Here is a 70,726-nt window from a genome sequence, read left to right as displayed (position 1 = left end):
CTTATTTTAAGCACTTCATAATAATGATATAATCTTACTAATAATTATTCTAATCTCTGTCACTGTAAACTCTTGGGTAATCTGATAAACATTTAATCTGCATTTACCACATAACAAACACCCCCCAAAAAACAAAGAGTGATAAATGATGAGAGTAAATAGCTGTACATAGAAAATAGCTGTATGTACGAAGAATTCATGCTCTCATCCTAACATTTTGTCAGTATTTTTATTAATGGATTTACTCAAATCCTGGATGTGTGCATTCTTCACAGTCACTTATATTTTTAACGCCAAGCCACACTTCAAATTAATTCTGTATGTCTGGATATTTAAAGACCATTCATTTTATTGAAGTTTTCTCCTTTTAAACCAAATTAATTATTTAACCCTCCAATGGAGATTGTTTATTCTGGTTTCTTCAATTACATCTAGCAAACACAGTTATGATCTAAATGATTACTCTGAAATTAATCAGGCAGGCAGTGCACTTTGAAGAGGAGTTGTATTGGAATTTGCATACAGAGAAGATACAAAGGCTAAGTGTAAACAGGGTGTAGATTAAAAAATAGTTAATAAATGTAAATCAGTGAGGCACTTTTGTCTATGTGCCACTCCCACTCACTTGTTTTCTCTGTCTGTCTCAAATGAATGACAGAGGCCCACCATTTCTCCATTTCCCAAAGTATTCCTCTGCCTTGGGAGGAACAACAGATCAATCAGTGTTGGATAATCAATGTTAGCTTGAGAGCAGCTGGGTAAGCCAGGAAAATGTCTAATGCTTTAGTTTGTTATTGTAAGGAACAGCCAAGCGTGATGTTTATATGTAAAGGCCCCAGGAGTAGGATTTAATTAACAAATGACAGCTGGGATTTCTAGAGAGCATACCTCAGAAACCCTGGGCCTCATCATTCTATCTCAGGTCAAATCAGCATGGACACCATTGCCAAAACCCATTCATGTCTGGCAATGACTTGTCCTTCAGATTTCCACTGAAGATGTCAAAGAAGTGTGTAGCCTGAAAAATACAACTGCGGGATTGTAAAGAAAAAGAAGAAGAAGAAGAAAAAATAGTGTTCATGCATTCAGTTAAGAGGATAATGAACATGTAAAACCCATGTAGTCAGCACTGACTGGATGACCATGATTTGTGTCCATTATTTTGGCGGTGTTCTGATGATCGATGGGGTGTGTGTGTGTGTGTGTGTGTGTGACAGACACACTGAGACACTTGGAAAAGTTCTTAGAAAGAATAAAGGTATCTGACATTTCCTGATATGATAAACAGCAGAAGAGACAATTGACAGCACACTACCACCATCTGGTGGCAAAACACTGATGCCACCACTTGCATTTATTTACCAATCAAATACACACAACTGTTTGCTGATTAATTAGTTTAAACTATGTGAAAAATAGTGAGTAACTGTAAGTTCAGAAATAAAATTAATACAATGTTCTAAAATCTTTTGGATGTGGATGTTTTGGACATGAGATGTTTCCTTGTGTTCTTTTCCGGCCTTAGTAGAACTATGTAGCACTTGGGGGCAAAGATGCAGCCCAGCAATCCATAACTTGAGGCCAAGATAGCAAACACCTCTGTGACTGTGGAGTACTTTCCAGGAGAGCTGATGTAGGCAGGAATAAACGCTATCCACACAGCACAAAAAATTATCATACTGAATGTGATGATTCTGGCCTCATTGAAATTGTCCGGAAGTTTCCTGGCCAGAAAAGCCAAGACAAGACAGAGAAAAGCCAGCAGGCCAATGTAGCCCAGGACCAGAGCATATGCTAGATGGGAACCTTTGTCACAGAGAAGAATGACAATAGGGCTATCACGTGGCATTAGTTTTTGTGGCATTGGGGGAGCAACAACCAGCCATACTGTACAGATGATTACCTTTATTTAAAAAAAAAGTACACGTTTAGTATTTCAACTTTTTAAAGAAATGCTCCATAATTATTCTGATCTTAATAAAAAGTCAAAATTCTTTACCTGGACAAGTGTACAACAGGTAATGATTATCCTTTGCTGCAAAGGCCCAAACCATTTTATGACATGACTGCCTGGAAGTGTAGCCTTAAAGGCAATTAGGACCACTATGGTTTTCCCCAGAATGCAGGAGATACAGAGGACAAAGGTAATTCCAAATGCTGTGTGGCGCAGCAGGCAGGACAACTTAGAGGGCTGACTGATGAAGATCAGGGAACACAGGAAACACAGAGTCAAAGACAAGAGTAGCAGGAAGCTCAGTTCAGAGTTATTAGCCCTAACAATGGGGGTGCTTCTGTGACAGTAGAATATAAAGGCCACAAAGCAGGTGCTGAAGATGCCAGTGAGGGAAATAACCATCAGAATGATTCCCATAGTGTCACTAAAGGAAAGGAACTCCATCTGTTTGGGGATGCAGGCAGTCTTCTCAGCACTGGACCAGAACTCTGGCAGGCATTGGATACACTCTATGGCATCTAAAGGAAAGACAGAAAGGCCTTAACTGCCATATTGTGACTTTTCCACAGCAAATGCACTGGGTAAGTCACATTGTAAACAGTAATGTGGCCAAATGGCATTTCCTCACCAGTCTGATTGCTAATCTCCCCAGCTGCACAAACCACACAATCATGGCAGCAGATAGGGAAGTTAGGTCTGATTGCTTTCCGGGTCCCTGGGGGACAAACATTGCTGCATACTGACAAGGGAACCTAAGGCAAAGTGGAATCACAAACTACACTGGTCACATAATGAAAACCTGAATATACAAATTACAGTTCAGAAAATTGTTGTTGTATTCTGCTGAGACCCTTACTTTGGTTTGGTTACCAGTCCATAAAATGTTCTCTTCCTGGATTTGAAGTTTATGGTGTGAAGCTGCAGTTGTCTCATCAAATTTACCGACAGTGACAAAATCCATTTTTCCACTTGGCTTCAGCTGCCAGTTAACAAGGTCATACATGGCTGTAGGGTCACCATTCCCATCAAACTTTGTTTCGTCACCAAAAGTGTTGAAATATTTGACCTGTTTTATATAATGAAGCAGCTAGAAAAAAAGTAGATATGATCATTTGAGTAAAGTGACTTCTGTAAATTTATAATGACTTATTAAACAAAGTAGTACCTGCCATGGCTTTATACTGTCCATATCTGGACATGCTTGCTGAAGAAATTGTCCTTTTCCTTTCACACAGCTTCTCATAGCCTTGATTGCATGGGCAAGGGCATATACAGCGTTATAGACATTGTAGGAAATCCTTAGCTGTGACACATCTGAATAGATATTTGCTATGCTCCCCAACTCTTCTGTTCCAGAGCATGGAGGATTACCCTCAGTATTATATTTTTGATCTTCAGCCTCTACACCCAGACTGCACTGAAACATCTCTTCCCAGAAGGGTGCCAGGAAGGGATCATTACTTGCATCTGAGCTTAAGGGATTCAAACGAAGAAGGAAATCTCGCAATCCAGGTATGTCTGCTCGCCGAATGGCAAATCCCATTGAACCCTGGAGGATGTGATGGTACTTTCTAGGGGTGGAAAGAATGGCAGCTGTGCTCCAAGCCTCACTGGCCAGCCATTGTATCCCAGCAAGCTCCATTCTGAATTCATGAAACATGTAGATTTGTGTTTTTACAGTGATAAAAAAACATTATAGACTTAAAGTCAGCAAATAAAACAGATGATACTGAGGACTTGTGGAAGAATCCAACCTGAGCACTTCATCAAACAGAGCTGCTGCGTCTTGTTCCACGGCAAACACCAGAATCACCCAAACCCCAGATGATTGGATGTTGGAAACAATAGATGATATTGTGCTCTGCGCTCTGTTCTTAGGTATAATTTCATGAAGAGCAACACAAGCACCCAACTTTGTAACCTAAGAGAGCAATAAAGAAGATAAATAACAGTAAATATCATTTTCATAGTTATTTTAGTAAGATACTCAAAGAAAAGGAAAAGAATGCAATTTTATTATGAATACCTTTATTTGTAATTGTCCGACTCACCTCATTTACAAAGATATTAGCCCCACCACGACCATAATCATCATCCCCTGCAATCACACCCACCCAAGTCCAGCCAAAATGCTTGACAAGTTGTAGTAGTGCATCTACCTGGCAGTAGAAAAAAAACAAGAAGACTAACACAGAGAACCAAAACAAAAAACAAATATAAAATAAAACAACAACAAAAAACAATGCAAAATATATTTTTGTTTGAGTGTTGCAGTGAACCTGGAAGAAGTCACTGGGCATGGTCCTTAAAAAGGCGGGGAACTTGTTTTTGTCACTGAGACATGCACAGCTTGAGAAATAGCTAACCTATAAAAACAAAACAAACAAAAAAAATCCCCATAAATTTCAATGTAAAATAAAACCTTGATGATGACGACCGGTATTGAACCTTAAAAGACTCTTAAATTAGTCTGTTGGATTTAATTCACAGGCTTGACCTACCCTAGTGGTAATTCAAAAAAAAAAATGACAATAAGCAATGCACACTGCTATGTCGATTACAGAGTATTTTACAAGCTGTGATAAACCTACCTGTGGCACATGAAAGACTCCCAAGAAATGAGCTACTACAAGAGACTGAGTAGAGCCCCCATCTCCAATCACTGCTGGTATGGACTCATGACAGACTGCTTGCTGGTGTGTATTTCCTGCTGAATTGTTCTCTGTACCCCTTAACTCTAATACAGCCTTTAGAGCCTGATGGGGTGTACTGCATGAATCATATATCTTATAGCCCAGTGTGATGTTGGGAAGGATTTTGCCCTTTCTGTTAATTTCCTCAATGGCAAAGATCATAGTTTGCATCCAACGGAATGTCCGAAAATTAAACCTGGAAGAAAACAGCAAGAAATTTACATTTGAGATGCACGGGTTGACTGGCCAGGGACTAGAACTGGATGATTTCCATTGTTCTGAGTCAGGACTGGTAACTGGCATACCAGTCTCATGTAGTCTCACGTCATGCATGTACAACACATGCACAGTGATGCAAGCAAATAGTTACTTGTTACATGGTACCATGTTGCTAGGATACAAGCTCCTTTCTGTGAGAGTAGACACAAAGTTCACCTAAGCTAACAGGTGAGGGCACTACAATGAAAACAATCCTGTCAACTAACATTTGTGACACTTAAATTATCTTAACCCAGATGAAAGATTTCTAACAAAGGCAATGTGGCACAAGCTAAAGCTAACATGAAGTCAAATCTAGTCACAACCCAGCAGCCTCAGTATGCACAAAGGATCACTAATTATAAGGAAAATAATGGAAACAAGTTAAAACAGAGGAAATGATCAGTGTCCTGTTATTTGGTCAATTTATAAACATTCTGGAAAATTATGTCAGCAACTGACATTTGTTTTGTTACATAAACGTGTTGCACCTGTGTTTGTTTGGTAGATAAAATATTTCAGGTAAAGCTGGGGGTACAGTGTGTGCATTAATTACAGTTAATTGTTCTTAAAATAACTTTATTTTCAGTTGGTTCAGTGAGAGAAGATTCTCCAACGTATTGCAGTTTGGGGGAAATTGTAAAGCTTAAGTTATTTTGTATCCGTAATAAACAAAATATTTTGCATTAAAAGTTTATTTTTATTTGTACATGCTTTTAATTATAGCTCTTCGGAATCAGCAAAAATGATATTCCCAAGTAACAGTATATTTCAACATCCTTAATGTGAAGTTCCAAACAGCAATGTTAAGGATATTTAAAGAACTCTTACCTCGTGCACTGGGTAGACGAAGGTGTAGAAGTGAAAGACAGACTGGGCTCCACCACCATGTCATGAAGGGAGAAGAGTCCTCCTAATATGATGTCCCCTTTTTTTTCCAGTGCAGGCAGGCTCATCGTGCCAGGAATTATCTCACATTGATCTTGGTACGAGTCATAGGCAAAAATCCCTGTCCACAAAAGACTAAAGAGGACAAGCCTAGCTCTTCTCCATGAAAGACTAAACTTTGTTAATGTCAGTGTCATCCATAAAGGGTTCATCCTTTCTGGAAAATAAATAACTATATACATCTGATAGTAAATTTTGCAAAACTTATAGAAATTTGACCATGACCAAAAAAACTAATAAATTAAAAAACAGTTAACTTGTTAAGAAAAAGCATGAAGAATGCATCATTACATCATTAACTTATGCTGACACAAACACAACATTTAAAGAAATTTAACATACAGTATTTGGCCAACAGAAGTTGATTATTATAAGCTCAATCTAGTAGTTAAAATACTTTCTATCAATCTGCTGTATCTTCCACCCCTACCAGTGGTGCACAAATAACTGTATAGTCTTTGGCATCAAGTAAGAGATGCTGCCCTGTATGACATATATGCTCTCTGTCTCATGCTGCAACTGTCAGATTGGCACTATCTCCCTGGAACTTATGATCAAAGGAAACAGAACATGAGGTTCACAACAAGTAACAACAACAACAAGGAACTGGGATGGGCACCTGACCATAATGAAGAAAGACATGAGCTGTCTCATGTCTTAGTGTTATGCCTGACTAGGTATTCATCCTTCAGGGATAAGGAAAGGCACATAGTAGTGCAGTGTTAGACAGGGCTTCTACACTACATCACACGTGAATACATTACTTTTAGAACATACACACAGCTGTACTTTTATCAATATAAAATATATTAAATTGACTTACACTGATTTACTCTAACCCTGAACCCTTTCTCCTACAATTCCCTAAACTTTTAAAGTACATTTAAAATAACCATAATTCAGCCATAATTAGATTTTTATGCTTTTAGGATTTATGTTCTGACTTACTTTTGGTGCCTAAAAGAAAGGTCAGACTCTGGAGTAATTTAGTGATTATTAATGAGTCATTGGTGTGTTTTGCATATTGTTATCAAGACAAACTCTGCAGGCTACAAAACACAGCAAAGCAGAATGAATATCACATGTTGTATGTTGTGCTGCCTCAGGCCATGAGATTGTGTTATGCACCTAATATGTCCCTGAGTGATGCTCAGAAGTGGAAGAATGGTGTCCTAGGAGACAGTGTTTAGTATTAGGATACGATAATCTCTGTATTGTTTAGTTTAGCTTTTTAACAAGACCTTGGGCTCAAAGGATCAAATGCTCTCATGGGAAATGATTAACATTATTTTATTCTAAAAACAACTTGATGAAAAGAAAAAAATAGACTGTAGTTAAAAGCTATCCTCGCTGGGAGATGGGTATCATGGTAAGTGAAGTTCCTTTCTTATAACAATACAAAGACAATATAAATGAATCAACTTTCTAAAAAAGGAAGAACAGAAAGAAAATACTGAGTCACAGTTAAGATCTTTGTCTTGTCTTCCTCCCCTCACCCCAACTGGCAGCCCCTCCCTGAGCCTGGTTCTGCTGGAGGTTTCTTCCTGTTATAAAAGGGAGTTTTTCTTTTCCAATGTTGCCAAGGCACTTACTATGATGTGTAGGGGCGGTTTTTCTGTTTTCTTTGATTATTTTAGGAGTTCTCACTTGCAACATCGTCACCATTTTCTCTGCAACAGCTGGAGTTAAGCGTGTGAGAAATCGGGCAGGGCAAACTGTATGGAGATCACACCAGGCTATTGGTTCTGAATGATTATGATTTACTAACATGGTGGCGAGAACAAAATAGACTGGTATGCAACACCGTTACCACACATTTCTGTCATTTGACTTTAACATTCCATCCTTGTACCTTACATCTCCCATCATAAATCAGACAGACACACATACATATATGCACATATATCATTACACACACACACACACACACACACACACACACACACACACACACACACACACACACACACACACACACACACACACAGTTGCTAGCTCATATATAACAAATTAACTTACTGTTCCTCAGACAGATGATGTTGTTGGCCCTTACTGGACACTGACTTTTAACAATACATGAATGGATGGTTGTTAGTGGCATATGAAGGAATCCAGATGAGGGTTGATACCTTCATGTTTGAGGCCAGTGAAGTGTCATGTGTTGACTGTGAAGCAGACAGGTAAGACCCATATGCTGGACAAATGCGCAGTTCATTTCCCCAAATTTGAAGTGTAGACCGGTGTAGACTTTGTGGCCCCATATATCCCACAATTCATAGCGCGGCGGTGGGTGTGGATATTTTGTTTCGAAAAAAACGGCGGATGCCTGAAGCATGGCCGCCAAAGAGTAAACTTCCAAAAGTAAGTACTGAATATTATGTCACTTATTTATGTGCGATGTATGTTTAATAATGAAGAACATTAAAACATTACTGTTGGCCACATGTTGGCAAATATATGTGTCATTAGTGATGTTTGTACTTTCAGCGTCAACTTGGTTTTAAAGCTTTTACTTTAAAATATACGCTGTTCAATAGTTGACTTAATCTTACAGAGAATGTGATGATTTTATAGATAATTAAAGTCAGTCATATATACACAAACACAACAAGCTGAAAGTCAGTGATGCTGCTCGGTTTGCAGTCCTGAATATCACGGCACAAGCAGGATTCACTGCACTGTTAATGTTTGCTATGTTATATTGCTGCCTCTGTTCAGTGGTGTCGAGCCAAACAGACTTTAACATGTGTTTGAACGAGCTGACGGTTCACTCGTTAAGCTGAAAGAAAGATGCTTTAATCACAAGAGTCACACATGTGTCCACTGTACCATCTGGGAACCAGGGGCGATTCTAGGATCAGAGCTTTGGGGATGCTGAGCACCCAGACAGCTGCGCAGCCAGGCAAGATAAACTTTACTCGTCACGATGAGACTTCTTCCCTGTCTCTGTCAGTCCCTGCATTCCTAAATGTCTCCAGTTTTCCCGAGTTCTTTCTGATTGTCTCCTTGGTGCATTTAAACCCCTGTTCCTCCCTGTCCTCATCATCTGTTGTCTTTGTCTCCGTTATCAGTAATCATAATTTTACCATCTCTGTTCAAGTCTGCAAATTTCTTTATTAAATCATAAGATTCTTAAATTCATCAAGTCTCTCTGTGCCTGGGTCCTCGTCACAAAACATGACATCACTGTTTTGTACATCTTAATACAATTTAATCTCCACACTTGTGAAAGAAAAGCAAAACACTTTTTTGAAAAGTCTGTAACAAAACCATCAAATCTAATCATGGTTATTTAAATGCTGCAAAAGAAGAATTGATTGGAATAAAAACAAATACATATCCTAACCTTAATTACTGGGGGAGAATAATGAATGATGCTCATAGTGAGTGATTTACTTAATCACTTTACTTTTTACATACACATTTTTAATGTGTATGTAAAATATAATACAGATACATAAAAATACACTTCAAAAATAGAAGTTTTTGAAGTGTACAAATGTACAAAATATTAATTTAAAAAAATTATAAAAATGGAGGCAACTTTGCCAATGGTACAATGTATACTATGTATGAAAAGATCTTTATTGCAGATACTACTATGGCTCTGCAGATGTTTTTATTTCATTTTAACCTATTTCGCCTCACCTTGAGGTTAGCACATCTGTCTATCACTTTGGTGGTCAACTCTCTCAAGCAGTTTAAAAGTGTCCGTTTTACCTGTCACTATTCCCTGTCTGTTTTCTTACCTGGTTCTTCCTGACCTTGTAATTTCTCCTCACGTTCCCCTCTTTCCTCTCTTCCTCTTTGGACTGACAATCATACACAAATAGATTGTATTCAATTAAATGAAAAAATTACATTAATATGAAAAAAAAATACTATTATGATCACTAATGAAAAAGTCCTCTCTCAGTGTACTTTCAACCAAAAGGCAAATAACCAAACTACATGTACAGCTGATAGAAGATATAAATATTGAAACACTGATCCAGCAAACTGCGCGTACTACGAAGCGTGCGGTCGCTGGATTGGGACACAGCCAGAGAGATGCAGTCAATACATACACATACACAGGAGGAGATGGGGAAGTGGAGACAGCTGGGAACACAGCGGGGGCAAATCAGGAGTAACGACACAGGTGAAGCAAAGCTGAACATAATGCACAAGAGACACCGGCCACCACAATAAAACAGAAAGCATAACCACTGAGACAGAGACAAAGACACGAACTTGACATGGACAAGAAAGGTAAACAAACAGAGACACAACTGACTTCATGAGGAGGGACATGGGAGGAATGGAATCTAAAGACTAGATAATACAACAAAAAAAATAAATAAATATAAAACAGAGGGATTACAACTACAATAAGAACCAAAACCTGGAACAGAATCTTAACGGCAGAATATTAAATAAAACAAAATCAAAGGTCCAAACACATAAATGCTAGGTCGCAGACCCACAACTATGAAAACAGATTGTTTTATCTTTTCTGTTTTGGAGAAAGTCACTGCTACAAGTGGTCTGAAGTAGTTTTGGGTATTGGTCGCAATTGAGAAGGATGAAGATTAAATTCCACAGACAGATTAGTTCTGTCTCAGCATTAATGTGGGAATTGTAACCACACTTTTTCACTGATGCTTCCCTTTGTTGGATTTACCTTACAAGCTCATTTCACTGGACCCCGCCTGGTAGAGTGACAAATCAGTGACATGCAACACTAAATCTTGGAGAAACTCTAGGAGAAATTATATAAAAATGCTGAAATTATATCTTTCTTGGGACACCTTTCTAGGCTGCATCACGTTTCACGTGTGTTCCTCCTCCATATCATCCCTCTGATGACAGGCTGATTGCTGAAAGGAGCATAAATTGAAAGTTTCGGAGGTCCTACTTAATTTACAGTCATCTTTGTCCCATCAGTCTGAGTCTGCAGATATTATCAGCTCGATAGAGAACAACTTGTTCATTTTCTTTCTTCCTTATTAGATGTCATTTTTGCGCCGTTATATTGATGTAAAGGGCTACAAACAACTAGTTTGATAATCAGCTAATCCAAATCCAATCTATCTACCTGACTTCTTTTTCTCATCTTTATGTTAGGTAGTGAGGTTAGGTGTAGTGTAGTTTCTTTCTTTTGGTTAGGATATCTTGATCTAATTGGAGATAAAGTATCTGAATTTCAGGAGCAGGACCATGCCTCCAAACATGCTCATTCCAGTTCTCATCTATATATGCCCCCCAAGTTTACATGCCCCACCCTCCCTGCCCTTTACAATTTGTTAACGTCTTCACTTCTATTTAGTACATGGGGATCTGCCAGGCCCGGGAACTTCCGCCAGTCCCCTTCGAGGCCTTTCCCAAACCGTAGCTCAATTTATGTCCAAGCCATTCACCTTTATCTACTAAAACGATGTAAAACCTCATATGAGGACGGGGGCCCAGCGAGTGAATCTATCTATCTATCATGGAATGCATGTCACACATATCTAATTCCTTAGATAGATTTGTTTGTCTTATATTTTCAGTTAGATGGATCTCTTTCTCAGCCTCACCCTAGAAGGGACATAACATGACAGTAAAGGAAACACTCTGGATTTAGCAGGCAATTTGAATTTAAAGTATTACCTGTGGCTTCAGCTTTTAAGTATAGGCTGGATTTGCAGAATGCCTGGAAGGTGAAGAGCTCAGAAATCAGGAATAACATTGAGTATAATAAGTGCAAAAATTACATGGCTGTATCGAGCACACAGAAGAGATTAAGAACATAGAATTACAAATTCTAGCTGGCCTGGAAACACATTTTCTCTGCTGTTCTAAGGAAAATGAAAATGATCCAGGCAATATGTATGCCGTGCACTCTGTTGGATATATATGGAAAAATAAAGAACCGCTGGTTGTGATATGATGGTATAGGGCTTGATTCACTATGCAGATCAAGCAATTCCTTGTTATTTCTCACACAGTGAATATTGAGCAAAATTTCACTGCCTCTCACTGTCATGCAAAAATCATTTCCTTTTGTGCTGGAAGAAGTAAGAGACCTGCGGCCTATTAGAGTCTTCAGAATATTCAGTCTCCAGGCTAATAGTCTGTTCAGAGAATGAAGGTTACTTCAAACTTTGCTGTTTGATTTTCAGCATTTTTAGCATGAATATTTTTTCCCACAAAATCAACTTAAAGCCAGTGGTGTGGGGCAACTTTTTTATTATTATAATAAAATAATAATAAAGAATCAGCTGAATTAAGAGGCTTGAGCAGACAAAGTTAACTGTAAATATCTACACAGTGGGGATTGAAAATATGAATGAAAAATGAATCTGATGTGTTGACAAAGCAGCTGGTTAAACATATTCAGATAATTTCATAGATGCTACTTCGAAAGTGTACCTACTCTCCCATTAGATTACCGTCAAAGACCAGTGGTTTATCCATAATGTGCACGTGCAAATTACAAGAAAAACACAGCTGGCCTTTCAGCTGGTTCAGTTAAAGTAATTTTTAATGGAGAATGGACACGTCCCCAAAACAGAGAGAACTGGGTTTTTTTCTGAGATTGACACAAGTGAAGCTGACTGCAGCCACAAGATGGCAGCAATATAAAGGATGGATGCACATGTTAATTGACAGGCGCGAAGATCTCTGACAGTGACAGCATTGTCTGAGATCAAAAGAAAGAGGTTGGTTTCCTATGGTACACATTAATATATATGTATTTTTAGACAGCATTGCTTGCCTTGCTTGTCCTGTCAGAATGCCACAGGAGTTATGGAAAATTTAGAAAATTCTTGTTATTAATTAAAATGGTAACTATTAAGCAAACTTCAGTTAAACACCACAACTTTTGATTTTCCTAAAATAAATCTCATATCTCAAATCCTATACATACTACAGGCTATAGTAAGAAGGAACAACTGGGTGGCATACACACAGTTGTACAAGCTATTTGGATAGATCACCACTTTGCTAACGTTTGGAAGAAGACCCAAAATGTCACAATAAGAAGAAAGGGAAATTGGTTAGGATGTTCAGCAACAACCCAGGAACCACCAAGCCTGCCAGGAACTAGAAACTGCTGAAAAAGTAGTGTCACTGTCCACAAGAAGCCAGTTTTACATAACCATGGACTGAATGGTTCAAAATCGCCACTTTCAAATCAATATTCAGCTGCCCACATTGACAAGCCAAATGATTTCTGGGAGAAATGCTTTATGGTCAAACAAGAAAAAGATCAAACTATTTAGCCAAATTGACAAGAGGTATTTTTGGAGTACGAGTACCAGTTATTAAGCATGGTGGTGGTATCATGCTCTCGGGTTATTTTGCTAGTACATTGCACAAAGTCAATGAAATAATTAACATCACCTCAAATCAACAGCTTCAACTTAAAAACAACTGGTTGTTCCAAGACAACAAACATCAAAAGTGATTTTGAAACTGATAAAGTTACAAAGTAAAGAGTTGTCAGATATCCAACCAGAATTATGTTAGAAGGTTGTTGCTGTCTACCAGGAGCATTTGGTGTGGTGCAGCATTTGGTGTGGTGCAGCTCGATAAAAGTCATTTAAGCGGTAGTGGTCACATCACAATTTAGACTCAGTGCCATCTTATAAATGTATAGATATATTATAAGATTTAAAATATATATGCATACGCTTATGTATAACATGAAATATGTCACACATATTCACAGACACAAAAGTTTTTAAATATCCTTCACTTGTGGCAAGTTTTTTTGATGTTTGCATGTCACTTGTTTGTGAACTTGTAGATGGTGAAAACAACATGTGTTGTCTTAATCTGAATGAATAACAACATGCATTGAAGCATAAGTGTGTGCACTTGGGAAGCACTTAAACTTGTTTGTGAGCATATTATGAAAGAGAAACTATGTTATGACATCAACCTAAACCTGCCAATTTACCTTTTTCCCAGAGGGGTGAGAGGTAGACAAGGGGCAAACTGGGCAAGAAAAGACAAGCAAGTGTTTTCGACAAGACTGATGACATCTGGCCCTTAGGATAGAAAACAAGAGCTCACCAGGTGTTGCGTTGAAAACTAATTAATTTAGAATTTTTTTAATTGAAGGTTACCTTGTTTCTCTCAAAAGAATTAGCATTGATGCCATTAATTAGTGAGATGGCAGTGAGACATTAGTTACTGTCACCTGCAATTATTAGTTTAATATTGAAGAGAAGAAAAAAAAACTCAAGGTTTCTATTCAAGGGTGTCATTGTTTTCACAATTTGAAATTAAACATTACATTTCAAAGTAGTTTATCTAATTTATGTTAAAGCTAATGCTGTACATATATATTTATATTCATTAGGTTTACAAGGATTAAAAATATCAGTATGAGTTCAAATAACATTGGCTGTATTCAGGCCACTCAAATCTCCATCATGACTTTCAGACTTCATTGTAACTCTAATTCTGCTGAATATCTTCTATTTGATTGTCATCTACCCACAATTTAATTGTAATTCAGTTATCTAGCTGTAAAACCTTTTAGGAAGAACTGGGAAATATAGTCTTTTTCTTCTATGAGCACAGTCATTTTTAGAATTTCCCTCGTTGCAGCCTTTTAAAAAGTATCCACACGTCATCATCAATTCTTTGGTAAATGTCATATTTTGATATGGACACTTGGGCCTGTGACTATCTCCTAGTATGCAGCAGAAATCAGGGCAGTGGGAAAAGACTTGCCGCCAAAGATGACCTTAACCAAGTACCCCTATTGGTTCCATTGAATTTTGGCAAACAAAGCAATTGTTTGATTTCAGTCCTTTTGTGAGTTTGCACTTCACATCAGAAGATGTTTCTCATTATTACTGAATGTCACCGTTATACCTGAAGCCCAGTGATATTTTGCAAACATTTGGATTTACTCTTAAGATTGTCCCTGTAAGAGAAACTACTGTGACCTTATAGAGTCATGAGAAAAGAAAGTACATCTTCTTTCAGTTCTAAGGTTTTATGTATCTGGACATACCAAAAAATAAATAAATCATCTGGTCCTTACCAGGTTCAAAAATTATTTCAACACATCTTGAGGTACACAGCAATAAATAATCTAACATATATATTACATACAGTATATCATTTTGTTTTTAACAAAAACTATACCAGAATGAAGAAACAATGAGTCAGAAACTATCAAGATGACTCGAGAACCACCTTTAGCAACACAAACTTGAAGTAATGTTCTGCATATCTTTACCAATCCCTCACATCACTGAAGAGGAATTTCAACCCAATGATATTAACACTATTGCTTCAGATTATTGATTTTTGTGGGCATTTTTTTTTTCCAGTGATAGCATTCTGGCCAGGGTGAGGTCTGTCACCTTGATTCTTTACTTTCTCAGGCATTATGTTCTAGATTTGCTGCTGTGCTTTGGATCACTGCTCTGTTCCATGATGTAGTTTAGGCCAAGCTTTAGCTCTCGGATAGATGATCTCACATTAGACTCTTCAATACTTTGGTATCAATGTGCTCAGATTCTGTGGTAAAATAGGCCCAAAACATCACCCCTCTACCACTGTGCTTGATATGTGGTATGAGGCGTCTGTGCTGATGTGCTGGATTTGGTTTCTAACAAACATGCATTATGGTTAGACATTTCCATTTTCTTCTCTGCTTTTGAAAGGATATTATTCCAGAGGTATTGTGGTTTATTAGGGTGTTGCCATACTTGTTAAGGCTTTTTTCTAATTGTACTGTCATGAACTTCAATATTTAACATGCCAACTTGGGCCTATAGAGTCTGAGATGTGACTCTTAGGTGTTTTTGCAATTTCTTTAAGCATTGCACAGTCTGACTGAACAAGGCCCTTAATTGGTTTTAATTAAAGACACAACATTGAATTTTAGGGCTTATCTTCATTGAGGTTAAGAAATTAAGTTTCAATCTATAATAAGAAGACACAGCCAGTGTCAATATTTGTGTGTCTGTGGCCATGCCACTTAAAAAAAAATAAATAAATAAAAAAAAAATAAATATATATATATATATATATATATATATATATATATATATATATATATATATATATATATATATATATATAACTTGTCACTGTGCTTATGTTGAATTTCTTTATATTTGCCTCATGTGTTGGTCTACTTTTTGTTCTATAATTATTGTATATATTTGTATTTATATGCATTTTTGTCCCCTTACAGTGTGTGTATGGACTAGTAATATTGGCTGTATACAGTTTTTTAGTTACTACTACTACTACTACTAATAATAATAATAATAATAATAATATGCTGCTGCTGCAGCAGCAAAATATACACCATAACTGGAATTAGTATGGTTTTCAGTAATTCCACAATACTACCAGCAGATGACAGTATTGTCCATGGTATGGTGATCCAATGGAGGTACAAAGAAATCACTGATTTGTGATTGTGTGTATGTGTAATTTGTTAGGAAAATGTTTTGTTAACAAGACTAAGTATTTTACTTTTTTTCTTTTATTTTCATTGATTTAAATCTTGCACTACATACTGTATTGCTGTCCCAGATGTGTTCTGTATAAGAACAAAATTAGGTTTCAGCTTTTATAATTTCTTATTTATTTCTCTCTTTCCATGTTCTACCCCATAATTTAGCTGACTTGTATTCTAAGTTCCCTGTTATGGTAATACTGACCTTCCAAGACTAACTCTAACACTTTAGTGTAGGCCCTTCACTCTTGCAACACTAAAATGCTCTCCTGAATACAAAGATCATTTAGCAATAATAAAGAACATCACTGGACTGCACAGAGATCTGACCTGATCCCCATTAAACAAGAACACAGGTAATAATCATCTGCTGCACTGTTACAAACTTATAAATACTACATAAGTGTACCAAAGGAAGCAGATCATTTTTGGATTGTTATCGAAATGTAGCTTAAATATTTATTATTTGTCAATGTTTTGCCAACCTACCCTGCAACAACCCTCATAATACCAAAGAGAATAAGCCTAGGTGTATAAAAAGTTCCGATCCAGTTGATTGATAATATGTCTTTTGACACTAAAAAAACATATACGAAGTTAACTTCTGACTTTCATTCATTTCATCAAGTTCAAAAAGTAAGATCAATCATAGACTTTGGCCTTGAGGGCACCAGCTCTTCAGTGGACATCATAAGGGTATCATGATGCAACACTCCTGGAAACAAGTATCTGCTAAGAGGATAGGTGTGTGAGCTGACTGTATTCTGGAGGGAATTTCTCAGTTTGTTATTGTGCTTGTTATTGGGATGAGCCGCAGGTGTAGGTCATGGTCAGGCCTTAGGCACCTGCACTTCAGCACCTGTGTTCGAACTTAATCAATACCCAAAGGTAAACAACCGTGACTGAAACACCAATTTAACTTTGCATAAACAATATTAATAATATCTTTTGGTAATTCAAGAGGGCCCAAGAGGCACACCAGCTGCTACTGAACATCCCTTTGGCTGACAGGCAACAATAACAAAATTAATTATTGCAAGGCTTAATACACTGCTAAATCAGTTATGCTAAATTGTTTATTTTGCTTCCTTGTCAAAAGTGTAACTTTAATCCCCTAATCCAAATGCAATACCTTCTTAAAGTGCCACACAGGGAAATAACTGAAAATACAAGGTAAACATGCCAAAAGCATTTAGCACAAATTCAAATCAAGAATGATTATGTGTAAATCCACATGCAATATATAATGTTGTTTTTTGTTTGTTTCTTTTGTTTTTATTTCACATTCAAACTTTCTGTTCAAAGCAGACAGAACAAAGAAAGAAAGAAATTGACCGATTAAAAAAAACAACAACATATTAGCCCAAATTTCTAGATTACTAGATATAGGATTCCACATCACTATGTTCATCCAGCTGAGGTTTTGTTAGTAAAAAAGACTTTCAAATCATCTTCCCCAACTGTTCATAACAGTTTACAAAAAAACAATAGTTACTATCGAAAACTACTGCACTAGTTGTTTTCTGAAAAAAATGACTTACTTGGTATGCCATGTTACAATATTAAGTGTAATGAAAAAGGCAGATATTTGGGTCACATTACCAGGAATAATGTACACGGTTTTGACAGTGTTCAGCAGTAATACTACCATTTGTATGCTGGAACACAAATTTCCTATGTGATCTAAAATAATCAATATTAAAACTTTTGAAGCCCTGCAAAAATGAAGTGCCTTTTTTGTATTTAGAAGCTTGTATAAGTTCCCAAGATGAACAGCTGCAAACCATATACTATATTTAATTATGGTCCCCACTTTTCATACCTTTACATTTTGAGGAACTGTATGTACACTGATGTATAAATTAACTAACTCTAAAAATGTAATCTTATTGAGCTACAGTTACACAAGATATGGTATTACTTATGTTTTCACAAGTCTGTGTTTAATTCACTTGTAAATTTCTGTTTTTCATTTGCAATGATATGGATCTATATATTATTGTTTTAGCACTGCGGTTATTGGAACACTATTAATTGAAGATATTCACAAATACATGTATGGATAAAATACTCTTGTAATTGTTTCTTGAAGACATATATTCTCATTATTTTCATTACAGCAAACAGAGTGTGTACAATCATATGTATAAAATAAAATAAACTGAATGAAAGGAAGGGAATCTGAACACTTTCAAGTTAAACATACAGTAGCATTCATCATCACTACATTTTGAAATCAAGGCCTGCTGGCCATAACTCTGTGTGAAAATAGCCAAATAGTACATTTTACTCATAAATCAAATCCCACTAAACATCATATCTATATTGGGTCCATCAATTCTGGTCATGGATTAATGTCCAAAGCAGGTCCACATCTTGGACGTCCAAACTTGGACGTCAATATGATGTTCAACATTTGAGCTTTGGACTGGGTAATATTTCTGGACATTATGTGTCTATGACAGGTGCAGGAAATGTACATTATTTATAAATTTTTTAAATCATTTTTTAATTACAAATGTGTTTTATTACAAAGAGCTTATGATTGTAAGAGGAAGTGAACATGGTTGTGATTGGTAGAGAAGTTGCAATGACAAGTAGGAGAAGTTTGTGAAAGTGTATATGTATGAACTGGACTATCTGCTCGACAGTCTTTGTCAACGCACACATTTTCCAAACTGTGAGAAGCTGGGGACATGTCCACCGAGCAGCTGCTCACTTTTGTTTTAGCTTCAAGAGCCTGCGGCATCTTGGAGATGTGCACTGATCACTCTGCATTCCTTTGTACATAAATGTTATGATCTAGACCCATTTCAGAAGGTGGCATACTGTTCCAGATCATTTTCCAATAACTTCATTTGATTGTCTCAGCCACAAATGATAGCTATAGACGGATACAAAAGTGTAAACAAAGCAACAAAAAGATTAACTGGTAGTCTATAGAAAACATGTCCTTTACCCTCTGAAAATATGTGACTACTGACACTATCTGGTCTTTAAGTGATGACGTGACGAATCCTGCTTCCGGGCCTAAAGTAGTCTGCGTTTAATATGGCTTTTGTGTTGTTAACATGTTTAATGTTTTGTATTTTCTTCTATTTAATCTCAAAAAGCTCCTAAAAACAGTCAGTAATCACTGTTGACCTCCCTCGGCTTTTATTACCGCTAATCATTCATTTAAGCTCAGTTTTTAAAACCTTAGGATGTAACTACAGCCCAGCCCATGCAGCAGTATATGAATGACTAACCTCGTATTGTGGATGGATTATCTCAGTTGTTCTCCTGGCTGAAGTCTGGTCTGTTTACAGCATCCTGCCATGCGATTACATTTGTTCCTGACCACCGAGAACACTCACGTTAACTTTTATCGAGTGGAAAAAAGTTAGCTTGTTTATATTATGTGTGTGTGAATGCGAGAGTGAATGAATAGTGGCATTGTAAAGCGCTTTGGGTGCCTTGAAAAGCGCTATATAAATCCAATCCATTATTATTATTATTATTATTATTATTATGTTCACATAGCTGTGTCGCTAGCGGTCACGTAGCAAATCATTATATACCAGCTAGCCAAACTTAAGTAACCCTACAAACGTCACTGCTGTTCTGTCTTCATTTATGTTGGAAGTGATAGAAGAGCCGTACGTTTGAATTTGTTTCCAAAATCTGTCAGTCAGTATTTAGATGGAAGCTAGCGAGCTAACTTTCTGCTAACTTCTAACTCCGTTAAATGTCATAAATTCCGTTTTCATGGATGCCCGGATGTTAAACTCAATTGTTACACCTGGTAGAGCAGAACGCTGATCATTTTATTACAGATGAAAAACTTTAGACAGTTTTTCAGCTCTCAGTGATGCCACAGTGATCATTTGATTTATGGACCCTGAGTTTGAGCCCAGACATGGCTAGTGACGTCAGACTTAAAGACCAGATAGCAACAGTATAAAAACAACATTTAAACAGGCTTTAGGCTTTAGGCTAAGTTTTGTTAAGTTTGGCATTGAAAAGATGTCCACAACAACCACAGTTTGACTATAAATAGCCTGTACATGGAGGTCCTACAGACATCTACACTAGATGTTCTGTAGACATTGAGAAAAAAATGTCACCTGGCATTACAAAACAACCCCTCCAGTGGACCAAAACTGGACGTCCAAAAGTGACATATTAAAAAGGTTACTCTGACATCACTTTGCATAGTGGGATTAAATTAAAATTTTAAGTATTTATGGATTTTTTTTCAAAATGCACAAGTTTTATCTAATATTTTATGTTAAATCCTTAAATTGTGTATAATTATGCATTGATATGCACTGGACTTTATGTTTGTTGGTCTGAAGTTATAATTTGTTTCATTTGTTTAATATAAATTTGGAAATCTAAAAAACCTAAAATTGTAACAAATCATTATCAACACATAATATCATGGCGAGGCCCAATGAAAGTTTTCCTGTCTCTGATTGGTTGGTAAAAACTAACGTACCCTGTCATGGTCTAAGATAAAATTCTGCTCTAACCCAGACAAGAGTAGCTTTTTCCCACCATAATGCATAAATAGAAGATGTTGTCATTGATAACAGGGCTAGTGTTCATTGGATTTTTTGCATTTCAAACTGTAGAGGAGAAAGCTTCTCTGTGTCAGATACTGGGGAGTCCAGAGTTTCCTATGCTGTCAAAAGAAGGAGATGTTATGATCGGTGGAGCCTTTTCCATCCACAGCAAAATAACATCGCCTTCACTTGTCTTTACAGAGAAACCCAAACGCCTCAGGTGTTCCAGGTAATTTTATGCTATTAACAAAAATACTGAGTTTTGTGACAGTAAACACAAGTTTATATTTGCTTGTCATTTCTCAGTGTCAACCTTAGGGAGTTTCGATTTGCACAGACGATGATATTTGCTATTGAGGAAATAAACAAAAACAGTTCTCTTCTTCGCAATGTTTCTATTGGATATCGTATTTATGACAACTGTGGCTCAACACTGTCCTCAATGCGTGCAGTTATGGCCCTGATTAATGGTGATGAATGGATGCTGGGAAAGAGCTGCTCTGGCCAATCAGCTGTGCATGCTATTATTGGGGAGTCTGAATCCTCTTCAACCATTGTTCTGTCACAAACTACTGGACCATTTAAAATACCAGTGGTAAGAGGGATGTTGATGGATATTCCATGTATGCATATGAAATGTAAACTTTCCTTATTCTGTCTCTCTTTCTTACATCTTTCTATTGTGTGTACTCAGATAAGTCATTCAGCTACTTGTGAGTGTTTGAGTAGCAGGACAGAATATCCTTCTTTTTTTCGAACCATTGCCAGTGACTTTTATCAAAGTCGAGCCCTCGCTCAACTGGTCAAGCACTTTGGCTGGACCTGGGTTGGAGCAGTCAATAGTGATAGTGACTATGGTAACAATGGCATGGCTATCTTCCTAGCTGCGGCCCAAGAAGAAGGAGTATGTGTGGAATACAGAGAGAAGTTTCACAGGGCAGAACCAGAAAAACTTCTAAAAGTGGTTGATGTGATCCGTAAGAGCACTGCCCGGGTTATTGTTGGTTTCCTGGCCCATGTAGAGATGAACAACCTTCTGGAGCAATTGAATCTGCACAACATCACTGGCAGACAATTCATTGGAGTGGAGGCCTGGATTACTGCTGACAGCCTTGTGACTCCTACCAGCTTTGCTGTATTGGGAGGCTCACTGGGCTTTGCAGTGCAAAAGGCTAATATCAGTGGCATGGAAGATTTTTTAGTCAAAGGCTTTTGGGAGACAGAATTTCAGTGTAAGGAGGCAAACCAGGACAGTATGATAAATACTACATTTTGCAAAGAAAATCAGGATCTAATGGAGCTGATAGATTATGATGATGATGTGGCAGAGCTGAGATACTCCAGTAACATTTACAAAGCAGTCTATGCTGTAGCCTATTCTCTGCATAATATCCTAAAGTGCTCAAACATTCAAGGGTGTGACAAGAAAGTTCATGTTACTCATAGGCAGGTAAACTAAACTAATGACTAAACTTTTCTTTGTTTTGTACATCAAAATAGTGATATTAATATAATGGCAATATATGACACAGTTTAGTTTTCTGGTCTTCAGGTAGTGGAGTCCCTAAAGCAAGTGAACTTTACTATTAAGAATGGGGATCGAGTGTGGTTTGACAGCACTGGAGCAACTGCTGCCAGGTACGAGGTGGTAAACTGGCAGCATGGACCAGATGGATCTGTTCAGTTTATACCAGTTGGCTATTATGATGCTTCTCTACCTCCTGGTCAGAGGTTTGTTCTTAAAACGGAAGCCATTGTGTGGCCTGGAGGAAGCAAAGAGGTAAATATTTTAACTGATAAAACAACAGTTAAAAATGCGTCTCTTCAAAAACTTTCACATATTCCTCTTTATTGGATCTGAAGTTGCCTGTCTCAGTGTGCAGTGTCAGCTGCCATCCAGGAACACATAAAGTTCTTCAAAAAGGAAAGCCAGTCTGCTGCTATGACTGTATGCCATGTGCAGAAGGAGAAATCAGCAACACCACAGGTATCACAGTCCTGAATTACAGCAACGTGCATACACTGTTTGCTTTCTACAGTTTATGTGTCATGTTTAAGTCTTCTGTGGTACAGTTACTGATTTACAGTTACACTGATTTAATACCAATAACGGCAACACTATTTTCATTACAGATTCTAATGACTGCAAAAAGTGTCCTGGAGAATATTGGTCCAATCAAAACAGAGATGCATGTATATTAAAAAATGTTGAGTTTCTTTCCTTCACAGAATTTATGGGGAAAATTATTGTGTTTTTTACTTTCTTTGGTGTTCTCCTTAATTTGATAGTGGCTGCTCTATTCTTAATCAAGAAGGACACTCCACTGATAAAGGCCAACAATTCTGAGCTGAGCTTCCTGCTGCTCATCTCCTTGACTCTGTGTTTCTTGTGTTCTCTAACTTTCATTGGTCAGCCCTCAGAGTGGTCCTGCATGCTTCGACACACAGCATTTGGCATAACTTTTGTGCTCTGTATCTCTTGTATTCTGGGGAAAACAATAGTAGTACTGATGGCCTTTAAAGCTACACTTCCAGGGACTAATGTCATGAAATGGTTTGGACCTGTACAGCAGAGACTGAGTGTTCTAGCATTCACTCTCATACAGGTATTGATTTGCATTCTTTGGCTAACAATAAACCCACCATTCCCCTACAAAAATATGAACCATTACAAAGAGAAAATTATACTTGAATGTGCCCTGGGATCACCTGTAGGTTTCTGGGCTGTGTTAGGATACATAGGGCTTCTGGCTATGTTATGTTTTGTACTTGCTTTTTTAGCTCGAAAGCTGCCTGATAATTTCAATGAAGCTAAATTTATCACTTTCAGCATGTTGATATTCTGTGCAGTGTGGTTAACCTTTATACCAGCTTATGTCAGCTCCCCTGGAAAATTCACAGTTGCTGTGGAAATATTTGCTATTCTGGCCTCAAGCTATGGGCTACTCTTTTGTATTTTTGCACCAAAATGCTATATTATTGTAATTAAACCTGAACTGAACACAAAGAAACATTTGATGGGAAAAATACAATCAAAATAAATCAAGGCACCAGTCTTATTTCAAATGCATTTAGTCGTATACTTTTTGATTTCACTACTTACCCTTACGTTTTGGTGTGACATTCATTTTCACATGTATTGTATTTGTATTTTCTAGTTTTTCAAAAATCTTCAAAAAATTGTACAAAGTGAATGTACGACGTTTTCTGTAGAATGTAGAGTTTTCTTTTTTGTATTGATTTTGATAATTTTATAGTGTACTAATTCTAACACTGTCAGTAACATTAACAATAACAATCAACAATAAAAATGTGTAATAAATATTTGATACACTTTTTTTAGTTCATTATTAAATTGGGAATTAAGTGAATATAACGTTCTTTAGTTTAATATGAATAAATTAAACTAAAAAAAACTACTTGTCGCACTTTATTATTAGCATAGGTATAGTCTACAGTATAGACAATGCCTTCTGATTTGCAAACCTTTATCATGTACACATGAGTCAAAAAGCTTTGTCATTACAAAATAAAAATGCTTGAAAAAACACATAAACCTGAACCTGATCCTGCAAATTGTTGGATTATTGCAGGGTCTTTTTACCTTATAATATAAAGCACCTTGAAGCAACTGTTATTGTGAATTGCTGTTATATAAATAAAATTAAATTGAATCAGTTCTGAACTGAGTTCTGTGTTTAATATGTTAAAAGTAATTTTTTCAAATATTGCAGTATGCACTTTTGAACCAGGCCTCTTTCTCAGGCATGACCTGTTCACACTCAACCTTTTAAAAACAATCACTCCTCAGCACTGATCAAGTTTGTTGGACATTGTACAGCCTCACTGACAGAAAAGTGCAAGGTATATCAGACAACAGTTTACGGACCATATTCAGTGTTAGTATTTATCATACAAGCCCAATTCTGAAAATATTGGGATGTTGTACAAAATCTGTTTAAAATTTGTTTACGCTATTGTGGATAAAGTATGGGTTTATACTAGGGGTGCAACGATACACAAAATTCACGGTTCGGTTCGGTTCGATACTTTGGTGTCACGGTTCGATATTTTTTCGATACAAAAAAATGTTCATGCATTTTTAATTTGTCATTTATTAAAATTATAAATATATATTTTAACTCAAAAGTACAGTTTTTAAATTTAACCCTAACCCTTGTGCGTGTTTTTTATTTTGACAGCGAATGCGCACCTGCGGACCACTTATGTGCAGCCCTGGTTATTTAGCTCATCATATTGCAGCCACAGAAATTCTTTTGTCCATGAAACCATAAAGCTGCACTTTCTTTTTGCCTTATAGTCTGATTTGTCATAACTTCTCCGTTTTGTGGTAAGCTTTTCTTTGGCTGTCACTTCTTCACCCTGACCTGTCTTATTTGGCTCAGCAGAACTGAAATGCTTTTACACGCTCACTCACATAAGCTCAGCGATTCTCTGCGCGATCAACCTCTCACATGTTTAAGCTGCGGGAGATTTCACTTGTCATGTTTGCATAGTAAGCTAACGATTAATAAGACGATGTCAGAGGAATTGGTGCACAAATTATCATCACTCACAGATCAGTGCTGTCGCTCTCTATACACAGTTCGCACGATTGCAAAGTGAAAGCAAAAAAAACAAGCGCAAATTCAAACGCGACTTCAATATGTCACATATTGACAGTGGCTCACCGATGCCAATGACATAATTACCCAGCTACATTTCTGAAAGAATGCAAAAGCATTGACATATATTTTTCCTACAATAGCCCGACGGGCAGGGAAGAGAGATTTTGGTAGCCCGACTGAAAAAATCGCTAGCTCCGGGATGTCGGGCTAGCGATATTGCGAGCCCTGTATCTGATTGAGGAATCACTCATCTTTGGAAAAGAGAGTTTATTACAGAGAAATGTCTCTTTCCAAAATAAAAGCTATACTATCCGCTTCTTCTGGGCTATATTCTCAGCAGCATAAGGAGAATCATGTGCTAACAGCTGTCTAAATGACTCGGCTAAAGTTAGTAGCATGCTTGCTTTTTTTTGTCTGCTTCCACTTGTCTTTGCACTAGGATGATGTCGGCGTAAATGTGCAGTCATATTCGTTGTGTTCCCACTAGTGCTTTCAGGTTAATCTCGTTGAAATGACCTTAACGCCACAACACGGCAAATCTCCGTTAACGAGCTACTGCCGATGTTTGGGGCTAGACTGCAAACACGTTAACGAGCTAACTGCGCTAACACACTAGTTCACACCAATGTAATTGAGCATTGCATGGCACATCCAACATACTGTTTTACTTTAGTCCATGACTCGCTTACCTTCAGGGTCATACGTCACATGAAAACCAAAATAATTCCAAACGCCAGATCTGAATGTTGCAAGTAGAGCTTAACTTCTGTCTCGCTAGCTTGCCCTGCTCTCTTCCTTCTGACCATGCTGTCTGTGTTGAGCGCTCAGTGGATCTGCGCTCGACAGTGCAGCCTAGGCGGAGTAGTCGAACACAGATTCACTGAGCGCTCAACACAGACAGCATCGTCAGAAGGAAAATTGATAAAATAAATTACAAATGTTGTATTGTTCGATACATATGCGTACCGAACCGAAAGCACTGTATCGAACGGTTCAATATCGATACGAATATCGTTGCACCCCTAGTTTATACGATACCATCACACACACGTCCACACAGAGAGAAAAGAGAGAGAAAAAATGTCAGCCATAGACATCGCCACTATGATACCATGATGTCACCCATTAGTTTTGGACTGCATTTTAAAACCTCAAGATTAATGTGACTTCTGTGTTAATGCTATAATAATGCTAACATTTCACTCACCACTGCTGTCAGGACACCTGTCAGTCACAGTGGCTATGCAACTAACTACAGTATCTATGTGAACGAGTTACAATAAAGTCCAAAGATGTCAACAATACATTTTGTACTCACTTATAAACATGATTTCAGTTGTAAAGCTCCTTGTGATTGCTTTTTTCTCTAGCTGATTGCAACAGTCACCCACATTTTGAATCAAACACACCAACCTGTTAGTAGTCATTTACCATGTACTCTCAGACATATAGCGAAACCTGAAAAAGTGTGATGCAGGCCAGAAATGTAGAATATTTGCCCTCAAAGTAAAAGTTGTGCTTCATAACTATAATCAACATGTTTCAAGAGGTAAAACTTTGAAGGTAAATGTTCTCTGTTTCTGGTTTATGGGGCGCCGTTTGTAAACTGAAGCATGCTGAAATTAACTACCAGCATGTCCAGCGATTTAGCTGGACATATGCTGCGGTGATTGTGAAGTGGACACTGCAGTTGCTTAGTGTGACTACTGCTGAACCTTTGGATGGCCAACAAAATGGCTCTTTCGATGTTTTCAGCTAAATCGCTGGACATGTTGGTAAGCAAGAAGTGAAGCAGCTCATGGTGGTTAGATGTGACTGTCAGGCAAGAGCAGACAAACAACCCGACCACTACCGGCACACTTTAGCGCCGGAGGTTTTCGTAAAGCTTTTATTTTGGTTTTCTGTTGACCTGTACAATAAATTTGCATGTTAGCTAAATATTTAGTTTCCCGTAACATTTAGATTTAACATTTAAATTTAAATACAATATTTAGATTTAGTATTTAACATGTAGATTTAACATTTAAAATTGTGTTTTAAATATAAAAAATTACAAATGTTTTAGTAACTGTTGTGAAAAGTGACTCGAAAAAAACATGTTTTTGTAAGGTTTTAAGCTATATGTGGAAAAATTTTGCCGTTAATTTCAGCATGTTTCAGTTTACAAACGACGCCCCATACTGGTTTGCTTCACCCTTTTCCCAGTGTAACTAGAGCTTGGCAAGTCACTTGCTAATCTTTATCGTTCATACTAACTTTCAAATGTGGGAACTAGCCAGCCGTAGCTATGTAGTAGTATGCTGCAGTGCCATAACGGTTTGTGACCAGTTTCATGACTGCTAGCAATCTCCAGTAACTACTCATGAATTTCAGATTTCACTAGCAACTTTTGGTTGCCAGTGGGTTACTAATCAGTCTATATAAGTGTGTGAGTGTGTGAGTGTGTTTACAAAACAAATATTTACATATATGTCTTGTTTAGAGTCTTTATTTAGTTACCACAAAGGTTATGGAATGTTGCCACCTACAATATCTTAAATAGAAGTTTGACAGCTGTTTAAGTATTAAGTATTTATTTTAAATTGTGTTGATTTTATCACACTGCCAAATGGTTCCTGTTTTGAACCATTGCATAATAAAGCAAACTGTGCAGCTGAATTAGAATATCTAGCTCTGTGTGTGTTGAGTTGTATGGTCCCACGTGGAGTCTTGTGTCATTCAAAAATTTAATGTTTTTAAATTATTAAATTGTTTCAAGTACCACTATTATAACAATTTACATAATTTACAAAACAATTTACACTATTATTATATCAAATGTTTCCAAAGAAGACAGCTTAAAATATATGCATTTTCTGGTAAGGGTGACTCAAAAATAAAAAATAGTTGTCTGCCATAAAAATCGCAAACCAGTGTGACAATGTATGTCATACTGTGATATGATAGGAGGACCTCAGGCTTCATCAATTATAGCTCTATAAAGCTCTGCCCATTAAAGAATACACATGCTTGGTCAGTAATATCAGAACAGAGTACAGGGCTGTACATGCATGAGTGTGGTTGTCTGTAAAAGATGTATGACTGCACATTCAGAGTGTTATTTTGGGGTTTATTTATGGGAGTCTGCAGAGCAGAGGAAAATACTGTTCTCTGTGAAATGCTAGGAAGTCCAGAGGTTCCTCTTTTGACTAAGAAAGGGGATATTACTATTGGAGGAGCTTTTTCTATCCATAGCCAAATCTCAAAGCCTTCGTTCTCCCTGACTCATACTCCAGAAACTCTCACATGCTCCAGGTTTGTCTTTTTTCCCTTTGCAGGGTTCATGACTTGAAGAACATGACTTTACATTACACTTTTTAAAACACTTTTTTTTACTCTTTTCAGGATAAATTTGAGAGAATTTCGTTTTGCCCAAACAATGATTTTTGCAGTAGAAGAGATCAACAATAGCAACACTTTACTGCCTAATATTTCAGTTGGTTATAAGATATTTGACAGCTGTGGTTCAACACTGCCTTCAACACGTGCAGTGATGGGTTTACTAAATGGACAGGAAAGGACAGCAGAGAAAACCTGCAGCAGTCATTCATCTGTTCATGTCATCATTGGAGCTTCTGAGTCTTCCTCAACCATTGTGATGCTACAAATTTGTGGGACCTTCCAAATACCAGTAGTAAGTATTTGTAATATTTGTGTCAATTTTTTATAATGTAACTCTCTCCAAAAATTGAAGTTCAGTAACTTTTTTGGTCACTTACAGGTTTATGTGAATCTTAGATTTAAGGCTTCCAAGCTTTACATTAGATTTAGTTACAAGCCAGAAACAACATTTTGTTTTGTCTCTGAAGACCCAACTGTAAATCTCTTCCCACTTACTTGTCAATTTGTTTTTGTTTTTCTCTTTTACTTCATTTCAGATCAGCCATTTTGCCACATGTGCTTGTCTGAGTAACAGAAAGGATTACCCTTCATTCTTCAGAACCATCCCCAGTGATTACTATCAGAGCAGGGCCCTGGCAAAACTGGTAAAATATTTTGGATGGACATGGGTTGGGGCAGTCAGAAGTGACAATGATTATGGCAACAATGGGATGGCAACTTTTATCACAGCAGCAAGTCAGGAAGGGGTTTGTGTTGAATATTCAGAGGCCATTTCAAGGACTGACTCTAGTGAGGAGGTTGCAAGGGTGATTGAAGTGATTCGTAGTGGCAGTGCAAGAGTTTTGATTGCCTTTCTTGCCCAGGGTGAGATGGACATTTTGCTGGAGGAAGCTCTGAAGCAGAACTTGACTGGGTTGCAGTGGGTGGGCAGTGAATCGTGGATAACAGCAAGTCATTTGACTACTAAGAGGTACTCTGGCATACTGACAGGGTCTCTGGGCTTCACCATCAGAAAGGCAAAGATTGCAGGCCTGCGAGAATTTCTTTTACAGGTTAACCCAAGTCAGGATCCTCAGAATAGTGTGCTAAGAGAGTTCTGGGAAACGGTTTTTGGCTGCAGTTTTCAATCCAGGCTGCCTGGTCAGATTCAGTGCTCTGGCTCTGAGAAGTTAGAGGACATAAACAATCCTTTTACAGATGTATCACAACTAAGGATATCTAACAATGTGTACAAGGCTGTGTATGCCATAGCTCATGCTATGCATAACTTGTTAAATTGTGGTCAAAGTGCTAAAGCCATGAATCAGTCATGTATATGGAAGGATCATTTAGAGCCAAAAAAGGTAAGACATTACCTTACAAAATCGTAGAAAAAGTATTTATTTGATCTAGAATTCTATATATGCTAAGTTACCAACCCTCGTTTTGGATTGGTAGATTGTGAAACACCTCCAAGATGTCAATTTCACTCTTCAGTCGGGAGAAAGAGTATATTTTGATGAAAATGGAGACCCTTCAGCAATGTATGAACTTGTGAACTGGCAGAGAAACCAAGCAGGAGATATAATTTTTGTGGCTGTAGGGAGCTATGATGCTTCACTACCAAATGAAAGTCAGCTTGCCATGAATGGAATCAATATAACATGGGTTTCTGAATCCCAAATGGTAAGTCTATTTGAGAGCAAGGAATATTTATTTAATACTTATTTTGCAGGTTGATTAAAATTAAAATTTTATTAATAAAAACTGTCATTCATAAAGTTTTTTAATATTGAACTTTAGCAAATAAAAACAATCTCTCCCACATACACAGATATGTATAATCCTTAATTTTCAATGTTAATTTTCAATAACAATGTTAACATAACAGCTTCAGAACTATTTTTATGTTAATTTTCCCCTCTGATGCAGAATAATGAGTAAAATAATGGTCTGAAGGTTAAATGCATGTTTGTATGTTTTTCTTTCTTCAATATTATTAATGTGAAATAAATTGAACAATCTAAATTAAGTATGTGGATTACAAGAGGAACAAACTGTGACCTTTGAGTTGTGGTGTTGTTACAGAAGCCATTGTCTGTCTGCAGTGAGAGCTGTCCGCCAGGTTTCCGCCAGGCTGCAATTAAAGGCAAACCCATCTGCTGTTTTTCCTGTATTGCCTGTGCTGCTGGAGAGATTAGCAACTCAAACAGTGTGTAGAAAATTTCCTGTCATTTTTACTATGTAAAAAAGTGTTAATAAGTTGATACATTACTAGGAAGTGTTTATTTCAGTATTAGGTGTATCAAAATACGTTTTTATGTTTGACACTTTCTACTCAGATTCTGCAGTGTGTTTACTATGTCCGCTGGAGTGCTGGTCGAATGAAGATCGCAGCCACTGTGTTCCAAAGGTGATTGAGTTCCTGTCTTTTGGAGAAACTATGGGGGGCCTACTCGCCGCTTTCTCATTGTTTGGAGCAAGTTTAACATTGGCAGTGTCATGTGTTTTCTTTCGGTTTCGTCACACACCTCTTGTCAAAGCCAGTAATTCTGAACTGAGCTTCCTGCTGCTCTTCTCCTTAACTCTGTGTTTCTTGTGTTCTCTGACCTTCATTGGCCAGCCTACTGAGTGGTCATGCATGCTACGCCACACAGCTTTTGGCGCAAGCTTTGCCTTGTGTATGTCATGCATTTTGGCTAAAACTATAACAGTGGTGATTGCCTTTAAGGCTACAAGGCCAGCAAAAACAGTTCCTCAGTGTTCTGCTGCACTTCAGAGAACAAGTGTGCTCAGCTGTACTTTACTCCAGCTGCTGATTTGTGTGCTGTGGTTAATTTTTGCTCCACCATTCCCCTACAAAAACACAGTCCATGCCACTGAAAAGATTATACTAGAGTGTAATTTAGGTTCACCTTTAGGATTCTGGGCTGTTTTAGGATATATAGGACTTCTCAGTTTGCTATGCTTTATCCTTGCTTTTCTGTCTCGAAAGCTGCCTGATAATTTTAATGAGGCCAAATTCATCACCTTCAGTATGTTGATATTCTGTGCAGTCTGGGTCACTTTTATCCCAGCATATGTCAGTTCTCCTGGTAAATTTACTGTAGCTGTAGAGATATTTGCTATTCTGGCCTCAAGCTTTGGGTTATTTTTCAGTATATTTGCTCCAAAATGTTATATTTTATTAGTGAAACCCGAAAGAAATACAAAAAGACATATGATGGGGAGAAACCATTAAAAAATAATAAATGCACGAGGGTTTGCTTACTCCATCTTTAAGATTTGTTTATTTTAATTTGTATACAATCATTGATCAATTTATTACTTTATATATTGGTCCTGGAAACCAGTAATTCAAATATGTATTGCATTTGTTTATGTTTTACTCTTTAGTACGATGTTAAAATGTGAACCACAGATGGAATATGTAATAAACACTAATAACTTAGTATAAGGAGTGGTTATGTTGAATGAAAAGATATTACTTTCGTAGGAGGCCCTCTAAGCCCATTAACATCCCTATTCACTGGTCAGTCACAGCAGAACCAATATCATTGGTAGAGACAAAGACAATATTCACAGCTGTCACCCATAAGTCCCTGTGGCTTTGTGACATAAAAGTCATATTAAAAGCAGTGTTGAGGAGGCTTATCTTTGAGCATTTGTTAGGAAGCATTCAGCTGAGGAACTATGCTGCTGATAGCCAACCTACTACTTCTTTCCTGTCTGGCTGTGAGAGAAGGGAAGCCTGTGTGTCAGACCTATGGGACAAAAGAACTGTCTCAGTTTTCTAAGGAGGGAGAAATCAACATTGGAGGAATTTTTTCTTTCCATCAGAACCCCATCACTGTTTATCCAACTTTTGAAGTCAATCCAGGAAAAATACAGTGTGAAGGGTAAGACTGGGATGAAATAATTTATCTATAAATCCTATTCCAATATGGGTTGTTTGTTTATATTTTAAATATAATCTTCCTCTTTGCTTATTTCTGCTATGAAAACTTTGGTCCTTCTTCTTTGTCCAGACTGGACCCAGGAGAGCTTCAGTATGCATACACTATGATGTTTGCTATAGAAGAAATTAATAACAGCTCAGGGTTGCTGCCAGGAGTGACACTTGGTTATAGGATCTTTGATTCCTGCCCCAGTATACCTTTGTCCATTAGGGCATCACTAAACTTGATGAATAGATATGAAAGTGGAGGAGGGAGCTGTAACAAACTTTCCAACGTACATGCTGTCATAGGAGAAACCACATCCACCTCCACGATAGGCATTGCACGCACCATCGGACCATTCCATATACCTGTGGTGAGTGTTGGGGGCATGCATGCTCAATGCACACATAAACTTCCTGAGATGCAATAATCTTCATTAAATGTCTTCAATGCTCAATATGACATTTAACCATGTTATTGTTTTCCAGATCAGTCATTCAGCTACTTGTGCATGTCTTAGCAACAGAAGAGACTATCCTTCTTTTTTTAGAACCATACCTAGTGACATTTACCAAAGCAAAGCATTAGCAAAGCTTGTGAAACATTTTGGCTGGACCTGGGTAGGAGCTATCAGAACTAATAATGATTATGGGAATGGTGGTATGGCCACTTTCTTGGAAGCAGCAGAAAGGGAAGGTGTGTGTGTTGAGTACTCAGTGGCCATTTACCGAACTAATCCAAGGAAGTGGTTCTTAAATGTGGTAAATATTATAAAGAAATCCACCTCTAAGGTAATAGTGGCATTTGCTGATGGCACAGACCTTGACATACTTTTTAAAGAGCTTCATGCTCAGAACGTGACAGGCCTGCAGTGGGTTGGGAGTGAAGGCTGGATCACATACCGTTATATTGCCTCTCCAGTAAATTACGCTGTGGTTCAGGGGGCAGTTGGCTTTGCAGCATTAAATGCTCACATTCCTGGACTGCAAGAGTTCCTAGCCAGCAGCAGGCCTTCCACCATACCTGGGAATCAGGGCCTTGTGGAGTTGTGGGAGACAGTGTTCAGGTGCAACCTGTCTCCTCAAACAGAGACTCATGCTGAAGATCTGACAATAGCCTGCACTGGAAAGGAGTCTCTCCTGCATGTGAAGACACGTTTCACAGATGTGTCAGATGCCAGCCTGCTAAATAATGTGTACAAAGCCACGTATGCTGTTGCTCATGCTCTACATATGTTATTTACTTGCAAAGATGAAAGGGAGCCTTTTGAGAACAATACTTGTGCTGATACGGAAAATGTACAACCATGGCAGGTAAACATAAAAAGAAAGTACTGTGTCTAAATGCAAAATGTTATTTTTAATGACTATTGTTACATAGTCAGGTAACATTAGTGTTTGTCTGTAGGTACTGCATTACCTAACCAAGGTCAATTTTACAACTAAGACTGGTGAAGAAGTGTTCTTTGATGAGTTAGGTGAACCTGTGGCACGTTATGCATTGGTGAACTGGCAGATGGGTGAAAAAGGTTACATACTTTTTAAGACAATTGGTTACTATGATGCATCCCAGCCTGAGGGTCAGGAGTTTAAGATGAAAGCAGGTGTGAGAGCCATCTGGGCAGGAGAGAATTTTGAGGTAAAACAACACAGATAATACTGTTCCTTTCTAACCCTAAAGTTCTGACGTTTGATCTTTTACAATCACACTAAATGTATACAATTGTAAATCTGGAAGTAAATTGTTTTTAATATTGTCACTATAATGCAGGTGCCAAGGTCTGTTTGCAGTAAGAGTTGTTTGCCTGGGACCCGTCAGGCTTTTGTTAAGGGCAAGCCAATCTGCTGTTTTGATTGCATCACCTGCGCTGATGGGGAGTTCAGCAACACTACAAGTGAGACAGCTGGATTTCTAGCCTTTACTCTTGTGCTCATTGTGTTTCTGTTGGGCAAAATCACTGCCAGCACTTTACTGGTCTATTTAAAGATGTATGTGGTGTACATCATGAAGATATTTATGTTTTCAGATGCAGTGAAATGTGACAAATGCCCTCCTGAATTCAAGTCCAATGAAGAGAGAAATAATTGTGAAATGAAAGCTATTGAGTTCCTCACGTTCACAGAATTATTGGGTATACTGTTGGTCTCCTTTTCTCTCTTTGGTGCGTGCATCTCAATGACTGTAGCCCTAATATTTTTCCAATACAGACACACTCCTATTGTCAGAGCAAACAACTCTGAGCTCAGCTTTTTGCTGCTCTTCTCCTTGACTCTGTGTTTCCTGTGTTCTGTGACCTTCATCGGCCGGCCCTCCGAATGGTCCTGCATGCTTCGACACACAGCATTTGGCATAACTTTTGTGCTCTGCATCTCTTGTATGCTGGGGAAAACGATAGTGGTTGTAATGGCATTCAAGGCTACACTTCCAGGCAGTAATGTTAAGAAGTGGTTTGGACCTGTACAGCAAAGACTGAGTGTTCTAGCATTCACTCTCATACAGATTTTGATTTGCTTAGTTTGGTTAGCAATAAATCCACCATTCCCCTACAAAAATATGAACTACTACAAAGATAAAATTATACTTGAATGTGCCCTGGGATCACCTCTAGGGTTCTGGACTGTGTTAGGATACATAGGGCTGCTGGCTATGTTATGTTTTGTACTTGCTTTTTTAGCTCGAAAGCTGCCTGATAATTTCAATGAAGCTAAATTTATCACTTTCAGCATGTTGATATTCTGTGCAGTGTGGTTAACCTTTATACCTGCTTATGTCAGCTCTCCTGGGAAATTCACAGTTGCTGTGGAAATATTTGCTATTCTGGCCTCAAGCTATGGAATGTTATTTTGCATTTTTTTGCCAAAGTGTTACATTATTTTATTAAAACCTGAAAACAATACAAAGAAACACCTGATGAGTAAAGGGACCTCAAGAACGATCTGAGAGGTTGCTAAAAAAAAAACAAAATTGAATCTGTCCCTTCTATAGTTTAAATATTGTTCAAATAATTCAAAACCCACTGACATCTAAGAAAACACAGCAATTAATTATTTCAAAAACAAATGCTGGTTCACTACATGAAAGAAGGAAAGAAAGAAGCAAATAACTATAGTCCTTCCTACAAGCTCTATATCGTATATTAAATATTCCCAACAAAATCTGTAATTTCTTTTCCATGTAAAAAGTTCCGTTGATTTTTTTTTAAAAATATTTTTCTTTCCCTAAATTAATATTTCTACAAATAAAGTTTTGATAAATTCTGAATGTTCCGTTGTGTTATTTTGCGCACCCATAAAAAGTGAATAATAACAGACTCCAAGACTGTGTATCAAAATTCCATTCAATTCAAGTCAGTTTTATTTATATAGTGCCAAATCACAACAACAGTCACTTCATGGTACTTTATATAATATAATGTAAAGAAAAAACACTACATGCATCATGAGAAAGCCACCAGGAGCCGAGGTTTATTTTTTTACTGTGGTGAGTTCTGAAACATGACTATCACTCTTTCAATAAACTATCCCACTGCAGATTATCAGTTAGGTCTTCAACAACTAATCTTTTTTAAATAATTGAAAAAAGGAAGGCTTGAGATTGGCCTTCAATTAGTTCAAATGATCGCGTGATGACATTTAAAGTAATAGTTTAATTACTGCCCTGAAGAATGACTAGGGCATATAGCCCATTAATAGAGATAGACTGATCATATTTAAGATTGAAGCATTAAGTAGTGGTAAGACTTCTGTGAGCAGTCTTGTAGGAATAGGGTCCAATAGAAATCTTGATGGTTTATTACAAAAGTTGTATTGATCAACAACTACTGATCAAAGACCATTGATCAAAGACCAATGATCAATGGCCATGAGTACAATTCAGAGTTGATTCAGAGATGGTCTTTCCCTTTTCACGTAAATGGCTTCCCTTGACTTCCCGCTCAAACCAGCGTTCCTCCCTGTCCAGGATCAAATCAAATCAAATCACTTTTATTGTCACTTCGCATTACTGGTACACTGTACATGTGAGTGAAATTCTTGTGTGCAAACTTCACAAGGAACAGTGGTGTGCAAAATGCAAGAAACAAGAAACAAAGCAAATTATAAGAATTGAGAATTATAAGAATAACACTAAGCAAGCCTACCGTATACTTACCGTTAGAGATTGACAAGGTACAATGCACATGCTATGGTAAGGGGTAGCCAGGATGACAGGTCAGGGGGAAGACATCATCAGTGCGAAAGGAACTGACTTGAAAGATAGGATGATGGAGTCGGAACAATACTGGAAGAACATATGGGAGAAGGACGCAACTTAAAATACGCTCAGTGGCTAGGGGATCTGAGACAGGGACCAGTAACCATCACAGTGGCAGATATCCAAGACAGGGTCTCCAGTATGAAGAGTTGGACAGCACCAGGGCCTGACATGGTTCACGCTTAGTGGACTACTAGGTATCATACTAGGTATCAACTGAGTTAAACTGAACTGAAGAGCTTCACTCTTCAAAAGCTGTATAAACCAGAATAAAAACATGTCTGATTTTTTTCTTCCTGTTTGCCTATTGTACAAATAATTGAAAAACCAATTGAAAATGTTGAAATAAAAGGAAAGGAAATCATATGGCTAACTTTATCAGGCTCACAAAAGTCTGATTTTCTTGAATCTACATGGACCTATTGAAATGATAAATATTATATTGCATCCGAATCAATGAAAGTTGAAAACAATGAATTTATGGTAATTTATGGGCATGGTAATACAGAGAGGACATTTACAATAGTAAATACAGTAGTGTTTTGCAGGGCCACTCCTCTGGCCCCACCTTTTGTTCCACATAGAAGAAGCATGATGGTTCTGTTATTCATTTTTGCTGCTTCAAAATGTATAAATAAAGTCTGCATGTTTCACTTAGACTAGGTTACTTGCAATGCCACCCAGTGGTTTATTTTTTACAGACAGCATGTCATTTACACAGAAGTGGCCAGAACAGGGGTGGGCACTTTTCCAACTGTTATTGGTGGCATCTTTCTCTCAGGCAAAAGAACCTGTGTGCATGCAAAGAGGGGATCCTGAGAATCCCCAGTTATCTAGGGATGGGGACATTATACTGGGGGGGATGTTCTCTTTTCACAGTAGCTGGAATGACAGAAAGGATACCTACATGCAGAAACCACTGCCACTTCAATGCACGAGGTAAATAACATTATAAAAATAAATTTAAAATAGATAAATGATCTAAGACATAAAACAATTCATCCTTTTATTTCTTGCTTTTATCTTGTTTTTCTATTTTCATATAACTGACTGATTTCAGTATTTTATGTGTTAGTAATCTATTGTCTTTATGTCAACTTTTTCATTTTTTCAATGAAGTTTGAATTTCAGGGAATTTCAGGTCGCCCAGGCTATGCTTTTTGCCATTGAGGAGATTAATAACAGTACAGACCTACTACCAGGAGTCTCTCTGGGCTATAAAATGTATGATACTTGTGGTTCCATTGCCCAAAGCATAAAAGTTGCACTAGCCTTGATGAATGGTAATCAAATTATTTTCACAGCACCTGAGGCCCCTTGTACCAAACCAGCACAAGTGCAGGCTATAATGGGAGAGACTTCTTCCTCTCCTTGCATGGCAATAGCTACCGTAATTGGGCCATTTTATATACCAATGGTGGGTAGGATAGCTAAAAATATTTTTTTTTCTGGAAACACAAATGTGACTCTTTAAAAGTTCTGCTTTCTTTGTATTTTTCCATTTTAGATAGCCCTCTTTGCAGGGATATAATGTGCTTAACACAGTGAAAACTGAAATTAAATGTGGATGTGTGCAACATTTTTTTTCTATTTTTAATGGTCAGTGTGACTATAATCTCTCTTTTCTTTTCTTTTTTTCTTTTTGCTTAGATGAGTCACTTTGCCACATGTGCTTGTCTCAGTGACAAAACCAAGTACCCATCCTTCCTCAGAACAATACCCAGTGACTACTACCAGAGCAGAGCCCTGGTCTATTTAGTAAAGTACTTTGGATGGACTTGGGTTGGAGCTATTCGAACCAATGATGATTATGGAAATAAAGGCATGGCAACATTCACAGAAACTGCACAGCAGCTGGGCATCTGTCTGGAATATTCTGTATCTTTTTTTAGGACAGATCCCTATGAAAAAATTCAAAAGATCATTGACATTATAAAAGCTTCAACCTCCAAGGTGATTGTTGGCTTTCTGTCCCACTTTGATATGGATGTGCTATTACATGAGTTTTCTCTCAACAACCTCACTGGTTATCAGTGGATAGGCAGTGAGTCTTGGATATTTGATTCTCAAACCGCAGAAATGGATATACATCACATACTGGATGGTGCCATTGGTCTTTCCATTCCCAAATCACACGTCACTGGCCTGAAGGAGTTCATGCTGAATGTGAAACTTCTTAATTCATCTAATGATTTGTTTACTGAGTTCTGGGAGGCATTATTTAACTGTAAGTTCAAGGAGTTGAAGTCAACAGCAGAAAATCCAAGAGAGTGTACCGGACATGAAGATCTTACTGGAGTTAAAAACAGTTTCACTGATATGTCACTCATGCCTATCTTTAACAATGTATATAAAGGAGTGTATGCAGTGGCCCATGCCCTTCACAATATCCTCAATTGTAATAAAACATGTGAGAAAAATGTGCAACTAGATCCATTCATGGTGAGGTTACATTTAAACAAAAAGTAGCAGTTGTGCTGTCTGTGTTACAAAATGAGATTCAATAAATTAACAGACTGCCTGTCTTCTTAGATTTTGCAGCGCATTCTAAAAATTTATTTCAAAACAAAAGAAGGAGATGAGGTTTACTTTGATGAGAATGGAGATCCAGCAGCAAAGTATGAAATTATAAACTGGCAGCCAAGAAAAAACGGCATTGTGGAGTTTGTGACAGTTGGCCTTTATGATGCATCACTTTCTCCAGGCAAACAGCTGACTCTGCAAAATAACTCTTTAATCTGGGCAAGAAACTCAAAGCAGGTGAGTGATCAATAAACAATGAGTACAAATAATAAGCTTATTAAGAATAAAGAATTAATTATAACCAGGTGTTATTTTAAAACATTTGAACTTCATGCATGTAAAATTAAGAAATGATTGTAAAGATCATCATACATGCAGTTTATCCATGGTTATTATTGTACATTTATTCATGCAGGTGCCTGTGTCAGTTTGCAGTGAGAAATGTCCCCCAGGAACACGCAAGGTTCTCCAGAAAGGAAGGCCTGTTTGCTGCTATGACTGTATAAGATGTGCAGAGGGAGAGATAAGCAACACTACAGGTGTGGTAATATTTCAATAAAAACTTTAATGAACTACAAGCAATATAACTGTTCATGTTCCAGCATATTTTTTCATTCTTTCGCAACATTGAGGAAACCCCTCAGAAATTTTAATAATTATGCTCTTTTTTTCTATACATAAAACAAATGAAGAGTGAAATATGGGGCTGTTTTAACCTACTGTGAACAATATGAGCACACTCCCTGCTTCAAAACCTGCCCTATCTATCATAACTTTCGCTGTTGTTCCAGCACCAGTTGCTTTATACCACAGCATGTAATTTCTTGATGCTGCAGTTTGTTCAGAATCAGTGTCAGTTTTACTGAAAAATGGCCAACGATGTTTGAAGTGACTTATTTACCATTTCTCATATTGACTGTGCAAAAGCATTGTCAACACATTTTTTCTCATCTTCTCATTGTGTAGCTTTAGCAGTAGCCTGACCAATGTAGAGTAATAGTTAGTGTGCTAGTGAGTATAATCTGCTGTAAAGTAGATTCAAACGCATAAATCTAGTAAATCTTTAGAATTCTAACATTGTGTTAACATTAATTTGCAGATTCTGTTACCTGTTTGAGATGTCCCCCTGAATTTTGGTCAAATGAAAGAAGAGACACGTGCATAAAGAAGGAAGCAGTGTTTCTATCATATGAAGAAATTATGGGAGCACTCCTGACTGCTGCATCTTTATTTGGAACATGCATGACTACTGGTGTGGCATTAATATTCTTCAAATACAGGAAAACTCCTATTGTGAGGGCAAACAATTCTGAGCTGAGCTTCCTGCTGCTCTTCTCTTTGACATTGTGTTTCCTGTGTTCTCTGACCTTCATTGGTCAGCCTTCTGAATGGTCCTGCATGCTGCGACATGTAGCTTTTGGGATCACCTTTGTGCTCTGCATCTCTTGTGTTCTGGGGAAAACAATGGTTGTTTTGATGGCTTTCCGGGCAACGCGTCCAGGTAGTAATGTTCAGAAATGGTTTGGACCTACACAGCAGAGACTCTGTGTTACAAGTTTTACTCTTATACAAGTTATCATATGTATCATTTGGTTAACAGTTTCGCCTCCTTTTCCATTTAAGAATTTTAAGGAATTTAAAGATAAGATCACCTTAGAGTGTGCTCTGGGCACATCTGTGGGCTACTGGGCTGTGCTTGGCTACATTGGACTTTTGTCTGTCTTATGTTTTATTTTTGCTTTTCTGGCTCGAAAACTGCCTGATAATTTCAATGAAGCCAAGTTTATCACCTTTAGCATGCTAATATTCTGTGCAGTGTGGATCACATTTATTCCAGCATATGTCAGCTCTCCAGGGGAAGTTCAGTGTTGCTGTAGAAATATTTGCTATTCTTGCCTCCAGCTTTGGACTGCTGATTTGCATTTTTTTCCCAAAGTGTTATATCATCTTACTGAAACCAGAAAAGAACACGAAAAAGAACATGATGGGGAAGGGTGCTCCACGATCGCCATCATGAAAATAAATAAATAAATAATTATTTTGTTTGTGTGTGTGTACGTGCTTCTGTGCTGGGTTTGTTTGTACCAGCAGAGAATGCAAAAATGCAAACATAACACATTGCTCAGACATGCTTGGTCAAAATGACTAAGCAAATATTTTAACAATGTCTGCCTTTAACATGCATGATTTAATTTTAAAAAAAAGAGAGACCATATTATGATTGACAAACAGAGAGTTTTGAAGAGAAAAAGTGACAAAAAGTATTCCTTTGTACATGAATTAAAAGGAAATCATGTTGAAATGGAGGCTCATGTGAGACTGAGCTAATGGTAAATCTGACTGAAGATAAATAGCATAAATTGAACAAGACATGAAGTGAGAATATTAATATGTAACTGAACATTCACATGGAATTATTGACTTTTCTTATTAAAGCAGGAAATAGAAAAGAAAAAAAATGTGATGAATTCATATTAATGAAGTAACCTTTGTCCTCATTAAAAGCGGGTGAAAATTCAGAGAGACTGACATTGAGTGATTGTATGTCAGAATCTGTGATTGGATGTCTAGAGAGAGGGAGAGAGAGAGGGGTATGCAAATTGACAAATGAGTATAAAAGGGGGTACCCAGGAACATTTGGAGCTGTGTCTTCTTCTAGTTCTCGCAATGAGCAGACAACATCATCTGAAGATTCGGTCTGTGGACTCACTAATTTGATTTATAATTTTTGACTTTTTTCTGCTCATTTTTGTTGTGTTAGAGTATACATGCAAGAGGATTTGCATTTCCATTGTTTCCTACTGGACTTGGCTCCTCTCCTAATGGGTTATAGTTACACTGAAGAGATAATATTAATATTAATATTCAATTAATATTATTTGAATCTGCTTTTTCATTGCTCCTGCTAAATTGCTTTAATAAAAATATCCCACATTTAAAAAGTAAATTGCGGACATTTCCTTTTTAACCCACTGTGAAACAGTAATATTAAAAATCTGAGTATTAATCTACATTAGTATAAATATTACAGGTTACTCCAGCCTTTTAAAAGTAACAGACCCCTGGGGCAAACTGTTCAGACCACTAAACAAACTCAGCCATATTCCAAGAGCATTGATCTAGATGAAAGCTGCCGCAACAGGTGTTGCTGGTAAATACTGGGCCTGCAAAGCTACTTTTAGCTCCAGGGTTTTTTTTTTATCAGAGTAGGCAGGGTAGAAACCTGGGGGTTAGAGGCAGTTAGTCTGGAGGAAGTCCTTTCACCCATCGGCTCTAAGCTCTGCACAACCTACTGAGTAATACACAGTAGGTTTTAAACAGAGTTAATCCAGACTTCCTGTATTGGGGTGCTGGCTTTACAGGTCGACAATATATTTAAAGAAACGTTTTAGCAGTAGTTACAGGTTTTGTTGATTTCAAAGAACGGAATTTCTTTTCATTCACAAATTGTGACTGATCGTTCAGACCCAAGGTATGACAAGACATACAGAAGGTAGGAGACAATGCCACTTGCAGCTTAATAAAATATCACCATCTTCCTTCTCACCTAATGTTGAATTCTATAAGATTATTTGGGTAACAATGGACAGTTTGAGCTGAGACAATGGAGTTGGTGCAGAAGGTTATGTAGTCAGTGATACACTCATTAAGTCCACTGATGTCCTCACCATTGGGTTCACAGAGTGTCTCCCAGTCTGTCATCTCAAAAACCGCCCTGTAGTTCTGCTAAAGCCTCTCCCAACCACCTCCTAATACTCCTAGTAGTCACAGGCTCCTTCTTCACAATAAGCACATAGCGGTGGATATGGTGATCATCTGACCTACCCAGTGGGGGGAAGAACTGCATACGTCCTTGACGTTAGCATACAGTAGGTCCAAATTCCTCTCCCTCTTGGTGGGACAAACCACATAGTGTGTAAGTTGGCTGTGTAGCGCCCTAGGGGACATGGTTGAACTCACCAAAGATAGCAATGAAGGCACTCGGGTGCTGAAGGCACTCGGGTGCTGAGGCTACGTCCACACTAGCCCGGATAGATTTGAAAATGGCGTTTTCATCTGAAAACGCTCCGTGTACACACTATCGTTTTCAGTGGTTTTCACAGAGTTGTGTGTCCACGTTGAAACAGCTGAAAATACTTACCTTCCAGTAATGCACATGCATGAAACGCATTTATTCTGCCACTTATTTACTTTCCGGCTCTTTAAAATTTCGCGGCAGAATGCTGAGGAAAAGCACTGAGTTTTTTAAATGGACTAACAATGAGGTGGAGTTGTTGCTGCGAGTAACACATAAGTACAAAGTTGCAAAAGCGAGTGAGAATTAAAGAATCTGAAGAAAAGCCATCAGCAGCATGTACAGACTGATATTAATCTTTAATAGGGCTGTCAAAGTTCATAGCAAACAAAACAACTCAGAATCAGAATCAGAATCGTGTTTATTGGCCAAGTATATGTGGAGACACATACAAGGAATTTGGTTCCGGTAGATGGTGGCTCTCAAGCACAGCAATGTAAATCACACACACACACACACACACACACACACACACACACACACACACACACACACACACACTACACATACATACACATACATACACAAAGCTGTGTAAACCAACTATAAAGAACTTATATACATAAAATACAGAAATCAAATGAGGTGGAATGAATACTACAGAATGTACATAAGGTGCAGTTGCAGTCTGGCAGTGGGAGCAGTGTGACAGGTCAACTGTTTAGAAGGGAGATGGCGAGGGGAAAGAAACTGTTCCTATGTCGGGTGGTCCTGGTCTGCAGGCTTCTGTACCGTCTGCCAGAGGGCAGCAGATCAAAAAGTCTGTGACCAGGGTGTGAGGGGTCTGCGATGATTTTCCCTGCCCGTTTCCTGGTTCTTGAGAGGTACAGATCCTGGATGGAGGGCAGGGGGGTGCCGATGATCCTTTCTGCTGCCCGTACAGTCCGCTGTAGTCTGCTCCTGTCCTGTTTAGTGGCTGCACCATACCAGACTGTGATGGAGGAGCACAGGACAGACTCAATGACCGCAGTGTAGAACTGGATCAGCAGCTCCTGTGGAAGACTGTACTTCCCCAGTTGTCTCAGGAAGTACATCCTCTGCTGGGTCTTTTTGAGGATGGAGTTGATGTTGGTCTCCCACTTCAGGTCCTGGGAGATGGTTGTACCCAGGAACTTGAAGATCTTCACAGTCGACCCAGGGCTGTCTGATATGGTGAGGGGGAGCAGAGTTGAGGATTGTCTCCTGAAGTCCACTGTCATCTCTACAGTTTTAAGAGTGTTCAGCTTCAGATTGTGCTGACTGCACCAGAGTACCAGCCGCTCAACTTCCTGCCGGTATGCAGATTCATCACCATCCTGAATGAGGCCAATGACAGTGGTGCCATCTGCAAACTTTAGGAGTTTAACAGCCGAGTTCTTGGAGGTGCAGTCGTTAGTGTAGAGGGAGAACAGTAGTGGTGAGAGGACACATCCTTGAGGGGCACCAATACTGAGGGACCGAGTTTCAGATGTGATCTCCCCCAGCCTCACTTGTTGCTTTCTGTCTGTCAGGAAGCTGGTGATCCACTGACAGGCAGCTGGTGACACGCTGAGGTGGGAGAGTTTGGAGGAGAGAAGTTCAGGCACAATGGTGTTAAAAGCCGAACTAGTCCACAAACAGGACCCTGGCATAAGTTCCCAGGCGGTCGAGGTGTTGCAGGATGTAATGTAGCCCCATGTTCACTGCATCATCCACCAACCTGTTTGCCCGGTAGGCAAACTGCAGAGGGTCCAGCTGGTGGCCTGTAATGTCTTTCAGATGGGCTAACACCAGTCATTCGAAGGATTTCATGACCACAGATGTCAAGGCGACAGGTCTGTAGTCATTCAGTCCTGTGATGGTGGGTTTCTTGGGAACATGGATGATGGTGGAGCGTTTGAAGCAGGAGGGAACTTAACATAGCTCCAGGGATCTGTTGAAGATGCGAGTAAAGATGGGAGCCAGCTGTTCAGCACAGGTTTTGAGGCAGGAGGGTGAGACGCCGTCTGGTCCGGGGGCTTTCCTGGGCTTCTGTTTCTGGAATAGTTGGCTCACATCCTCAGTTTGTATTCTGAGTTTCAGGGAGGAGGAAAGGGGGGTGAGAGGTGTGGTGGAGGTCGTTGAGTCTGGATTGGAGAGGGTGGTGGTGGTCGTTGGGTCTGGATTGGGGAGGGTGGGGGTGGTCGTTGAGTCTTGATTGGGGAGGGTGGTGGTGGTCATTGAGACTGGATTGGGGAGGGTGAAGGGGGGAGAGGTGGAAGGTGTGTTGGGGGTCAATGTCTGAAGCAATGTCCCTGGGGAGGGGAGAGTGGGGTGTGGGAGTCTGTCCGTCTCAAACCTGCAGTAGAAAGTGTTTAACTCGTTGGCCAGGTCTTTGTTTGCTTCAATAGTGGGTGGGGGGCGTCTGTAGCTGGTGATTTCCTGCAGGCCCCTCCACACTGACGCTGGGTCGTTGGCTGAGAGCCGTTCTTCCAGCTTCTGGGAGTAGATCCTTTTAGCTGCTTTGATCTCCTTGGTCAGTGTGTTCCTAGCTTGCTTGTACAGGGCCCTGTCACCACTTCTGTAGGCGTCCTCCTTGGCCTTACGAAGATGTTGGAGTTTAGGAGTGAACCATGGTTTATTGTTGTTGTATGTGCAAAAGGTCTTTGTTGGCACACACAGGTCTTCACAGAAACTGATGTATGATGTCACAGTGTCTGTGAGCTCATCTAGGTTCTCAGATGCAGCTTCAAAAACAGTCCAATCAGTGGAGTCAAAACAGTCCTGCAGTTCCTGCTTTGCTGCGTTAGTCCACTTCTTCACAGTTTTGACTACAGGCTTCGCACTGCTGTATAATGCCCCCGCTAACTTAGTTTAATTGGTCACATGACTGCATCATATGCGTCATCATTTTAGAAAGTCTGCGTTTTTGCAGTCCACACTGTAACGTCGGGTTGCGTTTAGTGGTTGAGAGGAGGCGGCAAAACACTTAGCAGGGTAGCCAAAAGAATACACACTCACACTGGCATTGGGAATTCCACAGCGTGTTCTTTAATATACCTTCTCTTCATCAACCATATAAGCCCGGTTGAACGGCTGCAGCTTAACAAACATAGCGCAGAGTGTTCGTACAACCCATAACGTTGCAAACAAAGGTGTCTGGAGAAGTAAAACATAAAATCCGTCCCTCCTCATGCACTAGCATGCAAGCACATGTCCACACATTCACAGAGAGAGTTAGTGGCGCATACAGATGACAACATTAACCCTCGACTTGGGTTGTCTTAAAGAGACACCACACCATTGTGACTGTTACATATTCCCCCCGGGTTAAACAAAGGCTGTCCCCAGCCCAACACAGCGAAGGTACAGTCCAGACTTAACCAGCCTCCATACATGGTCAGCAGGATACGATGTTGAAACCAAAACAGGGAAATGTACAGTGCAATATTGACAAACTGGCATACATGACAGTGTCCCACATGGTGAATGTCCATTTAAATAAATGTTATAGAAATAAAATAAACTTAGGATAGCCAGGACAATTACAGAATGAAATTCCCTTTTTCTTTCATTGCGTTTCTTCTTTTTCCTCAAAAACTGTAACAGTAAGCATAATATGTGAAAACAGTACCAGAAAGTACTGTAGAAAACTTAAACAACCGTCATGTTACAACAGTAACCAACACGAAATACATAAGAAAAAATACAAATTCAGGAACTATGGCAAAGCTGCATCGAACCCACGCCCAGGAAACGCAGGTCCACGCACATCCAATGGAGCCACGACGAAGAGGCCAAACAGAGAACGGCACCACAGTCCACAAACAGCGCTGGAGCGGCTCCAGTCGTTGCCATGGAAATGCACCGCCGCGACCCTTCGATCCTCCTGATGTCTGCGTCCAGGCCAGCCTGGTCCATTCCCGTGAAACATGGCGGACAGCCACTTCGCCGTGCCGTACCTTGTTATGTACCAATCATCAACAGCTCGAAGATACTGCACACTGAGGTCCAAGAGAAGATGTTCGGGCGCCATTTTGTAATGTCGGGTTGCGTTTAGTGGTTGAGAGGAGGCGGCAAAACACTTAGCAGGGTAGCCAAAAGAATACACACTCACACTGGCATTGGGAATTCCACAGCGTGTTCTTTAATATACCTTCTCTTCATCAACCATATAAGCCCGGTTGAACGGCTGCAGCTTAACAAACATAGCGCAGAGTGTTCGTACAACCCATAACGTTGCAAACAAAGGTGTCTGGAGAGGTAAAACATAAAATCCGTCCCTCCTCATGCACTAGCATGCAAGCACATGTCCACACATTCACAGAGAGAGTCAGTGGCGCATACAGATGACAACATTAACCCTCGACTTGGGTTGTCTTAAAGAGACAACACACCATTGTGACTGTTACAACACTGCGACGCGAAAGCACCGTTTCCAATTGTATGCGTTATCCAGAGCGTTTTCAACACGTTGCGTTTTCCATGAGCAAAAATGCCATCTCAGTCTGGACGAGAGGCCAAAACTGAGAGAAAATGATTAGTGTGGAAATAGCCTGAGTCTGTAACCGGGCTATAGCAGAGTGGATAATCTCACATACAGCTGTGGGGTTAGCAGAGGGAGAAACATAAAGAGCCACCAAGATTACTGGGTAAATTCCCTGGACAATTAATATGGCCTGAGTCCAACAGTGCACAGTTCAGTTTCCGGGCAACAAATCCGCTCTTTGGTTTTTATTTGAGCAGGGTTACACCACCTATTGTTAACAACAATGACAAGCCCCTCTCCGTTCTGCTTACTGCTCGCAGTGCTGTCCAGTTGGCCTGAACAGTGTGGAAGCCTTTCATAGATGCACTGTCATTGGGTGCATCCATGATTCAGTGAAGCCTATCAAGCTTCAATCGTGGCTCAAGAGTTGGGAGTTTGTCTTGAATCGGAAGGTTGCCGGTTCGAGCCCCAGCTTGGACAGTCTTGGTCGTTATGTCCTTGGGCAAGACACTTGACCCGTTGCCTACTGGTGGTGGTCAGAGGGCCTGATGGTGCCAGTGTCCAGCAGCCTCTGTCAGTGTGCCCCAGGGTGGCTGTGGCTACTATGTAGCTTGCCATCACCAGTGTGTGAATGGGTGGGTGACTGGATGTGTAAAGCGCTTTGGGGTCCTTAGGGACTAGTAAAGCGCTATACAAATACCGGCCATTTACCATTTACACAGAAATTCAAGCCTGGAACTTATAGCTCATCAAGGTCTTCAAGTCTTTAAGACATTACTACAGTTTAACTAACTGGCGTGTGTCATCTTGCCCCATAGTTAGACAGAGCTAGGTATCATCTGCATAGCAATGCCTTAAAATGATACTGTCCAATGGAAGCATGCATAATATAAATAGAATTTTTCATAGCATGAAATCCTGTGGAACTCCATAATTTACTTCACAGTGTAAAGAAGTCACCCCATTTATAAAAACAAACTGGAGTCTATTAGATAGACATGATTCAAACCACTGCCATACTGTACATTTAATTCCTATGGCATACTCTAATCTTTGTAATAAATACTGTGATCAACAGCATCGAGCGCTAAACTGAGATCTAGCAAGACATGCACTAAATCCACAGTGGCGGGGCGTTGTCTTTGGCCTGCTGCAGAGGAGGGGTGGCGCAGTGAGTGCACAGGGCAGCACGGAGGTGGGGAGGGAACAGGTGTGCAGAACTGTTTAATGAGGGAGACCTGTCTTATGTCTTTGGCACTGAGAAGGAGCTGACACACGGGGAGTGACGGAGTGGCTGCGTCCAAGGCTGGTCCCGGAAACCGCAGGAGGAAAAGACACTGTATTTTGAATAAAGCACAGTTACAAGCACAACCCAGACGTGTGTGTATGTGGGTCCTGTGTCACAAGTGGTGCCGAAACCCAGGTGTACGCTGTGATGTCGGACCCCTGCCAGGTCAGCCCGCCGCCCAGCCTGCCGCCCAGCCACCTGTCCAGCCATTGCAGATTCTGGAGCAGATAATGCAGGATCTGGCTGCTATGTCTGCTCGGCAGGCGGCGGTCCAGGACCAGCAGCTGTCTTTGCTTCGCCAGCAAGTGGTACAGCAGACGGCGGTGCTGCAACAGTCGCTGGGAGGTCCGGCTGCGCCGCCTCAGCCTCCCCCACTGTTGGTGATGCTGGACCGGATGGGTGATGGGGAGGATCCGCTGACATTCATTGAGACATTCCAGGCCACGGTGCTTGCCTGCCGGTGGCCTGAGGAGGAGTGGGCTCCCAGGCTGCTGCCGCTGCTGCCAGGGGAGGCACAGATGGCGGCCCTCAGCCTGCCCCCTGCGTCCCCGAGCGTCTTCGTCAATGCCTGCAGGGCGGTGCTAGATCGGCTCGGGCTTACCCCGGAGGACCACCGGAGGCGGTTTCGAGCAAGCTGGATGTCAGCGGGGGAGCAGCCATTCACTTGGGCTCGTCAGCTGGAGGAGGCGGCGGCGAGATGGCTGCGACCAGGGCCGACGGAGGAGGAGACGTGTCTGCTGAACCTGGTGGCGTCTTTAGTTAAGACAGCTGGGTTATGTGATGGCTTTTAAAGTAATGGTTTAATCACTGCCCCCCAAAATGCCTGTGGTATATAACCCATTAATGGAGATAGACTGATTATATTTAAGACTGGAACATTAACAAGTGGTAGGACTTCTTTGAGCAGTCTTGTAGGAATAAGGTCTGAAAAATTTTTGATGGTTTGGAGAAGGTGATTTCTCAAGTTAACCCAGAGAGATCAATTGCAGAGAAAGAGTATAAATAAATATCAACTGAACTGAATAGAACTGAATAGCTTCACTCCTCAAAAACTGTAGATGGCTGTTTTTCCTCACTGTACACAAACTGAAACCAGAATATAAACATGTCTGATTTTTTTTTCTTCCTGTTTGCTCGTTGTGCAAATATTGGAAAAACTGATTGAAAATACAACAGTGAAAGAAAGGAGATCATATGGTTTCATTTATCTAATTAAAGCATTTCCAAATATAATCTTAAAAGATAATAAAGGTATTCTTGAATCTTCATGGACCTATTGAAACTATAAATGTTATATTGCATCTGATTCAATCAATAATGATATTGTAGAGTAGTGTAGTGTTTTGCAGGGCCACTCCTCTGGCCCCTCCTTTTCCTTCCACATAGAAGAAGCATGATGGTTCTGTTATTCATTTTTGCTGCTTCAAAATGTATAAATAAAGTCTGCATGTTTCACTTAGACTAGGTTACTTGCAATGCCACCCAGTGGTTCAGTTTTTACAGACAGCATGTCATTTACACAGAAGTGGCCAGAATTGGGGTGGGCACTTTTCCAACTGTTACTGGTGGCATCTTTCTCTCAGGCTAAAGAACCTGTGTGCATGCAAAGAGGGGATCCTGACAACCCTCAGTTATCTAGGGATGGGGACATTATACTGGGGGGGATGTTCTCTTTTCACAGTAGCTGGAATGACAGAAAGGATACCTACATGCAGAAACCACTGCCACTTCAATGCACGAGGTAAATAACATTATAAAAATAAATTTAGAAAGGATGAATGGTCTAAGATGAAAAAAAAACCCAAACATTTTTCTCTTGTTTCTTGTTTTTTTTCTATTAATATAACTGACTGATTTCAGTATCTTATGTGTTAGTAATCTATTGTCAACTTTTTCACTGTTTGAATGAAGTTTGAATTCCAGAGAATTCCGGGTCGCCCAGGCTATGCTTTTTGCCATTGAGGAGATTAATAACAGTACAGACCTACTGCCAGGAGTCTCTCTGGGCTATAAAATGTATGATACTTGTGGTTCCATTGCCCAAAGCATAAAAGTTGCACTAGCCTTGATGAATGGTAATCAAATTATTTTCACAGCACCTGAGGCCCCTTGTACCAAACCAGCACAAGTGCAGGCTATAATGGGAGAGACTTCTTCCTCTCCTTGCATGGCAATAGCTACCGTAATTGGGCCATTTTATATACCAATGGTGGGTAGGATAGCTAAAAATATTTTTTTCTGGAAACACAAATGTGACTCATTTTAGATAGGCCTCTTTGTGGGGATATAATGTGCTTAACACAGTGAAAACTGAAATTAAATGTGGATGTGTGCAAAAAATGTTTTTCATTTTTAATGGTCAATGTGACTATTGTCATTATTATTCCTTGTAACATCTTTAATTTTATCTCGTTCTTTGTCTTTTTCATGGCCTTTTTTCCCCCCTCTTAGATCAGCCATTTGGCCACATGTGCTTGTCTCAGTGACAAAACCAAGTACCCATCCTTCCTCAGAACAATACCCAGTGACTACTACCAGAGCAGAGCCCTGGTCTATTTAGTAAAGTACTTTGGATGGACTTGGGTTGGAGCTATTCGAACCAATGATGATTATGGAAATAAAGGCATGGCAACATTCACAGAAACTGCACAGCAGCTGGGCATCTGTCTGGAATATTCTGTATCTTTTTTTAGGACAGATCCCTATGAAAAAATTCAAAAGATCATTGACATTATAAAAGCTTCAACCTCCAAGGTGATTGTTGGCTTTCTGTCCCACTTTGATATGGATGTGCTATTACATGAGTTTTCTCTCAACAATCTGACTGGTTATCAGTGGGTAGGTAGTGAGTCTTGGATATTTGATTCTCAAACCGCAAAAATGGATATACATCACATACTGGATGGTGCCATTGGTCTTTACATTCCCAAAGCACACGTCACTGGCCTGAAGGAGTTCATGCTGAATGTGAAACTTCTTAATTCATCTAATAATGATTTGTTTACTGAGTTCTGGGAGGCATTATTTAACTGTAAGTTCAAGGAGTTGAAGTCAACAGCAGAAAATCCAAGAGAGTGTACCGGACATGAAGATCTTACTGGAGTTCAAAATAGCTTCACTGACATGTCTCTCATGCCTATGTTTAACAATGTATATAAAGGAGTGTATGCAGTGGCCCATGCCCTTCACAATATCCTCAATTGTAATAAAACATGTGAGAAAAATGTGCAGCTAGATCCATTCATGGTGAGCCTATCTAAAATTTTATTGTTCAAATCGAGTTACAAGAAGAATTGTTTAAATTTGAAGACAACATATGTTGATAATGTCATTAAGCCAGTAGATCTATTAAATATCCGTCAGTGTATTAACTGCCTTATTACATATGTTTTTAGATTTTGCAGCGCATTCTAAAAATTTATTTCAAAACAAAAGAAGGAGATGAGGTTTACTTTGATGAGAATGGAGATCCAGCAGCAAAGTATGAAATTATAAACTGGCAGCCAAGAAAAAACGGCATTGTGGAGTTTGTGACAGTTGGCCTTTATGATGCATCACTTCCTCCAGGCAAACAGCTGACTCTGCAAAATAGCTCTTTAATCTGGGCAAGAAACTCAAAGCAGGTGAGTGATCAATAAACAATGAGTACAAATAATAAGCTTATTAAGAATAAAGAATTAATTATAACCAGGTGTTATTTTAAAACATTTGAACTTCATGCATATAAAATTAAGAAATGATTGTAAAGATCATCATACATGCAGTTTATCCATGGTTATTATTGTACATTTATTCATGCAGGTGCCTGTGTCAGTTTGCAGTGAGAAATGTCCCCCAGGAACACGCAAGGTTCTACAGAAAGGAAGGCCTGTTTGCTGCTATGACTGTATAAGATGTGCAGAGGGAGAGATAAGCAACACTACAGGTGTGGTAATATTTCAATAAAAACTTTAATGAACTACAAGCAATATAACTGTTCATGTTCCAGCATATTTTTTCATTCTTTCGCAACATTGAGGAAACCCCTCAGAAATTTTAATAATTATGCTCTTTTTTTTCTATACATAAAGCAAATGAAGAGTGAAATATGGGGCTGTTTTAGCCTACTGTGAATAATATGAGCACACTCCCTGCTTCAAAACCTGCCCTATCTATCATAACTTTCGCTGTTGTTCCAGCACCAGTTGCTTTAAACCACAGCATGTAATTTCTTGATGCTGCAGTTTGTTCAGAATCAGTGTCAGTTTTACTGAAAAATGGCCAACGATGTTTGAAGTTACTTATTTACCATTTTTCATATTGACTGCGCAAAAGCATTGTCAACACATTTTTTCTCATCTTCTCATTGTGTAGCTTTAGCAGTAGCCTGACCAATGTAGAGTAATAGTTAGTGTGCTAGTGAGTATAATCTGCTGTAAAGTAGATTCAAACGCATAAATCTAAATAAATCTCCAGAATTCTAACATTGTGTTAACATTAATTTGCAGATTCTGTTACCTGTTTGAGATGTCCCCCTGAATTTTGGTCAAATGAAAGAAGAGACACGTGCATAAAGAAGGAAGCAGTGTTTCTATCATATGAAGAAATTATGGGAGCACTCCTGACTGCTGCATCTTTATTTGGAACATGCATGACTACTGGTGTGGCATTAATATTCTTCAAATACAGGAAAACTCCTATTGTGAGGGCAAACAATTCTGAGCTGAGCTTCCTGCTGCTCTTCTCTTTGACATTGTGTTTCCTGTGTTCTCTGACCTTCATTGGTCAGCCTTCTGAATGGTCCTGCATGCTGCGACATGTAGCTTTTGGGATCACCTTTGTGCTCTGCATCTCTTGTGTTCTGGGGAAAACAATGGTTGTTTTGATGGCTTTCCGGGCAACGCGTCCAGGTAGTAATGTTCAGAAATGGTTTGGACCTACACAGCAGAGACTCTGTGTTACAAGTTTTACTCTTATACAACTTATCATGTGTATAATTTGGTTAACAGTTTCGCCTCCTTTTCCATTTAAAAACTTTAAGGAATTTAAAGATAAGATCACCTTAGAGTGTGCTCTGGGCACATCTGTGGGCTACTGGGCTGTGCTTGGCTACATTGGACTTTTGTCTGTCTTATGTTTCATTTTTGCTTTTCTAGCTCGAAAACTGCCTGATAATTTCAATGAAGCCAAGTTTATCACCTTTAGCATGCTAATATTCTGTGCAGTGTGGATCACATTTATTCCAGCATATGTCAGCTCTCCGGGGAAGTTCAGTGTTGCTGTAGAAATATTTGCTATTCTTGCCTCCAGCTTTGGACTGCTGATTTGCATTTTTTTCCCAAAGTGTTATATCATCTTACTGAAACCAGAAAGGAACACAAAAAAGAACATGATGGGGAAGGGTGCTCCACGACCACCATCATGAAAATAAATAAGTTATTTAATTAAAATATTAAGTTTGTGTGTGTGCTTCTGTGCTGTTTTTTTTTTTGTACCAGCAGAGAATGCAACCATAGCACACTGCTCAGATCTTGTCTGAGGTGTTTAGCGTGTGGTCAGAATGACTAAGCAAACATTCAGACAATGCCTGACTTTAACATTTATGATTCAATAAAATAAATTTTATTGAGTATATTATGATTGACACACACTTAATTCATAGTGCACAGTTCTCACTACTGTTGGGTTCAATCTTATGAGAGAAGACAGCTCAGCAATCTGTACGAATAAAGAGCAGCCAGGTAGTAAACACTTTTATTATGAGATATAAAAACAAAATGGTAATTTGATTGGCCAAAATTTTTCGGGGGAGGTTGTGGTCGTGGACTTGTTTCCCATTATTTGCCTTGGGTCCATTCCATGGATCACCATACCCCCTGGTATGGATATCTCCTTCTGCAATGAGAAGAACAGATAAACAACCACCGACTGTCTAAACAGAAAACTTATTCCTTGTGGTATTTTTTAAGCAGTCTGGTTTTGGATGGGCGTGACATTATCTTTTCAACACTCTATTCTACAACACTGATTTGTGTAATAAAATATATAAATGTGTTATTTTAGATAAAATATAAGTGCGTGATAAAAATTGTGAGGTAATTGTAATATGTAAGACAATGGGGCACACAAATATTAAAAATTTGTTTAAAAAAATTTAAACAAATCTCTACTTTCACACCTTTTAACATGTAAATCCATAATCCATCTTAAAGCCTCATGTCCTTTCTTGGTATCAATGTGATATTGGACCAGAGTGGTCTTCCTCTCTTAAACCTGTTTCAGAAGTCCCCAGAAGGTGAGAAAAATCTGTCACTCTTCTAATAAAAGTTAATGGACCTTACAGGCCATCATCCTTTCCCATCAGGAGAGTGCAAAATGAGGTCCTCTGGACAAGCCTGATGACCTGAATGTTGGAGGGAAAAAGAACAAAAAACTTATAACCCATGGAAGGAAGTTTCCTCTCTCAGTACCTTCCTTCTGGCTTCCTTGACTGTCGTCTTCACTTTTCAGGTCCTCTGCCATACTCTAACAATGGCATCTGAAGCTATGTTTTTAGGAATGAGAGTGCAGCACACAATACCAAACACGCCAAGAGCGGAGAGGGGAAGTCTAAGGACTTCCTGTTCCATACCACCCTCAGTGACTTGAAAACAAATTTTTCAAATGGACCTGCAATGTTATCATCAGATTAAGTTAGCCAATTGGGTATTATAGTGTGGTCCACATGTTATTAGGGATTCCCCAACAGGATGAATGTAAACACGTTTACAATTTAATTAGGTAACACATGCTCATTAGACACACATCTTAGAACTTCAATAACACCAATTTGTATCACAATCTTTATGAAATCAATATTAAAATTGAGGAATCATCTTAACCACAAAAGTAATGGAGTTAGGTTTGACCAGTACCCTATTACAGTCACTGGAAGCACTAGTCTTACCGTTGTACAGGTTCCTAACCACATCCAAGCAGGAAATCAAAGTCTTTTCCTCCACAGAACCACAATAGGTCAGACTTGGAAATAGGTATCTGGTATTGGACCAATTCACAATGTTTATTATTTTATTAAACCATGAAAGCTTTGCTGCACTCCACCTACCTCTGTTGCATTATAGTAAACATGTATAATTACCCTCCTTTGGCATTTAGTTGGGTGGTGTGGTCATGTTGGACGCTCTGAAAACAAAGAACTCAGAACATAACATTTAGCAGGGGTGTGACTCATGTGCAAAGCAATCATGCAGTGTAAACCTTTTAATTCTTTACACATCATGATTTCTCTCAGTAATGATACAATAGCATTTGCTGGTGATGTTCAGTAACAACAGCATTAATGAGACAGTCAGGTCAAGGCAATATGACAAGATCAGACCTAATTATTAGACTGATGATTAACAGAAATGACATTCATTCACTGTAGCAAAAGTAATTTGTAATAACATATAAAATCATTAGTTCATCTTCCTCGCAATGGTATTTGCTGATAATCCATTGTGGGCTGGTTTGGAGGCGGCCCCCAAAGACCTGGTGGATTCAGCTGTTGTTGTGATGCCAGTGCTGCTGCTACTGCATGTTTTTATCTTAGTCTTCAAATCCATAGGTGTTGTGACCATCTGCTTGGCCTTTTCCTTTGTTTTGTTAATTTCCTTTTCATTATGTCAGGGCTCTGTGTGCGGGTAGGCAGAGGTGAGGATCCAAAAGCAGGACTCGCTGAAAACCATAGCTTTATAGCTGGCGATAAAAACAAAACATGAACTGAACACTGACTGCAGAAAACAGAAATCAAACCAGGGAAAAACACAAACTAGAACACACAGGCAAAATCTGATTGTACGACGCGACACTGAGCAAAGGCAAACACAGAGCTAAAATACACAGGCCTCGACGGACCTGGAAATCCCTCACCTAGGGTCTCCTGGGTGAGGGAGTAGATCAAACACAGAGTGATTCAGAAGGCCCCTATGAGAAGAACACTTAGGGAACAGTTCACCCTGCCCATGATAGGGTTGCCGGGGCCCCTCCCTAAAGCCAGGCCCAGGGAGGGTGCCCAAGGGCAAGCCAGGCCTTAGTCCATGGGGCTTGGCCAGGCACAGCCCAAAAAAAGGACATGGGCCCATCTTCCTGCAGGTCCACCACCCGCAGGAGGCACCGTAGGGGTCATGGGTGCATTGTGAGCTGGGTGGTGGTCAGGAGCAGAGGCCCTGGCGGACTGATCCCTGGATACCAAGACTGGCAATTGGGAAATTGAATTTTACCTCTCTGATGGGGACAGAGCCTGAGGTAGTGTGTGAGGTTGAGAGGTACCAGCTGGATATAGTCGGGCTCACCTAAATGCACGGCTTGGGCTCTAGAACCAATCTCTTGGAGAGAGGTGGTGGACTGGAGTGGGTATCCTAATATTGGGCTTTCTTCAAGTGGAGAAGAGGGTTCGTTCCCTGCGCCTTCGGGTCGGGTAACGGGTCCTGACCATCGTCTGCACTTATGCACCAAGTGGCGGTTCAGAGTACCCAGCATCTTGGAGTCCCTGGGTGGGGTGGTAGAGGGTGCTCCACCTGGGGACTCTGTGTTCCTACTGGGAGACTTCAATGCTCATGTGGGCAATGACAGTGAGACCTGAAGGGGCGCAAATGGCCTCCCGGATCTGAACGCGAGCAGTGTTTTGTTGTTGGACTTCTGTGCAAAACACAGTTTGGCCATAACGAACACCGTGTTTGAACATGGTAACGGACTTGGTTAGCCTGTGGGAATTTGGAGGCAGCTGATAGCTACCAACAGGCCAAGTGGAACACGGCTTGGGCAGTGGCTGAAGCAAAATTTTGGGTGTGGGAGGAGTTCGAAGAGGCCACAGAAAAAGACTTTCGGACTGCCTCGAAGAGATTCTGGCACACTGTCAGGCGACTTAGGAGGGGAAAGCGATTGCTCTACCTACACTGTGTATAGTGTTGGTGGAGCGCTGCGGACTTCAGCTGAGAAAATATTCAGGCGATGGAAAGAATATTTTGAGGACCTCCTTTTTTTTTTTTTTTTTTTTTTTTTTTTGCCTGTCCCGTTTGGCTCTTTTGCCATCAGAATTATTGTCTAAAGGCAAAGAAAGATGCCCAACGGATTTACTTTACCAAATTGACCATCCCAGCCTTGCCATAATGGTCCATTTGATTCACCTTTTATTGTTTATTTTATTTTCACTTGCTGAATACGGGACAGACTTGACTGGAGGAAAGAAGGGGAGAAAGAAAGAGGGAAAGAGAAACAGCTGAGAAGAGGGACGGGGGAGAAGGGCAAAAAACAAAAACCAACAGAACGGGCAGGGAAAAAAAAAAGAAAAAAAATGCATCTATCGATCACCTGGATCACCTGTTGAGAAAGAAAAAAGAAAACAAGCAGAAGAGAACAAGAGTAATAGAATAAACAACATCACAATGATATATGGGAATATGACAGTAAATACCTCCTTAAGGACCTCCTTAATCCCACTGTCATGGCTTCCATGGATGAAGTGTGAGATGGCCCCACAACAGCCCTTTTGAATGTCTCCCTAATTATGAGGTCTCAAGGTTGGCAAGTATGCTCCCACTCCCCAAATGCTCTCAGCCAGCCACAAGCATGCTCTCCTACTCTGTCATAGTTAGCTGATATGACTGATAGGCTTAACGGCCTCTAGACTGTGGAACAGCTATGCCATAAGTGAGTGGCAATGTGAACACAATAACACAACAATCAACTAACTTGTAATCGAGTGCGTTACAATATGTAAGGAAACATGTTAGAAGTGGCTACAGGTTGTATTTATTTTAAAGAACAGAACAGACTCAATATATGAAGAATCATACAGAAGGGTGAGAGAAGGCCACCAACATCCTAATTGTCCTTCTCACCTCAAGCTTCATGTTTTGAACAAGGCTCAAACACACAAATATGCACAAACACGCATATTTATCCCTGATAAAGTTATTTATTGTTAGCAGATTAGACATGCAACCCTTCTGCCTCCAGACAGCAGACAAGTACAAGCTAAACTACAACACTAGCAGGATATTCCTTTGTTTAGAAAAACATTGCATATAAGATAACAAAGCAGGTTTTTGTTTTGAGCCTACCATAGATCAGAAAGCAGGTTGTTGTTTTGAGCCAGCCCTAAATCAGAAAGCAGGTTGTTGTTTTGAGCCAGCCCTAAATCAGAAAGCAGGTTGTTGTTTTGAGCCAGCACTAAATCAGATTCTCTTGAGTCTAATTAAAGTTAAAGAAAATGTAGTTTAAACTGTATCTCAGTCAATTAAAAAATTGATAACAAATATGTATTTGGGATTTAAGCACATATAGAATATATTTTGAATAAGACTATAGTATATCACAGAGTTACTCCTCTCACCCCACCTTTTTGTTCCACGGGGATTAATTTTTGCTACTTTAAAATGTATAAATACAAGTCTTACTGTATACAGTGCCATATAATGCCACCCAGTGGTTTAGGTTTTCCAGACAGCATGCCATCTACGCAGAAATGGCCAGAACAGGGGTGGGCATTTTTACAACTGTTATTGGTAGCATGTTTCTCTCAGAGTGAGGAGATATGCAAGAGAAGAGGGGACCCTGAGAACCCCCAACTGTCTATGAATGGGGATATTATACTAGGAGGGATGTTCTCTTTTCACAGCAGCTGGAAAGACAGAAAGGATAACTACATGCAGAAACCACTGCCACTGCAATGTACCAGGTATAACGTTGCAAAAATTTATTCAATTTTGAAATATCTAAAAGTGGTCTCCAAAAAAAAAAAGGTGTCAGGTCTTTTGTCTCATTCTGGTTTAGATATTCATGTATTTCAGTTGTGTTACTGACGGATTGATTTTAACTGAGTGACATTTAACAATGTTCTGTGTCTTCTTCAATGTGAAACTAAATATTATATCAATTATTTACTGTTTGGATCAAGTTTGAATTTCAGAGAGTTCCAGTTTGCCCAGGCTATGCGTTTTGCCATTGAGGAGATTAACAACAGTTCAGATCTACTGCCAGGAGTCTCTCTGGGCTATAAAATGTATGATACTTGTGGCTCCATTGCCAGAGGTATAAAAGTTGCACTTGCCTTAGTAAATGGTAATGAAATTTTTTCTGCAGTGTCTGGAGTACCCTGTACCAGACCTGCATCAGTGCAGACCATTTTGGGAGAGACTTCTTCATCTCCTTGCATGGCAATATCAACTGTAATTGGGCCATTTTATATACCAATGGTAGGTAGGATTGGTAGAAATGTAAGAATTCTGAAAAAAAAAAAACCCCAAAAAAAAAACCATTTGCCTTTATTGTTCCACTTTATCAATATATATCATTCTTTGTGTTTTTCCATGTGAATGAGTTATTTTTCCTCTCTTTTAGATCAGTCACTTTGCCACATGTGCTTGTCTCAGTGACAAAACCAAGTACCCATCCTTCCTCAGAACAATACCCAGTGACTACTACCAGAGCAGAGCCCTGGCCCATTTGGTCAAGTACTTTGGATGGACTTGGGTTGGAGCTATTCGAACCAATGATGATTATGGAAATAATGGCATGGCCACATTCACAGAAACGGCACAGCAGCTGGGCATCTGTCTAGAGTATTCTGTATCTTTTTTTAGGACAGATCCCTATGAAAAAATTCAAAAGATCATTGAAACTATAAAGGCTTCAACCTCCAAGGTGATCATTGCCTTTCTTTCACACATGGATATGGATGTGCTAATAAATAAACTGTCTGTCCATGGCCTAACTGGGTACCAGTGGGTAGGCAGTGAGTCTTGGATATCTGATTCCCAAATAGCTGCAATGGATATACATCACATACTGGATGGTGCCATTGGTCTTTCAATTCCAAAAGCACATGTCACTGGCTTGAAAGAGTTTATACTGAATGTAAAATCACTGAATTCATCTAATAATGAACTCTTTATTGAGTTCTGGGAGACACTATTTAGTTGTAAGTTCAAGGAGTTGAACTCAACAGCAGAAAATCCGAGGGAGTGCACTGGACATGAAGATATGACTGGAGTTCAAAACAGTTTCACTGATATGTCACTTATGTCTATCTTTAACAATGTCTACAAAGGAGTGTATGCTGTGGCTCATGCACTTCACAACATCCTCAGCTGTAAGGAAACATGTAACAAAAATGTGCAGCTAGATCCATTCATGGTGAGGTTAAATTTGAACAAAAAGTAGCAGTTGTGCTGTCTGTGTTACAAAATGAGATTCAATAAATTAACAGACTGGCTGTCTTCTTAGATTTTGCAGCGCATTCTAAAAATTTATTTCAAAACAAAAGAAGGAGATGAGGTTTACTTTGATGAGAATGGAGATCCAGCAGCAAAGTATGAAATTATAAACTGGCAGCCAAGAAAAAACAGTATTGTGGAGTTTGTCACAGTTGGTCTTTACGATGCATCACTTTCTCCAGACAAACAGCTGACTTTGCAAAATAACTCATTAATTTGGGAAAGTAACACAAAGCAGGTAAGGTATTAGAAAATAATTAAAACCGTAATTAAAAGCTACAATTTAGATTTTGAATGTTTGAATTTGGTTTGAATTTGAGGCAATGAAAAATGAAGCTCAAATGATACAGGCACTTTTGTTGTAGTCATTGTGCATTTATCCATACAGGTGCCTGTGTCAGTTTGCAGTGAGAAATGTCCCCCAGGAACACGCAAGGTTCTCCAGAAAGGAAGGCCTGTTTGCTGCTATGACTGTATAAGATGTGCAGATGGCGAGATCAGCAACATTACAGGTTTTGTGCTCTAACAGAAACTTTAGAAGTTAGTGAGGCAGGCTTTGCATTTTTGTTTAATTCACATATCCCCCAAAGCCAGTAAAATACACCTTACACACCTTATAAAAAAGAAACAGACAAAAAGACCTATGCCAGATGTCTTTTCACAGTTCAAGAGTCAACTCCAGGTGACACCAAATCTTCAACGTTAATAGAAATAAAAAAAATAAAACAAAACAGTCAACTCAGCAGATAACATGGGTTTGTAGGTTGATCTCTTTTCATTTTTGTATGCTCTATATTTGGCTAGGTGCAGAGTAGAAACTGGAGCAATGTAAGAAATGCATCATCTGCTATGTTGATGAGAAAGTGAAGAAATGTCAGGAAACATGTTGCTTCTTCTCTTTATGATTGTGTGACATCAGTAGCTTACTAGAGTAATTGTAGAAATGATATAGGATAAAGTAGATGTAAACACTGAAAATTATGCACTTGGGGAAAAGTGAAAAATCTACTCATGAAGTGTAACATCTGGTTCATTATCAATTTGCAGATTCTGTCAGCTGTGTGAGATGTCTCCCTGAGTTTTGGCCAAATCAGAAAAAAGATGCCTGTATTAAGAAAGAGGCAGTGTTTCTATCATATGAAGAAATTATGGGAGCACTCCTGACTGCTGCATCTTTATTTGGAACATGCATGACTACTGGTGTGGCATTAATATTCTTCAAATACAGGAAAACTCCTATTGTGAGGGCAAACAATTCTGAGCTGAGCTTCCTGCTGCTCTTCTCTTTGACATTGTGTTTCCTGTGTTCTCTGACATTCATTGGTCAGCCCTCTGAATGGTCCTGCATGCTGCGACATGTAGCATTTGGCATCACCTTTGTCCTTTGTATCTCTTGTGTTCTGGGGAAAACAATGGTTGTTTTAGTGGCTTTCCGGACTTCACGTCCAGGGAGCAATGTAATGAAATGGTTTGGACCTGCACAGCAGAGACTCTGTGTTACAGGTTTCACTCTTATACAAGTATTCATATGTGTCATCTGGCTAACAATTTCTCCGCCTTTTCCATTTAAGAATTTCAAAGAATTTAAAGATAAGATTACCTTAGAGTGTGCTTTGGGCTCTGTTGTAGGTTATTGGGCTGTGCTTGGCTACATTGGACTTTTGTCTCTCTTATGTTTTATTTTTGCTTTTCTGGCTCGGAAACTGCCTGATAATTTTAATGAAGCCAAGTTTATCACCTTTAGCATGCTGATATTTTGTGCAGTGTGGATCACATTTATCCCAGCGTATGTCAGCTCTCCAGGGAAGTTCAGTGTTGCTGTAGAAATATTTGCTATTCTTGCCTCCAGTTTTGGACTGCTGATTTGCATTTTTTTCCCCAAATGTTATATCATCTTACTGAAACCAGAAAGGAACACAAAAAAGAACATGATGGGAAAGGGAGCTCCATAATCATCTTTCTGAAAAAAATAAATAAAACAATATGTAAGCAATGGTTTGGATATTCAAACAACAGTTCACTTCATCCTTCGGTTACAAAGATTGTATTTTTAAAATGCATATGAATATACCAGTGACATTAATATGGTCATATTGCGAAAAGTATTCACACTCACTCATCGAAATTATTGAATTTAGGTGTTTCAATCACAGGTGTATATAACCATGCATGTAGGCATGCAGACTGCTTCTACCATCTACTATCAAAAAGTTGATTCTGTTCATTGGACATAGTGTTTTCAGTAGGAGAAATGTTTTGTCACTCATCCAAGTGACTTCTTCACTCTCAGCTGACTTCAAGTTTCCCCAACCTACTCTACTTGGCTCTACTTTAAGAGTCACCACCATCTCAAAGCAGGATATCAAAGACATAGCACAAGTTTGTCCACGTGGAGGTATTTCTCCTCTTTATTGTGAGTGTTGTTAGAGTCATTGCTCAAAAAAGTTGTCATGGTGTGCGCTCTGTGAAAGGCAGGAGGAAGGACCCAAATGCAGGCCCAAAAATTAAACTCAAAGCGACAGCTTTATTTGCTAGAAAAACTCAAACATGAAATACAAGATAACTCAAACTAGAAACTCAAAGCACAAAACTCTAATTAGACAGCTGGGAAAACTAGAAAAGAAAACCAGGAACAGAAACTTACAGGACTTAAATACACAAGCAGGACAACAAGAGGATGGGGAACAGGTGGTAACACAGCTGGGACAAGTCAGACCTAACGAGACAAGGGAAGCAAAACCAGACACAGTGCACACAGGACAGGGAATATCAAAAGAAAACAGGAAACATATGACAGGCACAGAGGCATGGACTTGACACTGAACAGAGGGAACATGGAGCACAGGGACAGGATTAACTGGGGAACAAGAAAATAAACATGAAGACAGAACTACGCCTACACTAAACATGAGGGGCACAGGAACAAAACCCAAGAACTAGAAACCCCAAAGAAGAACTAGATAGCTAGAAATACAATACCATAAACCAAAAAGACTATTAATAATAAACTATGATGAAATCAAATATTAATAATAACACAAAACACTGGGTCACCAACCCATGACCGTTACAAAAGTATGCATATGAAACCGGAGGAGTTGTACTTACATCTTATGCCATCAGCTTGTCCTAGGTCACGGTTTCCTTCCACATATAGCTTTGCAAAAACTGCATAAAAAGTGCTTGCAGGAACAAAAACATAATATTCCAGAAACACGCTTTGCCGATCCGATCAGCTGTTTGTAACACTTCCTACGGTGGAATAGATGTCAGAGCGAACTTTCGCATGTCCACCATTACCTGTCCAAAACCGGAAGTGACGTCATTGTCGCGGAAATGTAGTTTTTTTTACCATCAGGGCCTCATGAGCTTATACTGGTGTTTTTAAAAGTTATGTTTGACTTTATGACTTATTGTGTCATTTCTGGGATGCTTAGGACTCATATTGCATTTTGATGCATATGCTGCTTTTTTGCAAATTTGCACTACAATATTTATTTTCGTTTGAACACCTTTTACTTTTACTCTCTATGTTTTCAAACAAATATGTGTAATTTCTTTTTTTAAAACATTTTCATTACATTTGGTTTAAGGCATATGATTTTAGGTCAGTGCAAGCCTGCAAACATCTAAGCAATTTGAGCCTAAACAGTCAAAGACAAAAGAGTCTTATTTTTGTATTAATCACCAGGTCTTGTTGAACAAATATAGATGAAAGAGGTAAAATCGTGTGGAATAGTCAGAGGTTAAAGTGGATTAGTGTTTTTTTGTTTGTTTTGTGTTTTTTGGGTGCAACACTGGAACCTTTGCAGACATCCATAGGGTGCAGCTGCATTCAACTAGCGCTTCAAAATAGGAGTGAGAGGAGCAAAAAGTAGCAGGTAATTTCAAATGCAGCATTTCTGTTTGTTGCACTGTGTGTCTGCTAGCTAAATTTACAGCAGCTGTATTTCACAGTAGTGATGCGCGAATCATGAACGAATCGTTCAATACTCGAGAATCACTTTACTGACTCATGAATCATGATTCACAAGCCCAACTGACTCACTGACTCATCCCTGTTGCTGTTAGCAGCAATGTATCTAGCTTATAATTAAAATTGTGGAGAAAAACACAACATGCAGTATCGTAACAAAAAAAATTCTGCTCTGAACTGGAAGAAAAAACCCTGAGTACAAGCTCACATCAAGAAAATAGCTCCTTGGTTCACAGTAGCATCGCTCTGCTAACATGCTAACAGCACATTTGAGCTACTCACCCCCTCCCTTCCTGTGCTGAATCGTAAGCCTAAGCGAATCACTCAGGACTCACTAACCCCCTCCCTCCTGTGCTGAATCATAGAGCAAACGAATCACTCACTCACTAACCCCCTCCCTCCTGTGTTGAATCGTAAGCGAATCACTCAGGACTCGCTCACCCCCTCCCTCCTGTGCTGAATCCAGGGGCGGAGCGTGGGGGTGGCTTACTGGGCTTAAGCCCGGGTTGTTTTGTCAGAAGCCCGGGGTCTTTTGGGGTGTAATTTTTTCATAGTTAGATGCCTGGCTGACAACTGTATAAAACAAAAAGTACACACAATATTCGAAGCACATAGTGCACACTGTGGGAATTTACGACTGTGCGTGAATCCCCCCTAATATTGGTATGATCCGAGCTCAGGCACTAAGCGACTGAGCGAGGGGGCGGGGCAGCTGCTGCCTGTGAGTTCGGGAAACGGAGCCAGCCATACTAAGGAGAGCTTAAGTTTGACCAGGTACCAAAGCAAATCATTCATACCGTACAAATAATGTAAATATGACGGTGAATCACGAAAGGTTGATATCGAACTGATCACTTGACCAATATTACGTTACTTGCTCTTCAAGTGAATCAACAAATGGCGAAATGAAAAGCCGAACAAATGCTATTTTTTTAGAGAGTCTTAGCTTACGTGTGTTTATTTCATATTTTCAGTTCTTACCCTCCCCGACTAAATCGGTTTCAGTTATGTACTGAAATATAAGAATGGACATTAGAGGGTTCTTTCAAAGAAAAAACTCAGGTAAATGTTATTTTATATATTATGCTTTGTATGTTGTTCAGTATATTTCTATGCAAAACAAGAGGGATTTCAGTACACAGCAGGATATTCACATTTGTAACCAGATATTTACATACACTTTAGGGAGAAAACATAAAACATTTTTACTGTACAACATCAATTTAGAGTAAACTTTTGTTTTAGATAAATATTGAAATATCTTTTGAATTAGTTAAATGTCAGAATAAAGAGAGACAGAGCTGTCTATTTTTTATCACTGATCAAATTTAGGAGTACATATACACTAAGTTTATTGTTAATTAATAAGAAAACTCCAGACGATTCCATTCTGAGCTGAAGAAGCTTCTGATAGGTTAGTAGAGTCCATGTGAGTAAATTGGTGGCACAGCTGTGGATGCATATAAGGCAAAACACAGAGCCTGTTTCTGTGACATGGGAAAATCAAGAGATGTCAACCAAAACACCAGAAAAAGAATTGTGGAGCTCCATAAGTGTGGCTCAATTTTGAATACAATTTGGTGCCATTTGCAATTAAGAAATACAGATAGTTTCTCTCTTTACTCTTAAAGTTAACAAATATGTTTTTTATATTTATCAATCTAAAAAAATAAACATTTAGTCTGATTTGATGTTACAATTAAAAAAGTGTTTGTGTTTTGATCTGAAGAGTATGTAAATATCTGGTTTTCCCTGCATATTTGATGATTGTCAGCACAAAGAGGGAGAGAGAGGAACAGAGAGGGAGATGGAGAATGAGGACAGAACAGAGATGGAACAAGAGCAGGTGAGACACACATGTTAGTCAAATGGTTGTTTACCAAAAGTATCACTGTATCATAGGTACTCATGTATCTCGTACCTAGTGTTTCTTTTTAGGTTTGCTATTTTTCAAATTCTATATTTATTAAGTTATGCAGGCTTGTTTGCACAACAAGGCTAAATAATTATATAAACTTTTCTCAATCTAAATAGTGGACTTTGTAGAATTAAAAAAAACAAGTGTAGTGCAGGTCTATGATGATTTTTAGTGCTACTATCATCTAGTTCTGATTGTGGTTCTGTCTTGGTTAAGTCCTCAGTAGTCCTGGTTTTGAACTGTTGTAGTCCTGTTTTAATTCCGGATCAGTTTTGGGTCTGGTTGAATTGGAGTTTAGTCCTCATGTCGTGATACAGCCCCGATTTTGTTCTGCCTTGCTGCTTAATTAAAAAACTAGTTTAAGGTGTCCTGCACATGTGATATATATTTTTCCCTATAGGAAGTCATTCTGTTTTGAACAAAACTCAAAACAGAGCCTATTAATCTTTCAGTCATTTCTAACCCCCCCCCCAAAAAAAAAAAAAAAAAAAAAATCCCACATGCATACTACCCTTTAGGGCCAAGCCCCGGGTGTTTCAAATGTCTGGCTCCGCCTCTGGCTGAATCATAGAGTGAACGAATCACTCACCCCCTCCCTCCTGGCTCACAGCTTCTTCTTCTTCTTGGTTGGCAACCACTGTTAAGGCACATTACCGCCCCCTGGCTCACAGCTCAGTGGACATTTAGATGAGAAAATATATATTTAACACATTTAAGGAAAATACTAATAAAATAAAAAATAAAAATATATAAAAATAAAAATAAATAAATGTTTATTAAGCAATTTTGATAGGAAATTGCTTAATTTTAGAAATGTTTTTGCTCTTTTTTGCTCTATAAAATAGTTGTTTTCTTTTAGAATCATTCATCTTAGCAGTAGGATTTACATGAAAAGAGAAACAAATTAAGTTTGAGTGAAAATGTACATTTTTTGCACTCTCTGGTCGACTGACTCAGTGACTCAAATGACTCAAAAAACCAGATTCACTTTGGTGAGTGACTCATTAAAACTCGATTCAGTAAAAAGAATCAAATTTACCATCACTATTTCACAGGGAGCAAAAAGAAAAAGAAGTAACTTCACTCAGAGATACTGTAGAGCAGAGCTTTCCAAAGCCCGCCCGAGCCATTGCAGGGGGGCGCGGTATGAAAAAGGAAAAAAAAACAAACAAACAAATGCTTGGACACTGCTAGCACGGGGCGCCCACACAAACGCAAAGCAGGAGATGAAGCATAGCTGAATATGTTTCCAAACCAACTTCATTCTAAGCCAAAGACTAGAAAATATTGTGAAGCATATCTTCCCTTTGGCTTCACCTGCACAAGTGCCAAGGTAGGTCTCCCCTGCTTAATTGGTTTTCCCTGCGTCGGGAGCACACGTTGGGCTGTTCAAATCACAGACAAACAGTATCCCACATTCTTGGTTTTTAGTTCACAAACACTTGTTGTAATAACTAACTACTCCTGACATTTTGGAGATGTTAAGTCTTTATACAGTAAAGTTACAGTGGGATACAAATAATATCAGGCTGATCCTGCCACGATTTGTCCCATCTGTCTAAATCACGGACGAACAGTATCCTACAGTTGTTGACGTTTTTAAGCCCATGTTGCACAGAGAGGCATATGTTGAAAAATGTATTGATAGCAATGTTGAATATTATTACACAGGAAAAAAAACAACTACACATAAAATAATTACACCATGATGCCTCTGCCTTTCTAAATGGGGGGACAGTAACTGCGTGTGTATATGTAAGCGTGTAAAACCTGAAGATAGTCAGATTAACAGTAACAATATTTTGTCTCTATCTGCCATTCTGCAATTCATCTCATGTAAACAATAACATGCGCACAGCATGACGTGAAAAAAGGCACACACCTTTGAGGTTGTGTGACGAACTCTGTATTCCTCGTTCACACGTAAACGCAAAAAAGGAGTTTTAAAAAAATCTCAGTTTTCGGTGATTCGAAACGCCGTTTACGTGTGGACGAAAGTCCCAAATGCATAGAAAAAGCTGCGTTTTCAAAAAAAACGAACATTTTTCTTGTAAAAGAAAGGAGGGCCTAGCAAAAAAAGTTTGATATAGAGTAAGATAAGAAAGACAGGACAGGAGAGGAAGAAGAGACATTCTGATTGGCATTTGATTATTGGAAATTTAAACCTTATTAGTAAGTCCTCGTGTTTTGGACTTTGTGTCTGTACATGTGACATTATGTTTTTTCATGTTGTAAGACGTGCTGCAGGTAGATTGTTATTTAAAGGTTGCATTAAAGGTTGCATGGAGTTTAGTGCAGGGTAAGCAGTAATGGATTCAAAATAAAGCACTGTGTTGGACTGGAACACAATGGCTGTGGTGCTCATGGTCAAAGTGACTCTTTACATTAGGAGTAACGGAATACATGTACCGCCGTTATGTATTTAAAATACAATATATGAGTAACTGTATTCTGTTACAGTTACAGTTTAAAAAGGTGGTATTCAGAATACACATACTTTTTTGAAATAAAGAGATTACACGGCGGCCTTTTCCTGTTTCATATGTTAGGTTAGGCCAGTGGTTCCCAAACTTTTTTCGCTGGGCCCCCCTTTGTTTTACAGAAAAATGTTCACGCCCCCCTCGCGCGCACACACTAACACATCCTCCAACCACACACACCCATATTTTGCTCAATTGTGGTTTATTTCACACCTCAAACATTTAGTAAACAAATAAGCAAATACAAGTAATCTACAGGTAGTAAGAAAATAAACTACTAACTCTTTTACGCTACGTCTGCACCTACATGGGTATTTTTGAAAACACAGCTGTTTCGTTCACACATAAATGGCGTTTGGAATCACCGAAAACTGAGATTTTTTAAAACTCATTTTTTGCGTTTATGTGTGGACGAGGAATACAGAGTTCATCACGCAATGTGAAAGGTATGTGCCTTTTTTCACGTCAGCTGTGCGGGTGGGGGGGGGGATATCTGTGTGTGCAGGTGACTATTACTGTGCATAATTATTAGGCAACTTAACAAAAAACAAATATATACCCATTTCAATTATTTATTTTTACCAGTGAAACCAATATAACATCTCCACATTCACAAATATACATTTCTGACATTCAAAAACAAAACAAAAACAAATCAGCGACCAATATAGCCACCTTTCTTTACAAGGACACTCAAAAGCCTGCCATCCATGGATTCTGTCAGTGTTTTGATCTGTTCACCATCAACATTGCGTGCAGCAGCAA

At 39.1% G+C, this 70,726-nt stretch overlaps 6 protein-coding genes and 2 pseudogenes across 6 annotated transcripts; 7 read left to right on the top strand and 1 right to left on the bottom strand.

Annotated features, from left to right (window-relative positions):
* Nucleotides 1-1,402: 1,402 nt before the first annotated feature.
* On the bottom strand, nucleotides 1,403-13,420 carry LOC120719959 (extracellular calcium-sensing receptor-like). The gene is made up of 11 exons (XM_040009518.1): nucleotides 13,366-13,420; nucleotides 5,737-5,914; nucleotides 4,546-4,843; nucleotides 4,234-4,320; nucleotides 4,006-4,113; nucleotides 3,709-3,875; nucleotides 3,120-3,597; nucleotides 2,811-3,041; nucleotides 2,583-2,706; nucleotides 2,000-2,472; nucleotides 1,403-1,903 (listed from the first exon to the last, which is right to left on the bottom strand). Exons 1-11 carry the CDS (start codon nucleotides 13,418-13,420, stop codon nucleotides 1,460-1,462), a joined length of 2,643 nt encoding a protein of 880 aa, XP_039865452.1. The 3' UTR covers nucleotides 1,403-1,459.
* Nucleotides 13,421-20,811: 7,391 nt separating this feature from the next.
* On the top strand, nucleotides 20,812-23,959 carry LOC120719857 (extracellular calcium-sensing receptor-like). Its single transcript, XM_040009392.1, has 6 exons — nucleotides 20,812-21,088; nucleotides 21,166-21,454; nucleotides 21,554-22,309; nucleotides 22,412-22,639; nucleotides 22,723-22,846; nucleotides 22,993-23,959. The coding sequence occupies exons 1-6, from the start codon at nucleotides 20,871-20,873 to the stop codon at nucleotides 23,898-23,900; spliced, it is 2,523 nt and encodes an 840-aa protein (XP_039865326.1). The 5' UTR covers nucleotides 20,812-20,870; the 3' UTR covers nucleotides 23,901-23,959.
* A 4,659-nt stretch (nucleotides 23,960-28,618) lies between these two features.
* LOC120719883 (extracellular calcium-sensing receptor-like) lies at nucleotides 28,619-32,088 on the top strand. Its single transcript, XM_040009442.1, has 6 exons — nucleotides 28,619-28,781; nucleotides 28,872-29,160; nucleotides 29,405-30,211; nucleotides 30,306-30,533; nucleotides 30,936-31,059; nucleotides 31,190-32,088. Exons 1-6 carry the CDS (start codon nucleotides 28,645-28,647, stop codon nucleotides 32,086-32,088), a joined length of 2,484 nt encoding a protein of 827 aa, XP_039865376.1. The 5' UTR covers nucleotides 28,619-28,644.
* Nucleotides 32,089-32,527: 439 nt separating this feature from the next.
* Nucleotides 32,528-35,844, top strand: LOC120720012 (extracellular calcium-sensing receptor-like). Its single transcript, XM_040009594.1, has 6 exons — nucleotides 32,528-32,746; nucleotides 32,876-33,161; nucleotides 33,277-34,101; nucleotides 34,196-34,426; nucleotides 34,559-34,682; nucleotides 34,815-35,844. The coding sequence occupies exons 1-6, from the start codon at nucleotides 32,541-32,543 to the stop codon at nucleotides 35,726-35,728; spliced, it is 2,586 nt and encodes an 861-aa protein (XP_039865528.1). The 5' UTR covers nucleotides 32,528-32,540; the 3' UTR covers nucleotides 35,729-35,844.
* Nucleotides 35,845-38,625: 2,781 nt separating this feature from the next.
* Nucleotides 38,626-41,579, top strand: LOC120719958 (annotated as a pseudogene).
* Nucleotides 41,580-47,120: 5,541 nt separating this feature from the next.
* LOC120719957 (extracellular calcium-sensing receptor-like) lies at nucleotides 47,121-54,755 on the top strand. The gene is made up of 7 exons (XM_040009517.1): nucleotides 47,121-47,539; nucleotides 50,961-51,092; nucleotides 51,263-51,560; nucleotides 51,803-52,597; nucleotides 52,747-52,974; nucleotides 53,153-53,276; nucleotides 53,839-54,755. The coding sequence occupies exons 1-7, from the start codon at nucleotides 47,298-47,300 to the stop codon at nucleotides 54,753-54,755; spliced, it is 2,736 nt and encodes a 911-aa protein (XP_039865451.1). The 5' UTR covers nucleotides 47,121-47,297.
* A 2,912-nt stretch (nucleotides 54,756-57,667) lies between these two features.
* On the top strand, nucleotides 57,668-61,725 carry LOC120719956 (vomeronasal type-2 receptor 1-like). The gene is made up of 4 exons (XM_040009515.1): nucleotides 57,668-57,724; nucleotides 57,828-57,942; nucleotides 58,074-58,225; nucleotides 60,713-61,725. Exons 1-4 carry the CDS (start codon nucleotides 57,668-57,670, stop codon nucleotides 61,532-61,534), a joined length of 1,146 nt encoding a protein of 381 aa, XP_039865449.1. The 3' UTR covers nucleotides 61,535-61,725.
* On the top strand, nucleotides 61,665-63,539 carry LOC120719955 (annotated as a pseudogene).
* Nucleotides 63,540-70,726: the final 7,187 nt, after the last annotated feature.

Source organism: Simochromis diagramma, unplaced genomic scaffold (genome assembly GCF_900408965.1).
Source record: "Simochromis diagramma unplaced genomic scaffold, fSimDia1.1 OVJJ01000344.1, whole genome shotgun sequence".
Lineage (NCBI taxonomy): Eukaryota > Metazoa > Chordata > Actinopteri > Cichliformes > Cichlidae > Simochromis > Simochromis diagramma.
The sequence above is the reverse complement of the archived record's forward strand: the minus strand, read 5'-3'. Positions and strand labels throughout refer to the sequence as shown.

Coding starts and splice junctions, on each gene's coding strand:
- LOC120720012 (XM_040009594.1), top strand. CDS start 32,541: ATGCTGCTGATAGCCAACCTACTACTTCTTTCCTGTCTGGCTGTGAGA. Junction 32,747..32,875: donor GGAAAAATACAGTGTGAAGG/GTAAGACTGGGA, acceptor TTCTTTGTCCAG/ACTGGACCCAGGAGAGCTTC. Junction 34,683..34,814: donor GGAGTTCAGCAACACTACAA/GTGAGACAGCTG, acceptor TTATGTTTTCAG/ATGCAGTGAAATGTGACAAA.
- LOC120719959 (XM_040009518.1), bottom strand. CDS start 13,420: ATGACTTTTATCGAGCTGCACCACACCAAATGCTGCACCACACCAAAT. Junction 3,598..3,708: donor CTGTTTGATGAAGTGCTCAG/GTTGGATTCTTC, acceptor TCATGAATTCAG/AATGGAGCTTGCTGGGATAC. Junction 3,042..3,119: donor ACAGTATAAAGCCATGGCAG/GTACTACTTTGT, acceptor CTTTTTTTCTAG/CTGCTTCATTATATAAAACA.
- LOC120719883 (XM_040009442.1), top strand. CDS start 28,645: ATGCTAGGAAGTCCAGAGGTTCCTCTTTTGACTAAGAAAGGGGATATT. Junction 28,782..28,871: donor GAAACTCTCACATGCTCCAG/GTTTGTCTTTTT, acceptor TACTCTTTTCAG/GATAAATTTGAGAGAATTTC. Junction 31,060..31,189: donor AGAGATTAGCAACTCAAACA/GTGTGTAGAAAA, acceptor CTTTCTACTCAG/ATTCTGCAGTGTGTTTACTA.
- LOC120719956 (XM_040009515.1), top strand. CDS start 57,668: ATGCACGGCTTGGGCTCTAGAACCAATCTCTTGGAGAGAGGTGGTGGA. Junction 57,725..57,827: donor GAGGTGGTGGACTGGAGTGG/GTATCCTAATAT, acceptor TTATGCACCAAG/TGGCGGTTCAGAGTACCCAG. Junction 57,943..58,073: donor TGCTCATGTGGGCAATGACA/GTGAGACCTGAA, acceptor GGACTTGGTTAG/CCTGTGGGAATTTGGAGGCA.
- LOC120719857 (XM_040009392.1), top strand. CDS start 20,871: ATGTTGTCATTGATAACAGGGCTAGTGTTCATTGGATTTTTTGCATTT. Junction 21,089..21,165: donor AAACGCCTCAGGTGTTCCAG/GTAATTTTATGC, acceptor GTCATTTCTCAG/TGTCAACCTTAGGGAGTTTC. Junction 21,455..21,553: donor GACCATTTAAAATACCAGTG/GTAAGAGGGATG, acceptor GTGTGTACTCAG/ATAAGTCATTCAGCTACTTG.
- LOC120719957 (XM_040009517.1), top strand. CDS start 47,298: ATGGCAAAGCTGCATCGAACCCACGCCCAGGAAACGCAGGTCCACGCA. Junction 51,093..51,262: donor CTGCCACTTCAATGCACGAG/GTAAATAACATT, acceptor GTTTGAATGAAG/TTTGAATTCCAGAGAATTCC. Junction 53,277..53,838: donor AGAGATAAGCAACACTACAG/GTGTGGTAATAT, acceptor ATTAATTTGCAG/ATTCTGTTACCTGTTTGAGA.